The 66,426-nt window shown below is 42.2% G+C and overlaps 1 protein-coding gene, 1 non-coding gene and 1 pseudogene across 3 annotated transcripts; 1 reads left to right on the top strand and 2 right to left on the bottom strand.

Moving 5' to 3' along the window:
- Nucleotides 1–14,667: 14,667 nt before the first annotated feature.
- ENTPD3 (ectonucleoside triphosphate diphosphohydrolase 3) lies at nt 14,668–46,220 on the bottom strand. Of its 2 annotated transcripts, none has more exons than XM_057706768.1 (11): nt 46,147–46,220; nt 45,297–45,348; nt 41,185–41,312; nt 34,342–34,459; nt 27,841–27,991; nt 25,553–25,712; nt 24,401–24,634; nt 19,978–20,250; nt 19,695–19,805; nt 18,903–19,040; nt 14,668–16,033 (listed from the first exon to the last, which is right to left on the bottom strand). In XM_057706768.1, exons 2-11 carry the CDS (start codon nt 45,334–45,336, stop codon nt 15,797–15,799), a joined length of 1,590 nt encoding a protein of 529 aa, XP_057562751.1. In that variant the 5' UTR covers nt 45,337–45,348; nt 46,147–46,220; the 3' UTR covers nt 14,668–15,796. The 2 variants fall into 2 exon arrangements, with proteins under 2 accessions (XP_057562751.1, XP_057562752.1); XM_057706769.1 differs by lacking the exon at nt 46,147–46,220 and adding an exon at nt 45,653–45,676.
- A 2,655-nt stretch (nt 46,221–48,875) lies between these two features.
- On the top strand, nt 48,876–50,403 carry LOC130835156 (heterogeneous nuclear ribonucleoprotein K-like; annotated as a pseudogene).
- A 2,742-nt stretch (nt 50,404–53,145) lies between these two features.
- Nucleotides 53,146–53,270, bottom strand: LOC130835398 (small nucleolar RNA SNORA19). The gene has a single exon (XR_009048887.1). It is a non-coding gene; the product is annotated as a small nucleolar RNA SNORA19 (small nucleolar RNA).
- Nucleotides 53,271–66,426: the final 13,156 nt, after the last annotated feature.

Below are 66,426 nucleotides of genomic sequence, written 5' to 3'. Positions count from 1 at the left end.
CAAATTAATTGGACCTGAGGAGGATGTCCTGGGAACCTCTGATTTGTAGCTGGTTGGTCAGATGCACAGGTAACAACCTGGACTTGCAACTGGCATCTGAAGTGGGGGTTTGGTCTTATAAGACTGAGCCCTTTACCTGGGTAGCTAGTGTCAGAATTGAGTTGATTTCTCAGACACCCTGCTGGTGTCCAAGAATTGCTTGTTGGCGTGGTGAAGCCTCCACAAGCAGACACTGGAATTGATTCTGGGGAATCCCCCCCCACTTTTTTTTCCCTTTTAAAAAGAATATTATTGAGATGTAGGGAACCCTTTTCAAGGAGGAACAGAGTAGCATCAGAGAAAATACAGGTGGATAGCCTCTCAGTGTCTTCAAGGCCACGTGTACAATCATCCTCTAAGTTTTTCAGAAAATAGGCATGCACAGGGGTGCTGAAACGCCTTTTTTATTCTATCACCAAGTTTGACTTCCTAGTGATAATGGTGTGTGTTGAGTAAACCCTTTCACATACCTAGTCCTTGCCTCAGGACATGTAGCAGGTTGATACTGACCTCATTCACTTGTTTGATGAAGCTCACCTTGTAATCCAGAGGTTCCTGAAAATGACGGACAGTGAGACCTAGACTTGGTGTCCTTGTATGATGAAGTAAAGCATGGGAATAGAAGAATCTCCTCCCATTCTGCACATGTTGTGTGGCCAAAAAGTTCCCCACAATGTCTTCACAGCCACTGGCCTCCAGGAGAGCCCCAGAAAGGCCTTGTTCGTTCACCTTCTGAACCATGTCATTTTTGAAGTGAGGGAACAGCAGTTAAAGTTCTTGCTGTGATTAATTGCTCAGTCCTTCATTCCTGGCAATCTGTGTTTGCTGCAAAATGGTGAGGCCGAGGTGTCACTGTGTGAGACATTCAAGGGAGATATACTTCCTACCTGGCCAGGTGTAGAGCACAGCTGCAGAGGTAGATGGCTGGGTGGATGGATGTTCCCAGGCAAGAATAGCCAAATAATATCCTTGCTGCCCTGGAACACTTGAACCTCATCTCCTACTCCAGCATTAATACAGCCCTCTCCGTTCTGGCCACTATTTTGGCCACTATACCTGTCCATGTCCCTCCTGCAGGGTGGAGAGGGTCAGAAGCTGACAGAGGCACTCTGGAGGGAAGCAAGAGCTTGCCTGGGCTGCCCCTCACGTGTATGCCTCAGGACAGCTGATATTCATGAGGTCTTAGATGACTTTGACCCATATTCACACTGACAGTGGCTGGAATGTTTTCTGAGTTGCTAAATATACAGGTACTTGGAACTTGCTCCAGGGCAAATGTGTCTGCTGAACATGTTTTGGGGATTTGCTCTCTGTTTTATAAGATTGTTTTAGGGAATTTAGGCGATCCAGTGGTTAGGATTCGGCGATTTCACTGTGGCCGGGGTTCAATCCCTGGTCTGGGGAACTAAGATCCCACAAGCTGCACAGCACAGCCCTCCCCCCCGCCCCCCCCAAAAAAAATTGTTTTAAAAAGGCTTCCAATGTAAATGGAGTTTGTACTTGTACTAAGGGAAGTAGTGTTACCAGTGAAATGGCAGTTCCTCAGTTCTTGTCCTCCCGAAGGAAAGAATGCAATTGAGCAGTTTTTAAGCAGCAAGAGTTTTATTAAGCAAAATGAAAGTATGCACCTGGGAAAGGAGAGCAGGCTGTCTGGAAACCAGAAGCAGCCTCGCAGTGGGGATGGTGTTGGGTTTTTTAGAGTGGTGGTCCCTCCCTGTGTCCTGTGTTATTTGACAAGTTGATTGACAGCTTTAAGTTGTATAACTTTTATCGTAGTGCACACTTACCCATAAGCACCCAAGTGAAACCCACAGGGTTGGGGGGTGGGGGGGGGGTGGGGAGTGCAAAACTGCAGTGTTAATTTGTTACAAATAAGGCATAATGAACCCTAGATTATTTTGTGCTACTTTTTAGTTTTTGGTGCACCTGTGCCAACCTGTGCTGGTGGTTTTATCTTGCTTGATCCTGATAAGGCTGGAAACTTAGCAGTCTTTGACCACAAAAGGGAGGATCTCTGGGCGGGTTCTGATCACCAGTGTCCAGGGCAGGGGAGGGAAAGATGACCCCATCCAGGACTCCAGGACGGGGTGGGGACCTGCTCATGTCTGACTAACTACTTAACATTAGATCCTGCAAACCTTTAGTGCGTTAGGTTGAGAAACAATAGCAAAAGAGGCAGTCGAGGGTGTTCAGTACATTTGAAATCCAATCACTATGGTTCAGTAAAGAAAACAGAGTTGTGTGGAACTCTTAAATGCAAGTGACCTTTTAAATTTTCTTTACTTTCTGTTATTAGAACATGAAACTTTGCAGAGAAACCTTGGGTAGAAACTCAGGCACACTTGTTAAAAAGGCAACAGTATCTAGCATAGAATCATTAATACAGCCAAGGAATCCCTTTTATGGAACCTGAAGCAGAGGAGAAGGAGGAAAAAGGAGACCTTTAGGAAGAAGGGAAGAGACAGAGAAAGAAGAAAGGCATGCCTGTGGCATGGCAAGGAGTGGGCAAACCTGTTCCGTCATTGCTTCTGGTTCTCTGGCAGAAACACAGGCTGTTGAGTCCTCTCTGGGTTCACCCCCGCCCCCTGGCAGTGTGATGTTGGTCTGAGTTACTTAATCTCTTAATCTCCTTTCGTCTGTGAAATGGGGTTTAAAAACTCTCTCTATTTCCCTAAGCATTGTTGGTAGGATGAATTAAGATAGGGGATGTGAAAAATAGTTTGCAAATTATAAGATTGTATACGTGTTTACCCCGGTGCTGAAAGGTTTGTAACAAGACCATTGTTTGTTGATTAATTTAGTTAGCAAACTCTTATGAACACACAATGATCATAGTTCTCATTTGTTGGACATATTTTTTTGTGCCAACACCTGTACTAAGTAGGCCCTGTGGGCAGTAAGACACGTCCTGCCCTCAAAGAACTCTAGCCTGGAACAGCTCTTTGCCCCAGCCTCTGGTGGCTAAGTGCTACGGCCTGGGGTGAATTCACCTGACTGGGCCCAATAGCCCAACCTGGGGTTGCTTTTCCCTCTGGAGAGTTGGATCTGGTTTACTCTCACCTCTGTGCTTATTTGAGCCTGGGAATGAGGGCTTTTCCTCAGTGTGGGCTGGCAGAACTCTGGCAGAGAGGGACAAGAGTGTCCTTTATGATGGCTGTGTTGAACCAACTGTAGAATGAATTTACCTCAGAAGGCCGGGCTTTCTGCTGGAGGAAGGGGTGGTAGAGATCTAGGGGGAATTTGTGGGAAGGAGTAGAGGGTTGGTTGGGATCCTAGAACAAGGTTGGTGCTCCTATACCAGTGGACAGGGTCACTTCTGAGAAAATAAAGGGACAGAGATACATGGGATGGCCTTTAGCTCCAGTGAGGGTACATATAATGTCTTGGCTGGCTGATACTCCAATACCTTGGAATTCTATGACCTACTGTGTCCTCTCATTGATTCCTTATAAGACAAAGTTCCCATGAGGTGGGGAAATGACTCCAAAAAGAGACCATATGTTATTGTCAAAAGACAATTATGTCATGTTCCCAATACTTACTGTCTGTGAATCTGGGCAAGTCATTTGCCTTCTCAGCTTCCTTTGTGGTAAAATAAGGGTGAAAAATGTCAACTTCCAAGGGCTGTTAGGACTAAAAGAGATAATCTATATCAGGAATCAGCAAACTTTCCTTGTAAGGGGCGTCATAGTTTTAGACTTTGTGGCCATAGAATCTCAGCCACAACTATTCATCTCATTTGTTTCAGTGTAAAAGCAGCCATAGATAACACAAAAATGAATGGGTATGGCTCTGCTCCAATAAACTTTATTTACAAAAACAGGCAGTGGCTGGAATTGACCCATGGGCAATGGTTTGCCAATTCCTGGTCTAGATGAAGTCCTTAACCTATGATAGAATCCATCTTCAATTAAGTCTCTGTAATAACGTATTGAATATTTAAGTGTGTGTCAGGTGGATGTTCTAAGAGCTTTGGGCTTCCTTGTCTTCAGGTAAAAAAGAGGCCAGAGTTTTTTTTTTTTTAACTTTATTTTTTTTTAAAGCTCTTTATTGGAGTATAACTGCTTTACATTGTTGTGCCAGTTTCTGCTGTACAACAAAGTGAATCAGCTATATTTATACATATATCCCCATATCCCCTCCCTCCCGCGACTCCTTCTCACCCTCCCTATCTCACCCCTCTAAGTCATCACCAGTCATCGAGTTGATCTCTCTGTGTTATGCAGCAGCTTCCCACTAGCTATCTATTTTACATTTGGCAGTGTATATATGTCAATGCTACTCTCTCACTTCATCCCAGCTTCCCCTCCCCCCACTCCACCCCGTGTCCTCAGGTCCATTCTCTGAATCTGCCTCTTTATTCTTGCCCTGCCACTGGGTTCATCAGTACCATTTTTTTAAATTCCATATATATGAGTTAGCATACGGCATTTGTTTTTCTTTCTGGCTTACTTCACTCTGTATGACAGACTCTAGGTCCATCCACCTCACTACAGATAACAATTTCATTCCTTTTTATGGCTGAGTAATATTCCATTGTATGTATGTGCCACATCTTCTTTATCCATTCTTCTGTTGATGGGCATTTAGGTTGCTTCCGTGTCCTAAGACCAGATTCTTGCTGAGAGCTAGCTGGAAGGATTAGCAGACTGGTAGGAAGTCTTTCTTGATTTTGTGTTATCCAAATGGGGAACTTTGAAGACTGGTTTTAGAATTCTTTTGTCTTTTCACTCCTTTTCTCCATTCCTTTCTCTCCCCCCACCCCTTTTTAATTGAAGTGTAATTAATTTACAATATTGTGCTAATTTCTGCTATACAGCAAAGTGATTCAGTTATACATACATATACATTCTTTTTTTTTAATATTCTTTTCCATTATGATTTATCATAGGATACTGAATATAATTCTCTGTGCTATACAGTAGGACCTTATTGTTTATCCGTTCTATATATAAAAGCTTACATCTGCTAACCCCAACCTCCCACTGCATTCCACCCCCCAACCCCTTCCCCCTTAGCAACCACAAATCTGTTCTTTATGTCCGTGAGTCTGTTTCTGTTTTGTAGATAGGTTCCTTTGTGTCATATTTTAGATTCCACATATAAATGATATCATATGGTATTTGTCTTTCTCTCTGACTTACTTTGCTTAGTATGGTAATTTCTAGTTGCATCTGTGTTGCTGCAAATGGTATTATTTCATTCTTTTTTATGGCTGAGTAATATTCCATTGTATATATGTACTACATCTTCTTTATCCATTCATCTGGCGATAGATAGACATTCAGGTTGTTTCCATGTCTTGGCTGGGATTGCTGGATTCTACAGTAATTCTATTTTTGGTTTTCTGAGAAACCTCCATACTGTTTTCCACAGGTGCTGCACCAACTTCCATTTCCACCAACAGTGTAGGAGGGTTCCCTTTTCTCCACATCCTCTCCAGCATTTGTTATTTGTAGAGTTTTTAATGATGGCCATTCTGACTGGTGTGAGCCCATTCCTTTGTTTTTTCTCTACTTTCTAAGGGTTTGCCTCTAGTTACTTTTTAATGTCTGCTATCAGGTTTTTAATTTTCAAGAGTTATTTCTTCTGAATCCCCCTACCTTTTAAAAAAATTTATCACTATTTTATAGAAGCAATATCTTCTTTTATATCTCTGAGGATATTAATCAAGATTTCCTTTTTTGTTTAAAATTTTCTTTTCCATGCATAGTTTCTGTTTCTTCCAATTCACTTTTTCCTGTTAATTTGTTAATTTGTTTTGTTCTTTATCCTTATGTTCCGGCTAATAGATGATGTCAGTTGGCAGGCTATTGGAGTTAAGGGGGGAGGTCAGAGAACACAAATTTTATCTACCTCATATAGCTGTTGTGAATATTAAATGATATAATGCATATAATTTGCTTAGCACAGAGCCAGGAATGTAATTAGAATTCAAATGTTAGATGTTACTTTTATTTTACTATTTAGTGACTACATACAGCACATAGGTGAACATAATTAACTTAACCATTCCTCTATCATTATGAGCACTGAGCATCTTTTTCTCAGTTGTTACTGTTGTATAAACGGGAATGAACACCTTTTTGAAAACAGCTTTATTCATATACTTTAAAGCTTTTATTATGGAAAATTTCAATCATATACAAAAGTAGAGAAAATGATATAATGAACTCCTGTGTACCCATCACCTAGTTTCAGTAATTACCCATTTATGGTCAGTCATCCAAACATGTTCATCTTTAATGTAAAGTTTTATTTTATTGATAGTATACAGTCATCCCTAGGTATCCATGGGGGATTAGTTCCAGGACCTCCACAGATACCAAAGTCCTCAAAGTCTCAAATACCTTATATACAATGATGTAGTATTTGCATATAACCAGACACATCTTCCTGTATATATACTTTAAATTACCCCTAGATTACTTATAATTCTGAATACAATGTAAATGCTATGTAAATAGTGAGAGTACACTTATATTTGAATTTTTTTCAATAGTTAAATACTACAGTACTACAAGATTCACAGTTGGTTGAAACCATAGCTGGGGACCTCGAATATGGAATAACTGTGGATATAGATGGCCAACTCTAAGTTATACAGTGCTCAGATTTTCTACTACTCAAAGGGTTGGCACCCTAGTTGACCCTAGTGCTGTTGAAGGGTCAGCTATTCTATGTAAATAATTAATATCACATGGCGAATTCAAGTTTGCTTTTTGGAACTTTCTGGAATTTTGTTTTTCATGAATTTTTTTTTTTTTTTTTACAAAAGTTTATTCTTAATTGTACAAGATGTTTCAACACTACACTTCATTCTAGCTATAGGTGGCAACAGATGTTATGGCAGGGAATCCAGATGTTTAAACAAGAATGGAATTAGGGATCATCATTGCCTCAGGCATAGGGAACAGTTTACTTCTTGCCAGATTTCTTAATTCCACCTGTGGCCAGGGGGCCTTTCCCCGAGGCCTTCACTTTTAGCTCCTTGAGTTTCTTTCCTTACTCCTTCTGTTTCTGCTTGAATGCCTTATCTTCCTCATCCATCTCCTGGGCTTGCTTCTTGGGCTGCTTCAGGGGCTTCTTCTTCCACCTTCTCGGCCCTATGTGATACCTGCCGCGCCTTCCCCAGACCCGGCCACTAGAACTTCATGAATATTTTTGATCTGAGATTGGTTGAATTCCAAAGGATGTTGGAACCCACAGATATGGAGGGCTGACTGTGTATAGATTCTATACCAGTACTGTCCAATAGAAACATAATGTAAACCACAAATGTGAGCCACATTTATAATTAAAAAATGTTACTTAAATGTGATCTAAAATTTTCTAGTAGCTACATTTGAAAAAGAGAAAAGAAATAGGTGAAATTAATTTTAATGATATATTTTATTTTTTCCAATATATCCAAAATATTATTTCAATATATAAACAGTATGCAAGTTATTAATGACATATTTTACTTTTTCTTTTTGGTATCAGTTCTTCAAAATCCAGTGTGTAGGAACTTTCCTAGTGGTCCAGTGGTTAAGACTCTGCGCTCCCAATGCAGGGAACCTGGGTTTGATCCTGGGTCAGGGAACTAGATTCCCACATACCACAACTAAGAGTCCACATGCCTCAGCTAAGGAGCCCACATGCCGCAACTAAGATCCCTCATGTGGCAACAAAGGTCCTGCATGCTACAACTAAGACCCAGCACAGCCAAATAAATAAATAAATATTTTTAAAAAATCCAATGTGTATTATACATTTACAGCACATTTCAATGGGACTATGTACCTAGTGGCTTCCATATGAGAAAATGTAAATATATCCACCAAATATGATTATTTTGAAGCCAAGTTTTAGACGTATCAATACATCCATAAACACTTCAGTATTTACCACTAATAATAATGTTCACATTAAAAGATTTCCTTAGTGTAAATTTCTAGAAATTCGATTGTTGGACTGCTCATTTAAAATCTTGCAGCATATTACCAGTAATTCTCCAGAAAGTTGATCCCAATTTACACCCAATCAGGAGTGCTTGATGGAGCCATCACCCCATAGAGTGTACTTTTATCCCTGACCATGGTTCTGAAATCCAGAGAAAGGCAGTGAGACCTTCCCCTGAAGAAAGGTCAGGTTCTAAGATAATTAAGAGGTGAGTTTTAGGCAGACAAGGACAAAGGAACAAAATCAGGGGCTTCTTGGAATATTACTTTTTTTTTTTTTTAAGGAAAGAACAGGGTAAAGAACAAAAGGTAGTGGGGAGGTAAGAATAACAACAGATAGACTCTGGTAAAGATATCTGATAGAACACAAATATCTAATTGCATTCCTTCCTGACACTCCAGTAAAAGTTTAATAAGGCTCTGCTTAGACACTTGACAGCCCCTGTTTATCATCTCATTTTTAAGCGTGGGTGGTGGTGGGTAGGATAAAAAGCTAATATAAGTTCTGAGTTGTTGACTCAAGCTTCACTATAGGATGATCTGACTGGGGAACTCCAAATGTCAGCACGTCTTGTCCTTTCTCCTGGGCGGTTTGGCTTCCCCATAATAGAAAACTCTTCAAAGTCCTGTCTGGAGGGAGACTTAGGCAGAACCTGAGGGTTTATGGGGTTAGCAGCCTTGAGGTCTAAATACGGAATATGCTCTGGTTCTCTAGATCCTGTTTTGGGTATGATACCTCCAACCGCAATTGTGACTTGTGCTTTCCAGTCCTCTGCCAGAGTTGGGGAGGGGTAGTCATTCATTAGCAAAGCATAGGAAAAGGAATTGGGGAGCTACTAATTCTTAAACAACTTTAAACTGTTTAATGTTTTAATCGTTAATCTTTTAATCATCTTTATTTTATACCCATCCACCCAGCTTCCAGCTGTACATGATACCATGAACTCCTGAGCTTTTTGAAGATGCTGCTGTTTAAACTGGTTGATTTCAATTTCCACATTGATTTAGAAATAGGCTTTCTTGGTTTGCTAAACCAGTAACTCTGGTCCATCAGCTTTTTATGTGTCAAAGATGTTGTTGCCATTTTCTTTTCTCCTGTTCTCCCATGCATGTGGATTTGTGCTGGTACAGGCAGACTTTTTTTTGAAAGCTGTCTGGATCCTAACCTCCTCATAAAACTCTCCCTCTGCTGCATTCACCACTCAGTTAATGGCAACCCCATGTTTCCAGTTGCTCAGGAAAAATTTTAGAATAATCCTAGTCTCCTCCCCTCTCTCACCCCACATACACACATCAGCAAATCTTGTGGGCTTTATTTTCAAATACAAGCAGGATCTAACCATTGCTCAGAGCCTCTAGCACTACTACCCTGATCTATACCACCAGCATCTTTTGTCTGGATGATTCTAATAGACAACCAATTGGTTTTCCTGTTTCTGCCCTTGCCCCTTTCACTTTATTTTTGTCACTGCAACTAGAGAGTAAAACCTCTAAACCAGAAGCCAGATGTCCCTCCTTTGTTCAGTCCCCCTAATGACTCTATCTTTTCACAGTCTGCTTCCTGCTAACTCTCTGACCTCATTTCCCACATCTTCTAGTTGTTCATTCTGCTCCAGTCACTCTGGCCTCCTCTCTGTACCTTGTGCTCCTACCTCAGGGCCTTTGCATATGCTGTTTCCTTTGCTTAGAATGCTCTTCTACCAAATATTCAAATGGCTGACTCCTTCACTTTCTTCAAGTCTTTGTTCAAATGTCACCTTATCAGAAGAGACTTTCCTGAATTATTTGTATGAAGTAGCAATCCCCTGCACTCCCTGTCTCTTTTACTATGCTTCATTTTTCTCTGGATTAGTTGCAACCCTCTGTATAATATGTATTTAGTTTCTTAGTGTCAGTTTCCTCCACTGATGTCAGTTCCATGAAGGCAAGGACTTTTGTCTGTTTTGTTTATTGGTATAGTCATAGCACCAAGAACAGGATCTGGCTCAGAGGACACTCACAATATTAGTTGAATGAATGAATGAATGAATGAATGGCTATATTAAAAGAAACTGAGGGGACTTCCCTGGTGGCACAGTGGTTAAGAATCTGCCTGCCTATGCAGGGGACACGGGTTCGAGCCCTGGTCCAGGAAGATCCCACGTGCCACAGAGCAACTAAGCACGTGCGCCACAACTACTGAGCCTGTGCTCTAGAGCCCGCAAGCCACAACTACTGAAGCCCGTCCACCTAGAGCCTGTGCCCCACGACAAGAGAAGCTACCACAATGAGAAGCCCACACACCGCAACGAAGAGTAGCCCCTGCTCGCCACAACTAGAGAAAGCCTGCCCACAGCAACAATAAATAAAGACACAACACAGCCAATAAATAAATAGGTAAATAAATAAATAAATGTATAGGAAAAAAAAGAGAGAAAAGAAACTGAGGCATAGAGAGCCTAAGAAGTTTAGGCGAAGGTCATTCAGCAATGGATAGCAGAACTGGGATTCAATCCAGGTTTGTGTGATGTCAGAGCCTGAGTTATTAATCATTTTGCTTCATATTTGGGAAGAATTTTTTATGAGATTGGAAAGTGCTAATGGTATAATGCTGTGAAAGAAATAGATATAAAGATGTAACTCCAGCATGATCTTAACTATGTAAAAATGTATAGAGAAAAAGATCCAGAAAGATATAAAATATTGAGTGAGTTTCTGAGTGCTTTTAAAGTATATTTTAAAACTCTCTTATTGTAGAAAATTGTGAAATACACAAAACAGACAGAAACTATAGTGAACCTCCGTGTACCCATCACCCCCAGCCTCAAGGACCATCAAACCATGGGCCAGTCCTGTCCCATCTGCATTCTCCCTCCCAAGAAGTTTACAGATGTGATGACCATTTTATGTGTCACCTTGGCTAGGCTACATACAATCCTCTGTTATTCATTAATGTGACCAAAACCATAATCAGTTGTTTTTCAGTAAGGGAGATTATCCTAGGTAATCTAGGTGAGGCCACCCTGTGGGTTCCAGACTTGCCTCACTAGCCCCAACAATCACATAAGCCAATGTCTTGCAAAAACAGTTTCTTATGAAATTCAAATGATATGTATCAATGTATCTCCTACTGGTTCTGTTTCTCGGGTTAAATTCTGAATGCTATGCTAGACATATCATTTCATCTGAAAGAGGTTTAGCAAGTTTCTAAACGGTAAGGATTCTTGAAATATAATCCACAATACCATTATCTCACCTAAACAAAAATTAATAGCAATTCCTTGCTATTATCAAATGTTTAAATTTTGGATTGTCTCATTATTTTATAAAATTTAAAAAAAATTTTTTTTGGCTGTGCCATGCGGCACACAGGATCTTAGTTCCCTGATCAGGAATCGAACCTGTGCCCCCTGCAGAGGAAGCACAAAGTCTTAACCACTGGACTTCCAGGGAAGTTCCTGAAAATATTTTTGAACTATGATTTTTTTTCAACATCTTTAGTTAGGGATTGAAAAAAAAAAAGTGCACAACCAGGAAGGATTTTCTCCATGGATCCAGCAGGGGGTGTAGTGTCTCATATGTTTCAAGAGGAAAGTAACTTGTATAATTTCTCTTCCAACCACAGTCTCCCAGTCCAGTGCTTACTTAGAACATGATAGAGTTTTGGTAAATGTATGATGAGTGAATAAATAAATGGGTGAAGGAAATACTTTTTTATACTTTTATTTATTGGCTATACTCTGTGCCAAGTACTAGTTGAGTGCTAAATTTTCTCTTTTTAAAAAGTTTACCATGAGGTACATATTATCCCCATTATACATGAGGAAATCTAGGGTCAAAGAGATTGAAAGACTTTATGACAATCATAGAGGTAGCAAGTAGCAAATCCTTGAGTTACCCCAGATCGCTAACATTATTTGTAAATGTCATATGGAACATACAGAAAGTGTATGAATGGTTGGAAAAAAGGAACACCTGTAACTACTATCCAGTTTTAGAACATCACTGTCACCCCAAAAGTCCTGTTATGGGCTAAATGCTTGTGTGCCCCTAGTATTCATATGTTGAAGGCATAACCCCCAATATGGTAGTGTTTGGGTATGGGACCTTTGGGAGGTAATTAGGGTTGGATGAGGTTATGAGGGGGCGTCCACTAATCATGATGGGGTTAGTGCCTTTATAAAAAGAGAGAGCTCACTCTCCCTTTCTGCGTAAGCACAGAGGAAAGGTCAGTGAGAAGGTAGCTGTCTACAAACCAGAGAGCTCTCACCGGGACCTGAATTGGCCATCACCTTGATCCTGGACTTCCCAGATTCCAAAACAGTGAGAAAATAAATTTCTGTTGTTTAAGCAATCCAATCTATGGTATTTTATTATGGCAGCCCTAGCAGACTAAGACATCTGTTTATCTCTTTCCAAACACAACCCCTATCTACCCCCAAATTTTAGAGTCATAATTTCCTTGCTTTTCCTTAGAGTTTACCTTCTCTGTTTAGTTTTACCTGTTTTTGAACTTTATATAAATGGAATTATTCTGTCTACCTACTACCTTCCTATTTTATGACTTTCTTTTTAACCATTATGTTGGTAAGCTCCATCCACATTGAGCATATACTTGTAGTTCTTCTGTTTTTATGCTGTATGGTATTTTCTAGTACAAATATGTTACTGTCTACTCTTCCATTTTATGGGATAAGCATCTTGGCTGCTGGTAAGAACATTCTTAGGTGTGTATCCTGATGTACATTAAAACACACATCTCAGAGGTATATACATGGGCCAGAAAACTCAAAATACTTCATCAGTTCATTCCAAATTCCCAAGGGCTAGAAATGTTGACTACAACTTGCCTTCATGGAGCCTTGGCCCTCTTTCCTGCACAGACTTTTTTTTTTTTTTAATTTTGTTTATTTATTATTTTTTTGGGGGTACACCAAGTTCAATCATCTGTTTTTATACACATATCCCCGTATTCCCTCCCTTCCTTGACTCTCCCCCCCTCGAGTCCCCCCCACCCTCCCCGCCCCAGTCCTCTAAGGCATCTTCCATCCTCGAGTTGGACTCCCTTTGTTATACAACAACTTCCCACTGACTATCTATTCTACCGTTGGTAGTATATATGTCTGTGCTACTCTCTCGCTTCGTCTCAGCTTCCCCTTCACCCCCTGCCCCCTCCCAAATCTCGAGTTCTCCAGTCCATTCTCTGTATCTGCATCCTTGTTCTTGTCACTGAATTCATCAGTACCATTTTTAGATTCCATATATGTGAGTTAGCATACAATATTTGTCTTTCTCTTTCTGACTTACTTCACTCTGTATGACAGACTGTAGTTCTATCCACCTCATGACATATAGCTCCATCTCATCCCTTTTCATAGCTGAGTAATATTCCATTGTATATATATGCCACATCTTCTTTATCCATTCATTTGTTGATGGGCATTTCACAGACTTATTTTTTTAACCTTCAAACTGTTGGTGACTTGGATGCCATTTTTATCTGAAACCTCTAGAGCTTATTGCTCAGCCCTCAGTCATTTATGGAAATATCTATCAACAAATGTGTTGAGTGTATAATACAGTCATAGCACTTATCCGGATCTAAGATCACACCTGGCAAGGCGTTAGGCACATAGTAGGTATTTCTTAGATGTCTGTTGAATGAATGTATGAGTGATGAATTGCCCTTATGTTGCCTACTGTGTATTTCAGAATAAGCATACTCACACACACACAAAGATAAGCAACAACATAAGAATTATGTAGTTAGTTTTTATTTATTTATGTATTTATTTATGTATTTATTATTTTTTGGGGGGGTACACCAAGTTCAATCATCTGTTTTTTTTTTTTTCTTCTTCCTCAATTCTTTTTTTTTTTTTTAATTTTATTTATTTATTTATTATTTTTTGGGGGGTACACCAAGTTCAATCATCTGTTTTTATACACATAATCCCCGTATTCCCTCCCTTCCTTGACTCCCCCCGCTCGAGTCCCCCCCACCCTCTCCGCCCCAGTCCCCCCCACCCTCTCCGCCCCAGTCCTCTAAGGCATCTTCCATCCTCGAGTTGGACTCCCTTTGTTATACAACAACTTCCCACTGGCTATCTATTTTACAGTTGGTAGTATATATATGTCTGTGCTACTCTCTCACTTCATCTCAGCTTCCCCTTCACCCCCCCGCCCCCCCAAACCTCGATATGTAGTTAGTTTTTTAAAAGTAGTCCAAGAGCTAGATCATTGTGTGTGCGTGCACATGTGTGTGCAGGGAATGCTTGGCGAAGAAGTAGAGCTAGGATTGACCCGTGAGAAATATGGTTATTTTGATGGGTGGGAGGGTGACCCAAAATCTAGGTAGGGACAACTGTGTGAGCAAAAGTGCACTTTGGGATGGGAGCAGCCATTCTGGGTGGGAATCAAGATCTGAGTGGCAAGTTGTAGGCTTACAGAAGCTTTGCAATGTCAAATAAAGAAATGTTTAACTCAGTTATCTCAAGGAACCAAAGATTTATTAAAATGAAGCACTTTGAACTCTCTGGAATAAAGGTGATATTAATGCATAACTTTCTTAATAATACACTAGGAAAATTTCCTTAAGAAAATTTTTTTTTTTAGTTTTTAAAGCTGCTTTTCATAAATGCCACCTTGGGTCTTTCGGAGAAAGAGTACCGTATGCAAAGTAACAAACACACACTGCAAGTCACAATAAAATAAGAGTCCTTTATTCTGTATTCAGCAAACAAACTACAATCTGAAAGAATGTTGATTTTTAATTTGTAGCCATTGGACTTGCAAGAGTTCTTTCCCATCCCACTTTGGAGTTAAATGTCCCTGCATTTAACTTCCTTTTCTTTTCGCAAAGTCAAGAACTATGGCTACTATGCAGAGGCCTACCATCTAGGAAAGTATTGATAATTGGTAAGCAAATCATAGAAGAGGATGTCTTGTGACAGTATCAGGTGTACCCGTGGAAATGGTGGGTAAACTATGCACATTGTGCTAACGATGGAAAGACAACCCTAAGCAAAAGCCTAGCAAAGGGAAACTGTTCAGGAACATGATAGACTTGCTAGGAGGAAACGTTTTACAGGGGGACACAGCAATGGGAATGGGAGGCAAGGAGGATGATACACACAGGTGGCGATCTAACAACCAGAGCCCTGAAAGGGAATCCCACTTCAGGAACGGCCTGTAGTTTCCCACTTCAGGAACGGCCGTGGTAGACATTCTGTCCTTCAGGTTCTGCCTTCATGACAGAAGCTTGGCTGCGGCCACTGTCCTTGGGGTAAAGGAGGCTTCTCCCCCAGATACAATATTCTACCAGTCTGAGGGAGCTCAACGTTTATGGGGTTGTTAAGGAAAGTCTTAGTTGAAGACCAGTGAGAGAAAGCCATTAAATGAGATATCTGACTGGGCCAGATGCTTACAAGACACCTGCCAGCTTCCAAACCCGCTGGGAAGATTATGGCATTTTTGAAGCTGGGAAAATGCAGACTGAGCCCTGAGGTCAATTCTTCAACATTAAACGGTCATATTCTCAACTTACTCTTCCTCTGGGGCACTTGGAATAAAGAGCCTGACCTTGATGGCCTGTCTCTCCTCTCTTCTGCTATAGGTCAGCTAGTGGGTGGTGGGGTCTCCGGCGGAGCAATGTGCACAGAACGGTTGAGGGACTCCCCAAGAGGTACTTTGGCATAAATCAGTATCTGAGAGGCACACAAGGCATTGGACTTAAGCTGTGTTTCCTGAAGATGGACATTTTGCTTGAATTGTCTGGTGCCCCCCCCAGGCTGGTTGTGGGCAGCCCTCGGGCTCCAGCAGCCACTCTGTGAGGCTCACTCAGAATCCACTGTGTTGTCCAAGGCATGCTGGGAGCGCCTCTGATTCCTGGACAACACACACAGGTACATAAGATATGTCAGACACAGCAAGGCCACTGCTGCCAAGAAGGCGAGCGTGCCCATAAAGGCAGATGGCTTGATGGGCAGGCGGATCAGGGAGCTTTCGGCTGGGATCTGGTTGGTCAGGCTGAGCATGTAACCGAGAGACCAGGCTATGCTGCTGTTCCCCACCTGTGGAATAGAGGAGACGGCTCAGTTCTCAGGGCTGGGCTTGAGGCATGGATTACATCCTCAGGGCACACCATGGTCACCCTCCTGAGACACCCCTAGGAAACTGTGGCCTAAGGAGGTCAAAGGACTTGCCTAAGTTCAGACACTGCAGAGATTGGGCTAGAACCCAGGGCAGTGTGACCACAAGGGCTCAAGGGACCAACCTCCCACACTGCAGTGAAACAGCCAGAAGAACTAATCTCCACAGGCTTGTCACAGCCAAGCGTGAAGAGGGCACTGCTAATAACAGTGAAAGTTTTCCTATCATTGGGTACAGAAGCGTTTATAGCTAAAGAAAGAGGATGATGCATATTTTACTGGACCCAGGACCAGTTTCTGAGAAAAGAGGGTCAGGGGGACTTCCCTGGTGGTCCAGTGGTTAAGACTCTACACTCGGAATACAGGGGGCTGGGGTTCGATTCCTGGTCAGGGGACTAGATCCCACATGCTGCAACTAAAAAAAATATCCCACATGCCGCAACTAAAGATCCCACGTGCTGCAATGAAGATCCAGCATGTGGCAACGAAGATCCCACATGCTGCGGATAAGACCTGGCGCAGCGAAATAAATGAACAAATACAAAAAAAAAAAAAAAAAAAAGAAAGAAAGAAAGAAAAAAGAAAAGAAAAGAGGGTCAGTTTAAGTGGGAAGCAGACTTTTTCAGTTTTATCTGGTAGTTTCATCAATTTTTGTTTACATGTTTTTAGGCTATTTCATTAGGTGTATAAATGTTTCAAGTTTGCAGTCTTTTATCCTCTTTATCTCAAATGATGCTCTTATAGACTATTTTGTCAGATATTAAAAAGCTATACCAATTTTCTTTCAGGTAGTATTTGCCTGATAATTAAAAAAATTTTTTTAACTTTCAGCCGTTCCATGTCCTTATGCATAAAGCCTAGGTGTTTCTCTTATAAACAACATATGTTTGATTAACAAAAATCCAATCTGACAGTGTCTTTTAACTGGTAGGTTTAGTCCATTTATGATTATTGTGATTATTGATATATTTGGACTTCTTTCTAATATCTTAGTTTCGAATTTTCAATAAGTGCTATTTTCTTATATTTATTTTTTCCTTTATTGCCTTAAAAATGATATAAGTATGTTCCACTCTACAAGATGAGCATTTTAGGCCATTCTTATGTCCCTGTATCTTATGACCCCCAACTGCACCCCATCACATTGGATATTAGCTATACTAGAATCCTGGGTGGCTATGAATGGATTCTCTTTTACTTTTCTTTGGTATTAAGTTTTCTTTCTTTTTTTAATATTTATTTATTTATTTGGCTACATTGGTTGTGGAAAGCGGGATCCTCGTTTTGGCGTGTGGGCCCTCTAGTGGTCGTGCCCGGGCTCCAGAGCACATAGGCTCTGTAGTTTGCGGCACAAGGGCTCTCTAGTTGAGGTGCAAGGGCTTAGTTGCCCCCAGCGTGTGGGATCTTAGTTCTCCGACCAGGGAGGGAACCAGCGTCCCCTGCAATGGCAGGACGATTCTTAACCACTGAACCACCAGGGAAGTCCCCTTTTTTCTTTTTTAATATAAATTTTAAGCCACAACATCATTTATTCTTACTTGATCATTTCCTCCAAAAATATTTTGGATATAAATCTTTGCATGGCAAATCTTGTGAAGTCTTTTTATACCCTCATATTTGAATACTAATTTGACTGAGTATTAAATTCTTTACAAATAAAGGAAAGGAACTTGAAACCTAGAATTCTGTATTCCCCCCCCCCCAAATTGGTGTTTAAAGGAAAGTCATTCCCCATTCTCATAATGTACTTTCCTGGTAATTATATTAATTAGAAACAAAGCTTGGAGAATACATGCCACTGACAGTCCTTATACATCTCCAGACCGCCTTAATTTTTATAGATGACTCAGTTTTATCTATGTGAAAGTAAATGGTCACAGGCCTAATGCTAGATATTGCTTGCTTTAATCTAATTATTACCAAAGCTAACATTGAACAGACTGACTCCAGACATGCTTCAGGCTTTACATCTGCTATTCCTGAAATGAGAAAACCCTCCCAGAACCTGGGGAACAGAGTGCTGGATGAAAATATCAGCAAGGGTGTGTCCTGAAAACAAGGTACAGAGGCCCCTCACCAAATAGTCACCTGGTGAGAGCTGTCATTCCAGCATCGAACCATTCTGGACACTTGAGAGTGAATACAGTGACCTCAGACTCATTCTAAGATCAAATTCTTATTTAATGCTGCTTATTTAATCCCTATGCTCTAAAGTATGGCTCTCACTCTGAAATCTGTGTAAAATGGAGAGCAATTAGTTACAGCTTTCTTAACAATATTGTTACATTTGAGCTTCTTGTCAGGATGAAAAGTCTCAGTTCCTTGACATATTTATGTATTCACTCAACAACATTTACTAAGCACCTTCCATGTTCTTAGCCCTGTGCTGAATGCTAGGAATATGAGGATGATAAAGCAAGTCCTGCCCCCACAGAGCTCAGAGTCCACGGTTCTTGGCTTCCAATCCTTAACTCATATGGAAGGTTCTGACGACCGCTGCCTCTGAATTCTGCATCATCTCTTCTCATAAACTCACCAGGAAGCAAGTCTCATTGGCTCCCATTTAGCAAGTTTAAATCCCCAAGTCCCACTTATCTTCTATACTCCTTTCACACACATACACACAAACATCTGCTTTGAGAGGAAGAGGAGGAAACAGTTTGTGCTTCAACTTACCTCTTTTTTTTTTTTTCTTTCTGAACTCTTTATTGGAATAGGGATATGTGTGTAGATGCAGCTGATTCACTTTGGTGTCCCTCAGAGATGGGTACAAGAGTGTAAAGAGACTTACCTCTTTTTTAAAATGTATTTGGGGCCAGTTCTCCTCCGTGAATTTGTATCCGTTTACAAACAAGTGGTAGATATAGTGGGCTGAGAAGCAGTAGGAGCGAGCGTACTCCTCATCAAACCGGGGGAGCAGCAGTGGGAGCTGAAGGCAGGTTCAAAACAGGGAGGAGGCAGGTTTTAAAATGCACACTTTAGACCAGCTTAGGTCAGCAGTCATATTTTAAAGAATCTTATCACCCAGAATTCAATAATTAAAATTACTGTAAAATAATAGTGATAAAAAAATCCCTATCTTATGTTCATTTGTTTGTTTTATTTCTTAGATTCCAAATTTACGTGATGACGTACAGCATTTGTCTTCCTCTGTCTGACTTATTTCACTAAGCATAATACCCTCCAGGTCCACTTATGTTGTTGCAAATGGCAAAATTTCATTCTTTATGGCTGAGTGATATTCCATTGTATATATACACCACATCTCCTATATTTAAAAAAAAAATCCCTATACAACATCATGGAAGAACAATCTAAGTCTATAGAGTGCTTATTATGTGCCAAACACTGTTATAACCATTGTGCCCATGGTTAGAACATTAATCCACAATGTGGCTATGAGTTGGGGTCCCTTATTACCTCCATTTTATGGATGTGGTGAAAGGAGAACAGCATAAAGTCAAATTCAGAACACACATGCACACACGCACACACACACACACACACACACACACACACAAATGGAATCTACTCTGCTCTACTGTTTTGTACTGATACGGATCCTTTCTCTTTAAATACTGACCTTTCTCCAATTCTGTGAGCAGAAATTCCAGGTGCTTGAGTTGAAGGTGTGCAGGGAAAAGCTACCTGAAAGGTTGAAAGCACTGGCTGTGTAGTAGAATCCTGCAAAAGCCTGTAAGGAAGTTGTACAGAAGGAAATCAGTTCTCAGAATGGGAGATAATATGGAGGTTTCTGGGTAGGGAATAAGAAAGTGGGAAACAGCTCAGCAGAGGAAAAACAGAAAGGTGAGAAAGAGATATTCAGTGGGGGAAAAGAAGGAATCTTTCCGTGGTTTTGCTCTTACCACAAATGACCCTTTAACTTTTGGTTGATACACCCCATTGAAGGAACAGGCTTCTTGGTCATGGCAAGCACTGAAGTTAAATAGGGAAGCCACCTTTTCCCTACACAGTGATGGGTCCCCGGTCCCTTCAAAAGTGATGATGTTGTTGGAATCATAACTTTCAGGTCTCAGGTCCTCTGTACACAGGCTGCCAAACACATGTGCCTCAGTGAAGGTAGTGTTGTAATTCCGAGGGTAACAGGGGTTGGTGAACGTGGTTTTGGTGGTATAATTCTGTAGATACAAGAGTGAGGTTTTAGAAATCACTCTTTTGTGGAGGCCCAAGTACTTGCCTTTTGCAAATCCTCACTGTTGTTCCCTCCAGTGCCAAGAGAGAAATGGAAAAAAGGCCATTCTGCATCAATGTAGAAAGGAGCTCCCAGGTTGTCTAGATAACTCAAGTCGGGGTGGGGGGATGGTCACCCTGCACCAGGCACAACACTAGGCTCTCGCTTATGTTGTCTGCTCCAGCCCTTACCACAGCCCTGTGAAGCACGTTTTATGAACTCCATTTTGATGAGAAAGCAAGATCTGTTTAGATTAATTGAGCATTTTGAAGAGAATGTTATCTATCCACCTAAAAAAATAATTCGAAAGGTACAAATAAATATATTATGAAAATTAAGGCTCCCTCCCACCCACCTTCCTCACCCAGATTCCCTCCTGGAAGTAACCACTATTGCCAGTTTTTGTGTATTCTACCAGAGATTCTGTGTATACTTCTTGTATGAATGTGCAAATATATTTTCTTTTCCACTCTCTTTCTTTTAAAAAATTTTTAAATCATGAATGGTAGTACTCTATCCACACTGTTCTGCCCCTTGCTCTTCTTACTTAAAAATATACCTTTGAGATTTTCTTTTCATTGTATGTGTAAGAATGGCCTCTTCTTTTAGTAGCTGCATAGCACTCCACTGTACAATAAACTATAATTTATTTCGGGAATCCCTTCTAGAGGAAAATTTAGGTAGTTTCCAATCATTTGCCGTTACAAAATGGTGCTGTAATAAATATCCTGTTACACAGAAATCTTCGATCCGTTTGTAATTTATTTGGTATTAAGATTGTGGTAGAGATTTGATTTTACTTTTTCCAGATGGCTACCCAATTTTTATCTATGGTGAAAAATGTTCCCTTTATCTAATGCTAAGTTCCAAAATGTTTTTGGTTCTACTTATGGAGTCTCTTTTCAAGGAATTGGATTTGAACTCTAATTTCAAAACTACTAAGGCATATTTTATCCCCTACGGTAAAATCTTAACCCAGAAAACACTTAGCCCAGTTCTTTCATTTTACTGCTGAGGAAACTGAGGAACATATCAAAATAATGTAATCATTTAACAAAAGGCAGTGGTTGGATTCTACACAGAATCCTATAGATGTCCAACACTCATCCAATATAACTTACATGAGTGTCCTACAGAAAGATCTTAAAATGACTCTATGGAGGCAGCAAATAGGCCCCGTTCTGCCTCAGTGGTGTGGAAAAAAATCTATGGTGTTCAAAAGTTCTTATGTCTAATTTGTAACATATCATGCCATGGTCACCCTATGGCTGAAATATTCATTGAAAGAAGAAAATCAGATCAACCGACTGATTATTTAGTTTCCCCCTCCAAATCTGACTTATACTTTTATAATAATTAAAATAAATCATTTCTGGCTTGGCTTGGATAGGAAGTAAGATAAAATCAATTATTTCTGGCTAGAAGAAGCTCAGTAAAGATTATTTCAGTTCTCTTTTTGGAGTGTGAATTATTTGTTATGGCATTCCTTAAGTATAATCTGCCAATGTGCCAAGTTGCTTAGGTCCTCAACATTCAATAAATCTTCCCTGAATTTAGTGTTTGCAGGGCACTGGCATGAAAGGGTCATATACTTTCTTTTATAATAAAATGACCAATATAGTTTTTCTTTTTAAATAATGGTATTTGGAATATTATGCACCTATAAAAATAATGATTTCAAAAGATGTTTAACAACACAGGAAACTGCTCATAGTGTATTGTCAGGTTAAAAAAAAAGCTGGATATAAAATTATGTATATACCATATGAAGCCAAATTTGTAAATACTACACATATTCCTGCATGGGAAGAAAAAAACTGGAAGAAAATGCAACAATATGTTGATGGTGCCTAATTCCAGGTTTTGTTTGTTTATTTTATTATTTATATTTTTTATGTCTGTATTTTCCGAATTTTTTTCCCGCTGGAGATGTGTTACTTTAAAAACAGAAGGAAAAAATAAATCTTACTTAAAGAGGGAGAGAAAATGAATGAGTGTCCCTAACATCTAACATGCTATCAGAGTGAGACTTGAGCCCTGGGGTGACTGGAGATGCCTTATTAAGAAAAGCATTTACAAAGTATATATTTAGGTGTCACTCTCACCACACTCTGTAGACCAGGAAATGAGGTTCGGACTGGTAGCATTTACTCAGCCAGTGTTCATGATGCAATAATCTTTGGGAACCTTCTAAGTCGGGGCTTGGCAACACATCTTTGGAACATGGAAGTACTGGTCAGGCAGGTTGGGACATGCATTTGTGGGTGACCCTCATCACACCTGGATCCTTCCCCTTGCCTGAGTCAGAAGGCTTAGAAGGCAGAGCCACCCTCTCAGGCATCCAGATGTTATCAGGCAAGTTGGAGACACTCTCTGTCCCTGTGAGCTGACTATCTACAGTGAAAGGCTGCGGTCTCTTACCTCTGCCCCCAGTCCTGGGCTCACACCTTGAGACCTGCATTCTCAAACCCAAATGAGACCTCACCCAGGTGGAGTATTTACTTCTCTACTATAGACTGTTCGGTACACAGGCAGTCATTCTTTAAAAAACATTGTAGGAGTGTTTGCATACACACACACACACACACACACACACACACACACACACACTTCCTCAGGGCCAAATTTAAGAGGTTAGCTTCTGAAACCTCTACTCACCCTGAAAGAAGGGTGATTTTACCCACCTCCCTTCTCCTGTCTGAAGTTCAGAGGAACCCCCCGCCCCAATCCTCCACCTCCGCCAGGGCCAGAGCTAGGGCTGCAGGAAGGGGCATTAAGTATTGCTAAAATAAAAGGCGAGAGAGCAAAGAGGAACCCCAGTTAATGAGGGTTGATTAAGTTCCGTGTGGGGTTTGCTTTGGCTGAGTGGGGGGTGGATATGAGGATCTGGGGTGGGCGCTGAGTCTCCTGATCCCTGGAAGAGTAGCTCAGGGCTGCCTGCAGGGTCCCCGCTCTGTCCTTCCCAGGAGTGCTCAGCCTCTCCTAATAATACATGTGGCATGCACGTGTACTGGGGCTCTAGCCTCTCCTGTGAGGCTGAAAGAGAAGTTTTGGCAAGAGGGCCAGACCTGGAGGGTGAATTCTCACAACATACCCTGCATGACTATGCAGTAAATGCGGGGATCTGAAGATGTGAATTCTGGTGATGACACTTTTGTAAACCAACCCAATTTTCTATAGGCTAGTGGCTGGGGAATACTGCTTCCTTCTTCAATGACCAAAGTAGGTTGCAGTGGTGGGGGTTAACCTACTGATGCTGTGTCCACTATGTTCATAGGCTGACCCTGCTCTTGTCCCCTGCCCCTGGGTCCCATCAGAAGCCAGGATCTGTGGCCTCTGCTTGGCCCCATGCCACTCTAGTTGATCAAGGCTCCTTCCCTTCATCTTCCCTTCATCTTCCCTTCATCTTCATCTTCCCTTCTCAGCCATGGCTGAGATTGATGTCCCCTGAGCACTGGAGTTTGGGATCTTGGGTCACATCCATGGTGCTAGTGCCCTTGCTGACACATACAGTACTACTGTCAAGTTCATATTAGTGACAGCCTTCTAGCTGATGTGTAAAGTAGCCATCTGTGCCATGGAACAGTTACCATATGAATTACTGACTGATGTGATGGAATTTGGTTGCTCTAAGATCCCACCATATAAAGGGCATCAAATCTGCCTAATATAGGCTCATCTAAAAGAAGCCTGAGCCTGGGGAGGGCTCTGCCCTCTCCTCTGTCAGCAAGCATTTCTCCTGTGACCACTTTTATTATTTTGTCTGCACTCAGGGGAGCCTCAACACTCTTGGGCTTATTTAGCTACTGGTTTAATACAGTTTGTGTCCATAAAGGGATCCCAAGTCCTGACTCATTTATAATACATCTGGAGCTCTGGAATTTCCCTGGACTTCTGACTCAAATACGCTGGAAATGGTCAACACATTAGAGAGAGAAAGAGAGCTTAGACCCCCCCCCCCACAAGTAATCAGGAAAATACAGCTGTTTCTATCCACCTTCTAACTGGAGTGGAAAGGACAGACCCCCAGAAGTCAAGGCTTCTTCCCCTCAGCTAAGACCCCCGAGATAACACCTGTTGCCCCCTGGCTCAGGTACCTGAACGAGGATCGCCAGAAACCTCTTCTCAGCCTCATTCCGGCCGTAGCACTGGAAGCTATGTGTGTAGAGCGTGTACTCATAGCCATATAGGTACACCTTCATCATGTCGCTGGTATTCAGCCCCACCTTCTCTTCCACCGCGAAGGATATTTGGGTGGAGGCACCGCCTAAATCCAAGGCACCTGTGGTCTCCTTTCCGTTCGGATGCACCCACATATGCCACAGGCTCTTCTACACAGTGGGAAAATAAGCAAGAAAAAAAACCAAAGGTACCATCTCTGACTGGCCAGGATTCTTCACCTAAGACCCATCTCTTATTGCTAAGAAATATAACTTGGGGAGCATTCAGGGCAAATCTCTCCTTTATTTTAGGGGTAGTGAACTCAAATGCTTACAGAGACTGGACGGGCAACGTAAATGAGTGAGAAGATTAGGTGTAGACAATAGGGAATGGTGGGGCCTGTTGCAAACTGGGAAATGCGTGAGCTACACTCCATTCCAGTTGGTTGTTGCCATGCAGGAATGTGGGTCTGCTGTGACCAGCTCTTCTAACTTTTGGGGAATTAGGAGGTCAGGAGAAGCTAGAAATGTGGATTTTTACATGAATTTTCCAAAATATTAACGAATTTAATTTAATTTAATTTAAAATATATTCAAGGGGGAAGGAAATAGGTCTCAGGCTGAACATAGTATGGATGTCCCCTGCACCAAAGGAGCAGGAAGTGTGGAGACTGGAATATGAGGAAACCTGAGGACACAGAATTAGTTAGGAAGAAGGCTGCCTGAAGGCTCTGTAAATTCCAGATGGCTTTTGGACTTCCTGGAAAGGTCATTCTCCAGCTGTCCTTCAAAAGGCTCATAGCCCACTGATAGATTTAGATCCGCCCCCACCTCTAATTTCTTATTAGCTAATAGAATGATGACATTCCCCTGCCCCCATGTATTTGGTCCTATTTAAGATCCAAGTCTTTGTCCCAGCTATACACGTTTTTTCTTAACTGTTGTATCATAGGTATTTCTCTAATGCATTACGTGATAGAAATGATGCAGGACAGATGGCCCTGTCAGCATGCACTTCCGCTTAAGTTACCAACCACAGGGGACAGCATAAACAGCAAGATGAAAAACCATGCATTTGTTTTCACACACCTCCAGGAAATTTCCCATTAAATAGTTGGCTGTAATCCATCCATATATCCCTTCCTCTTGCCCAGAAATGATTTGAGCATCCCTAAAATCAAAGGGCTGAGACTCGAAGTAGTTTTGGATGCTTGCAAGGACTTCATTAGCTGCTGTTTCATTTTGCAACCTATGCAAGGCACAGAACACAAAAGGCTGAGTGCCCAGACAACAGTCTTAAAATACCTCCCCACCCCCTGCAGGCAGGGACAGTTTTCCAGATGTATATAAGACACCACGGCAACCACCTTTGCAAGTTGAAGCCTCCCAGGCAACCATGAAGGCAGGATGCGCTTGTTACCTGTCAAACTGCCAAGCAGGAAAATAGCTACCAGTAAAAATACCACTTGTTCTTTCCTCCCCTACCTGTTCCTATCCCGCTCTCTAGCAACCAGCTAATCCAAAGAGCCTCCTACTCAATCACCGTTGCTCTGTCTCAGATCAGCAGAGGAAAGGAGATTGGTGAAGGCATAGGAGTGGCATAAATCATCTCTTGGGGCACCATATAAAGAAGCCCCTAACAGGCCAGAAGGAAGAGGAGATCAGGAGGGAGGGGGAAAGTAAGAGGGTTGAGTCTTCAGCTGTCCCAGCTTTGCTCTTTGGGAGGGCTTCATCATGAAGGGATATGATGGCCATCATGACTGTCATTGAATTAAAATCCATTAGTGTGCTGACGCCTGGAGGAGTAGTGACATAGCATTCATATCACCTGTGACATAGAGTAATTATATTGTTCATCTGCTGCCAGTTTCTGGAAGAAAGCTCACGTGGGAGACTCTTTTCCCTTTCATCAGTGGGTTAGGAAAGCCAGGGGCACTGGCTCACTCTTGGCTGAAGAAGAAGAAAGAGAAATGCTACAAGCAGAAGTCCAAATTTAGATCCATCACCACTTGGAAAATAATTAAGAATTTTCCTAGTTTTATTAGTTCCCATCCCAGAGATTCAAATTATTGTGTTTGTTTAAACATATTTGACTTTTCTAGCAATTAAAATATCAACTAGTTCCTCGGAAGAAATGGATTACTATCAGAAAGTTTCGCATGGCGGCATTAATATTTAATTTATTCAAATGTGAAATTCACTTTTTCCTAAGTGGCAAACTTTATATTCCATGATTTTTGTCATGAGCTATAAATTACAGAGCCTTTGAATGATTTCTTATCGAGAGGATTGGGAGAAAAAAGCAACCAAGAAAAGGTTGGGTTCTTTGTTTCCATAAGAAAGAAAAGGCAGAAGGAAGGAATTTCTGTATAATTTCTATCTAAGGTAATGCAATAATTTTGAAAACACACCACAGATTCCAAGAGTAAGCAAAGAAATCTGACTTCTTTCCACATTCTACTTGGTCAACCAGGACACAGGAATAAATAAAAAAGGAGAGGAAAACTACAAGGAAAGAGCCCTATCCAACTGAGAGTGCTTCATGATTTTTTTTTTTTTGATGGTCATCTTAAAGTGACTCTGTTTGTTCCTTTGTATTTTCTTCATGCCCACATGAAGAAAATACATGTAATTTTACATTCCCAGGATCAGAGACAAAGTGGCTTTGAAGCAGAGTGAGTGTCATCTTTTGGGGAGAAAGCCTTATTTTCAAAGTTTAGGGCAGAGTCTACCCTTTAATTTAGGTAGATTTAAGTTTGATTTTTTTAAAACTATTTTTCTTTTATTTCAAGACGAAGGAAAGATTATCATGGAGGAAAAAAATGAAGAGAAAGGACATTCAAAAATACTGGGCTAAAAGTCATGGCTGCATATTTAGAAGGAACTGCTTAATTGAATGAAATGAGATGTTTCAGGAGCTCCAAAGGCTTTGGGGTAAGGAGCAGAAATCGCATTATTTGAAAGCAGATCTCAGACATTTTGTACGTGGGTAGAAGCTACACAGCTTAGTAGTATAGTGGGTTGCATTTAATGGAGCTGGTTGTGCACCGGTGTTAAAATATCAGGAGTCAAAAATAGTTTCTACTTTTCTAGAAAACTAGAGGTACACCCCATGACTAGATTTCATGTTACTTTCCTTTTTTTTCAGAGTTCTCAGTAAAATCACCATGGGGAAGGGAATTAAATATAGACTGTTTCTTTCTGAGCATTAAGATAAAGACTAAAAGTTTCCCAACTTTTAAAGCCTAAATTTATGGCAGAATATGGGCTTCTTTCTTTTGGATTTATTCCCAGAAGTAGTTACATTCTTGGAAAGGTTCACCACATTCCTGGCTTTTTTGGTCCAACAGGCTCCTCTGTGCCATTCCAGCCCTTACCTCAGCAAGCGCATCCCAGCTGTGGCCCCCAGGTAAATGCAGGTGGATCCGTGGAGGTGGGCTGGAATGTGCCCCTTGACTTTTTGCATGCAATCCTCAAAGGCTTTGGGGGCATCTTGGGGGTTTTCCCCATAACTGGAGATCCCAGAGCCTGAAGAGCAAGCAGTTGGCACTTATTAGCATTCCCAGGAACCAACAAAAGCAGTACAACTTTGAAATAAAAAACAAATCAGCTCTGGAAATTAGTGGGGTTTTGTAGGGGGTTGAAAATGGTGTATGTACTAAGTCCCACGTGGTCATACAGATGAATCAGTTCCCAAAATATGGAAGGAAAGAATTACAAAGGTGAAAAAAAATGAACCAAGACCTGCCTTAAAAAAAGGTCTCATCATGGAAATTTCAAATATAAATAAAAGCAGGGAGAAGAGTATAATAAACCCATGCATCCACCTTCCAGTTTCAACAATGATCAATCCTGCTCCATCTGCATCCTCCCAGTCTCTCCTCATGAAGCAAACTGCAGACATGGTATCATTTCTTTCTATAAATATTTCAGTATGTATCATTAAAAGATAAGAATTCTTTTAAAGAAACATAACCATAGTCTCATTATTCTACCTAAAAATCTTAAAAATAATCCCTTACTATAATTAAATATCTAATTAAGGTTCACTTTTCCTCCATATTCATATTTTTCTCTCCCTCTCTCTCCTTCCAGCTCTCTATCTAGTTTGTTTGAACTAGGGCCCAAGTAAATTCCATCCATTATAATTGGTTGGTATGTCTCTTAAGTTTCTTTTAATATATAGATTCTGCCTTCTCTTTCTAATTTTTCTTTGTAATTAAATATTTTTTTCCTTGCAATTTCATTTGTCTTATAGTTTCCACAGTCTAGAATCTGCTGATTGCATCCCCATGATTCATTTAACATATTATTTGGTCCCAGTTTTTTTCTATAAATTGGTAACTGAATGCAGAGGCTTAACCAATAAGGGATTTTGCTTGTTTGTTCATTTGTTTAGTATCTTTAAGGGCATATAAATCTAAAGATATGTTTGATACATTTCAGTTAATTGCAGTTATTCTTATTGATGGTCTGTCTTTGTCCAGTGGCACTCTCTTCAGTTTGGCAGCTGAGTCCTTTCAACATGATCCCAGACAGGCTTTTTAAAAAAATTTTTATTTATTTACTTTATTTTATTTATTGGCTGTGTTGGGTCTTTGTTGCTGTGTGTGGGCTTTCCCTAGGTGCAGACAGTGGGGGCTACTCTTCGTTGCGGTGTGCAGGCTTTTCATTGTTGTGGCTTCTTTTGTTGCGGAGCATGGGATCTAGGTGTGGGGGCTTCAGTAGTTGTGGCACGTGGGCTCAGTAGTTGTGTCTCGCAGGCTCTAGAGTGCAGGCTCAGTAGTTGTGGTGAACGGGCTTAGTTGCTCGTGCATGTGGGATCTTCCCTGCCCAGGGATCAAACCCTTGTCCCCTGCATTGGCAGGTGGATTCTTAATCACTGCACCACCAGGGAAATCCCCCCAGAAACCTTTAAGAATTTCTCTGCTTTCTGAGATGAGGAGATGTATCAATGACCAAATACTTCCTGCCCCAGATCTGGAAGCTGCCATTTCTCCAAGGAATCCTGGCTTCTTTTATTTAGTAATGGTATTTAGCATTCAAAATTTGGAAGTTAGGGTGCTCATTACAAGACTTTGCAGAAGACAGACCTAGAGAAAACTTTATTTCAAGAGAAAACACATTATGAATTCTTAGTGGTATTTCAAATTAAAAACTTCAAGTTTTTCCTTGAATTCATTGATCTTTTATCTTTATCTTCCTTTTCCTATACTAAAAATCGTTTCCCAGCCCCTCCAACTTAATAACTCATTTGCTTTATTTCACAGTGCACACACAACAGTCTCAGTATGACAGTGACAATACCAGCACTACCACCAATTGTAGGATTATTGAAAACAATTTAAGATTTTTTGAAGTTCTTTTTTGTCCTTAGGGTATATCGTATTAGGCATGTACAAGTGTCCATTGATAAAATTTTCTTGAAATACATACATGCTAATTTGTCTGCCTATTGTCCATGGCTGCTTTCATGCTAAAGTGGGAGAGTTAAATGGTTACAACAGAGATCATATGGCCAACAAATGAAAAATATTTATCTTACAGCTCTTTACAGAAAAAGTTTGCTGTCCCTTGACTTAGATGATTCATAGACATCTCCAACTTAATATATTTGAAACCAAATTCTTTAATCCCTGCCATGGCTCCAACCTACTCCACCCTCAGTGCTGCCCACTCTCAGGAGATGGTACCTTCATGCACACAGTTACTCAGGTCAGAACTGATGCACAGGCGCCGTCAACCAGGATGCTACACACTGAATCTATCATATAATCTTGTTGGCTCTGCTTTCAAAATACCTCTCACACCCCAGCACGTCTCACTCCCTTCCCCAGAACCATTCTTGATCAGTGCTTCTCAGCCTCAGCACCACTGAAGTTTGGGGCTGGACTGTTCTTTGTTGTAGGGCTGCTCTGAAGTTGTGCGATGGTTAGCAGCGTCCTTGTTCTCTACTACTAGGTGCCAGCAGCACTGCCAACCCCAGTTGTGAAAATCAAAAATGTCTCCAAACATTGACAGATTTTCCCTGGGGGGCAAAACCACCTCATGTTAAAGAGCACCAGTCTAAGCCAGACCACCAAAACATCATCTCCCACGTGTACTGTTCTAATAGCCCTAGTTTCCCTGCTTCTAATCTTGGACTCTTGACTATGTGTTCTACATCGACAGAGTGACCCATTAAAATTATGTCATATTGTGTTAGTTCCCGGATCAGAATCTCCTAATGGCTTCCCAATATACTTTGAAGAAAATTCATTTGAGTAAAAGTCAAACCCCTTACTGCATCTCAAGGTCCTCTATGAGCTGGCCTTGGTGACAGCTCTGGCCTCATTTCTCTCTTTTGTTTCTCTTACTCGTTCTATTCCAGCCATATCAGCCCCTTTGCTTTTCCTAGAAAATGCTGAGTAGCTGCCACCCTTGGCCTTTTCTCTGGCCACACCCTCTGCTCAGTACATTCTTCCTTCAAACACCTGCATGGCTCACCCTCTCATCTCAGTTTGGTCCCTGCTCAGCTATCACCTTTGCTCTCCTATGAGATAGAATGGTCACGCTCTATCCACCTAGCTGGCTTAGTTTCTCTTCACAGCACTTCTCCCTGACAGCATATACCCATTTATTTATTAGCTCTCTTCATTAGACTGTAAGTTCTGTAACAACAGAGACTTCATATTTGGTTATTGGTTATTTTAGAAATCTCAGTGTCAAGAACAGTTACTGGCAAATAGCAAGTACCCAATAAATATTTATAAAATACATGAATGAATGAATCGATCAATCAATCAATGGGATTTTCAAATCAGCTCGCAATACTATAGTAAGGGGATTGTGTAGTCCAACCTAGAGCAAACAAACAAAATATATTCTGCCAGAGCTGGTCTCTGGATAGGGACTGGTTAGGAGCCTTGCTAGAATGTTGAAATGTGGGATATTTGAGCGTGTCCCTCCGGGGCCTATTTGCATAAGGTTCCTTAAGCCTCCCAGAGGGAAACGGAGATTGGGTTCATAGGTTCATGGATACTTGGATTCACAACCCCAAGAGAAAAGCTAAAACTGCTATTTCATTCTGGGAAGAGAGGTTTGGACAGCTGGCACAAGACTAACTGGAGATGGGACAGAAGCAAAAGACATGTTCTGAGTAAAGGATGCTTTTCAACACTGTAGTGGCTTGGTCGCTAGAGCAACTCTTTAAGATATTTCAGTGGAGGAGATGGTTAAGTTTAGGTTCTAGTGGAATTGAAAGAATATTTAACTGCTGGTTTAAAGGGAAAATGTGAATGTGGCCTGTGAAAGAAGGCAGCAGGTGGCATGAGCAGTGAATCCTGCAAAAGAGATGAGGGGCAGGCAAGGAACCAGTGATGCCCAGGGAATGGCTTTAAAACACACAGCCAGAGCAACAGACACCAGCATGGGGACCAGCAGCTAAGGCAGCACCCAGTGAACTCATGGAAAACAGCAATACCTGAGGACTGATACTCACCAGGGACCCCCTGAGAAAGAAATTTCTGAGGCCCTGGGCATTTGGGAAACACTGCTGAGCAAGGAAGCATTCGCCACGCCTCTCAAATTGGCCAAGGCAGGGGAGCCCTGGGGAAATTTGCAACTGAGAAATTAGAAACCCAAATTATGCTTGGCGAAGCTGCCTGTCTTCCAGGGGATGACACTTGCCAAACTTTAACTCTGTAATTTGAGCTGTAGTTTGTGGTCTCCTGGTCATTCCGCGTATATATGGATCCCTGAGGTTACTGTGTTCAAAGGGAAGATCCATTTATGGATGTGGTGTGGGTTCCATGACCCTGCCCCTCCGCTAAATCATATCCAGGGTGGGCCACGGGCCCCTTCCCCAGAGAGACTGCCTGGGTGCCTCCCCATGAAAGTGCCACCTCTTCCTACAGTCTGAGGCCATCAGGACTGACTTGCCTGAATTGCCCTCCCTGGTCTAGAAGCAGATCTTACAACTATGTTAGAATAACCTTTTAGCAGGAATATCCACTGGGAGCTCTACAGTGTGGTGCCCCATAATTAATAACAGCTAACACTTATTGAGTGCCTACTGTATGCCAGGCATTTGCTACCTGCTTTATATATATTATGTCATTTCATCTTTAAATCATTCCTATGGGGTGGGTATTACTATTATTATGCTTTTTCTTTTAGGGACGAGTGAGTCAAGACTCAGAGAGTTTAGATAACTCTCCAGAGCTCCTGCAGTAGGGATAAGGTGATGTCTTAATCACTCTTCTACACTATCCTGTCTGCTTGGAGTGGCTGGTCTCTCTTTCCTAAAGAAAGCATCCTCTTTCATGCTTGGGGATGAAGAAATGGCTCAGAAGTTAGGAGAACAGAGATGGGATCTCTGGCTGAAGTTCGAGTGACGGTGCCGCTGCTTGTGAATTGTGGGTAACAATGCAAGCAGTACTTGGAAAACATGGGAGTTCCATGTTGTGAGGAGCCCAGAGAGGTGCCACGCAGATAAAAGCTTAGTGTCCCAGCTGTCAGCTCCTTCGGGGTTTGCCTCAGCTGCAGAGAGCTGCCTTGCTCAACATCTTCTTCCCAGGATGGCAACATGAACAGGCATTTCACAGAAACAGAAAGAATCATAAATATATAAAAATATACCTAACCTTATTAGTTACCAGGAAAATACAAATATCCATCAACAAGGAAAAATGAACAAGATACTGCTACTCGTAGCAACATAGATGAATCTCAAAAACCCAGTGGTAGTGAACAGAGCAAATTACAGAATAAATGTTTGCTTCTAATTATGTAAATATGTGCTTGATTCCATTTTCAAACCAGGAGAAAACTAAATGCATAAAGACAAAACTATAAAGAAGAACAAGTAAATAGTCACCATAACATTCAGGATATGTTGTGGAGGAGGCAGGAGTGTGTGGAGAGTCATTAAAGATGTTGACAATGTTCTGTTTCAGGGACTGGCAGCTCACTGGCCATATACAGTTCACCACCTTCTTTTATACACCCTGTGAGCTAAGATATTCTTACGTTATTTTTAAATGGTGGGGAAAATTTTTTAAAATATATTTTGTGACATTTGAGAATTATATGAAATTCAAAATTTCAGGTCCATAAAGAAAGCTTTACTGGAACAGAGCCACACACACCTGTGTATTTACAGATTGTCCATCTCTGTCTGTTTCTCTCTACCCCACCCACCCATCCACAATAAACAGCCAATTGGAATATAAATTTTCCTATTGGAGTACAATTTTCCTTGGGTTTCTCATGTCTTTCTCATGTCCTCTGCTCATAAGACATGTTTATGCATGTCTTATGAGCAGAGGCACTGACTGCCTTTGTTCTGGACTCTTTTCAGTGATATTTGCTTAATGATCAGTCTCAGAAGATACAGATAGTGTTTCCCTCCAGAGCAAAAGGCAGGTGTCCATTATAAATGTTTCAGAGTCCCTAATCTCAGTGCTCCTTTTCTGTAACACAACCCGGTGTGTGAGCAGGTACCATCTGGCCCTCTTTACATCATCCGGTGCAAACTGGGGCTCAGAACCAGCACAAGAAAATGCTGATACTCAGGCTACTGCTATTTCCGTGAGTAATAAACTCCCCTTTGTTTCTGAGCCAGGAGTCTTGGGTCTTCCACCAGCAACCATGAAAGGGCGGCAGGGTAGAATCTCACATGGTTCACAGCTCTTGACTGCCCGCCCCCTCCACATTTTACAGATGAGAAATCTGAAACCCAGGGAAGGGAAGGGACAGGCCTGATGAGTAGCAGCGCTAACACGAGGTCTCATGTTTCCCTGACACCCAGCCCAGTGCTCACTCCTTGCCTCCATCTCAGGACCCCTGCAGGCCTCCGAAGGACATTAAGACATTCCCTTGCTTTCCTTGGGCCTTACCTTTCACGCTACATCTGAAGGTTTGACTGACCACTCCAGTATTATTCTCCTTCTCTGCTGGCCATTGATAGACGTAGACTGTGGTTCTGGAAGACCCGGCATCGAGCACGATTCCATACTGAATAAAAGGGGGGAGGGACAGTCAGAGATAGGCTCTCTGAGGACCCCTTTTCCCAGGGGGCCACTGAGAACCCTGAGTCCTCCCAAGAGCTTAGCCTACACTGCTTCATTATGTAGGAGCTAACCAAGAAGAAAAAACTGTATTCTCCAAACCAACTTTGTCTCCATGGACTCTGGATGGAGGGGTGGTTGGGGAGGTGGGTCAGGTGTTCTAGCCATGGTTCTCAGCCTTGGCTTCACATTAGAATTACTTGGGGAGCTTTTGAAACTCCCAAAGCCAAGGCTGCACCCGAGACCCATTAAATCAGAATCTCTGTCAGGAGACCCAGGCACCAACAGTTTTTAAAGCTCCCTTGGTGATTCCAGTATGCAGCCAAGGCTGAAGATGAGTACCCCAAGGATCTTGCATGCAAAGACAGCCTCCTGATTCCTCCTCATCCTGACTCTGCCGGAGGGGGTCTGGTGGGGGGAGGGAGAAGGAAGGGTCAGAAGCCACCTGGGTCTCAGAAGAAAATGAATAGTCACTCACCTGCCACCCTCTATTCTCTAAACTTCCAGGCCTATCAGCCTGGGAATAAACAACCAAAAGGAAACCATAGGTAGGAAGTGCTCACAGGGGAGAGACACACTGATATCTGCATCGGCCTTCAGAATGAAAGAATTCATACTTATGGAGGAAATAACCAAAATACAAACGAATGTTGACATATTATCCCACTTTGATGACACATATGTGAACAAATGGACAGGAGGGTACTGCCAGCCACCTTGCCCAGCTTGAGGCAGGTACTGAGGAGCTTCGCTCGAAGGGGTGGCCCAGCCCAGGCCCTGGACCAGGCCTGCCAAGGAAGGAACATGCATTAGCAGCCCAAGGGCACTAGAATGAGTTATGGCTGACCTAGGTGGTCCAGTGGTTAAGACTATGCTTCCACTGCAGAGGGCACAGGTTTGATCCCTGGTGGGGGAACTAAGATCCTGAATGCCTGCAGTGTGGCCAGTAAATAAACAAATAAATAAATAAATATCATAAACATCTCTTCCTACCAGTAAAAATACTGACATCATGATTTTGAGACATTCATCACATTCACTGTAAGATGTACAGTAATTGATTTAACTAATCCCCTGTTTCTAAACTTTCTATCATAAACGCTTGCTTCATTTGAAATAGCAAATTAAAAAAATGTTACTCCAGCTTCTCCATTCTATTAAGACTGAACATCCTGTGTACATTGGTATTTGAACTTTAACAGCCTCTTTACCTCTCAGTTCTTCAGTCTGATGCGTGTTGCCTGGGATCCTGACATGACACCCCCCCCATAGAGAACAAAGGAGGCATTGTTCACAATCTGTTCCAGGCAGAGGCTTCTTGTGAGATTAAAGCACAGGTTGAAACTGAAGGAAACCAGGCACCCCAGAGGTCTGAGCCTCTGTATCAGGCTGCTCTCTTCCCTTCCCTCTGCTGCCGACCTGCTCACTACCCCTCCGCCAGCCCCTCCATGCCTGGTGCTGATAAAAGGAGAGAGAGAGCATAAGAGTGCAACTACTCCAGAGGGTGCCTGTCTGTCCCCACATCTTCTTTATTCCAACCCTTCATGAAGAATGCTGGAGACTGCTGGGCCAAGATCAGAAAGAAGGAAGAATGTCCATTCTCATTTGTAACTCCAGAAAAATGGCATACAGTTTTCACCAGAAAGGGCGGTAGCCAGAGACTTCACTCTGAGATTTGCAGGAGAAATTACGGCCCCTTGAGCACCTGCTGATGTGCTGACAGGGGCAGCCTTGAGGCCCAGTGTTACTTTGCACTGACACAGTCCACGCCCCCTCCCCCGCCCCCAACATCGTCGTTCACTGGCATTTTCAGAAATGAAATAATTGGTCTTTAATCAATTTTCAGAGCTCATTTGCCTAGATCAGTGCAGCTCAATGTGGTTCCATGGAGGGAGGGGGAAGGGAGGAATGAATTTCCTTCAGTTCAGCTAAGTGGGTAATGTTTGGATGAAAAGCAGTAAGTCACCTTCTGTTTAATGTAGTGTCAGAGAAAAAAAAAAAAAAAACACGGCCTGAGTGTGGAACTGAAGACACACTCAGTGGGTCGACCAAAAGGAAACAGTCTTCCATATGAACACCATGGTCCAAAACTCAAGGACTGTGTGAACTTCTTTTTTTTTTTTAATGAATTAATTTATTTTATTGACTGTGTTGGGTCTTTTTTTGCTGTGCGCAGGCTTTCTTTAGTTGCGGTGAGTGGGGGCTACTCTTCGTTGTGGTGCGTAGGCTCCTCATTGCCATAGCTTCTCTTGTTGCAGAGCACAGGCTCTAGGCGCGTGGGCTTCAGTAGTTGCAGCACATGGGCTCAATAGTTGTGGCTCACGGGCTCTAAAGTGCAGGCTCAATAGTTGTGGCGCACGGGCTTAGTTGCTCCGTGGCATGTGGGATCTTCCTGGAGCAGGGATCGAACCCGTGTCCCTTGCATTGGCAGGCGGATTCTCAATCACTGCACCACCTAGGAAGCCCCTGTGTGAACTTCTAACAAAAGCAAAAGGAAAGATCATAAGATCAGCTTTCTTAGGTGTGTGTTTTTTTTTTTTTTGGCACACGGGCTTAGTTGCTCCGTGGCATGTGGGATCTTCCTGGAGCAGGGATCGAACCCATGTCCTCTGCAGTGGCAGGCAGATTCTTAACCATTGCACCACCTAGGAAGCCAGGTGTGTTTTTTTTAATTAATTAAAGTAATTATTTTTTAATTTATTGTCTGCATTGGGTCTTGGTTGCTGTGCATGGGCTTTCTGTACTTGGGGGAGCGGGGGCTACTCTTCATTGTGGTGCACGGGCTTCTTATTGTGGTGGCTTCTCTTACTGTGGAGCACGGGCTCTAGGCACACGGGCTTCAGTAGTTGTGGCGCACGGGCTTAGCTGCTCTGTGGCATGTGGGATCTTCCCAGCCCTAGGCTCAAACCCATGTCCCCTGCATTGGCAGGTGGATTCTTAACCACTGTGCCACGAGGGAAGCGCCTAGATGTGAGGGACTGGGGATATTTCCACCATTGGCTAAGTTTTAATAGTTCCACTTTTACACTCAGATAAACCAAGGTCAGGTAAGACAAGAACTCAGATAAACCAAGGTTAGGTAAGCCAACGTTGGATTTAATAGTCAGATATCATGACCTTTCATGTGGATCTTGAGCAACATTCCAGGGCCCCTCAGATAGGCCACTGTGTAGCTGGCCCCTCAAAACCAACTGTCAGCTGCACACAAAGGCAAAACAAAGCTCAAGGTATGAAAACATAAACAATGAAAAAGCCTTTATATTCACTGGCCTCCACCTCCACACTACCCTACCCGCCCCTGGCACACATTGCAAAACAAAAGGAAAGGTCTCTGGACAGCCTGAGAAAAGCTGCATGTGGAATACCCCCTTCCAAGCTGTTATTCTGCTTCTGCTTCAACTGGCCCAGAACATCTGTCTTTTCTCACAGCTAACCCACTCAGTGAAGCAGAATGGGCCTTCTGAGCCAATATTCCAGTGTTATACAACTTTCTGTCCCCTATAACGGGGGCCTTACAGCAAGATTATGAGGAGATTGAAAATCCCCTCTCTGAGCTGTCTGCTAATTGCTGAGGGTATGTCTACTGGTCCTTCCAAACCTTGCCTAAGGCCAATGTTCTCTCCTCTCTTTTCTTTCTTCTTTGCCACATCTGTTGTTTCCAACCTGTGTAACCACGGGAAGCTATTTCCCTTCTGTTCCTCTGTTTTCTCATCTTCGAAGTGGGAATAATAATGTATCTACGGGAAACAGTCATTGAGGGTTCCCTGCCCACAAGCCCTCAGACCTTACCTCTGTGATGTCCACCCATGCACTTTCAACCTGCCTGAGGGCTGTCTCCATTGGCCAAGCCTACCCGAGCCCACAATATGCCAGAAATATTAGAGAGCTGATGTCCCCCAGGGAGCAGCCCTCAACCAATGACTAGTGGAAGCTGGCGTGTAAGTATGCCCTTGAGTGGGATGACTGTGAGGCAGGTGTTCTATACGCCCATGACAGAGGGTATCCCTGAGGTGAGATCTGCACTGGCTCCCAGAAATCCCTGGCAAGACAGCCCCAGCTGCCCACAGTGGTAACCTACTGGATAGCAGCCCCTCCACTGGCTGCCTTCCCTTCTGTCTCACTTCCCATCCCCCAGAGTGCTTCCTGGGATCACCCCCAGATGACCATCTTGCATGGGTGTCTTTGACCAGGGGAACCCCTCTGACATGATAGAACTAAACATGTGTGGTCTCCTCCTTCAACAGTGCCCTCCATACTGCTCTGGGACCCACTTTTCTCTACTCAGTTTACTCTTCAAGTCTTCTAATTCCTCCATATCCCTCCAGTTTGAATCTACCTCTCATCTCCCAAAACAACTGCCTTAACCAGCCCATCCCCCACTTTTAAAGGGCCTGAGGAAGAATCTTATAAATGAAGACTTCTGCCCTGCCCCATCCCCCCACCTGTGCTCTTCCCATCCCCAGGCAAATCCACAGAGTAAACAGCCTCATGCACCTATATGTTGACTGTACAAGGTGGACTAGCTCAGACCCCACACCCATGATCTGTATACTCTCCCTGCAAGCAGCTGCCCCTTTGTCACCCCTAAGACTAGTGGTGAGGTCTGCCTTCAGGGGGAGGCCCACACAGATCCTGGATTCTGGGGTCCCAGGCATCACAGCAGGTTTTAGAAAGGGAAGCATGACTCTTGGTGGGCACATTCCCTTGTCCCATGGAGAGATATACCTAGAGTGCAGCTAGAGCTGGTTCCTTTGATTTATTCGGTCTAAGGGTGGTACTGGAGTCTAAGAATAGTTACTGGGGTCTAAAAGTGATACCAGCCTTCCCCCCCAATTGGGGGGCACATCCCTCCTCCAATTCAGCACCTTCCTGCCTCTGTACCCATCCTCCCCTCCTTCTTTCCTGTGCAAAGGAGGACATGTTTTCCCATCAGAGGCCAATATCTCCTCCTGGGTTCCCTGTTCAGAGCTTAGGATCAAGGAACTGTGAGAATTAAGTGAAGAGAGCCCTGGCTGCGGGAAACAGGAGGGTCAGGGTTTCAGTTCCGGTCCTGCCATCCACCGGTCAAACCTATGTTTCCTCACTTGCAAAATGGTGGTGACAGTGCTTGTCCACCTTCCATAGTTGGCACAAGAATTCAGTGAGATAATTCAGGGAAAAATACTCAACTGAATAGCAATTTACAAAGTGTAAGGAGATGGTATTTCCCCTGGTTATAATCCTGATTTTATATAGTTTATAGAAGAAGACAGTGCCCGGAGCTTGGGAAAACAGCTTCTCTAGGCCTTAGCTAATGTCTTTGGACAACCAGATAATTTGTTTTCCTTTCACCATTGGACAGTCACATAAGGCTTTTTTTTTTTTTTTTAATTTATTCATGCTATTTATGGGGAGCTGAGATTCTTAAGTAAAATATCTTATAAAAAACTCAAATTCCATTATCTAAAGAAGATTTTAGGAAATTCCCTGGCAGTCTAGTGGTTAGGACTCAGTGTGCTCACTGCCAGGGCCAGGTTGGATCCCTGGTCAGGGAATTAAGATCCTACAAGCTGCACAGTGCGGCCAAAAAAAAAAAAAAAAAAAAAGGACAAATTAATTAATTAATTAATTAAAATAAGTAAATAAATAAAATAGAAAAGATTTTACTTTAATCCTTTAGAAAAGTGGACTCAGGATGGTAGATCAAACTCACCCATGGAACCAAGGCAATATCAGTTTCTTTTTTATCTTTTAAAAACTCCATTTCAAATATAGCCTTTAAACAGTCCCTAACAGCAGGAAGATGTAGAAAAGACTCTAAGGTCAAGGATCAATACTAAATGAGATTCAAATAACGTGACTCCTATGGCCCATGTCCAACTAAGAGAGGTTTTCATATTTTTAAAGACTCATAAGAAGACAGAAACAAAAGATTTGTAACAGAGACTATTAGTGACTCTCAAAGCCTAAAGTATGTCCTCTTTGGCCCTTTACAGAGGAAGCTTGCTGACTTCTACCCAAAACGGTTGAGGGACTCACTGACTCTCTTCGCCTTTCATCTGACAGTCCCTCATGGGATCACCTCTTATCACCCTTCTAGCCAAGACAGAAGGGAGACATACAATTCTCAGCCTACCAGAGACCATCCATTTGGGGATGGGTTTATCAAGGGCTGAGAGAGGCCTCTGGAACTTGGCATAGGTCCTGAGAAATTGTTCGGGGGGAAGAGTCAGAGGGATCATGGCATACTTCTAGACTAAAGAGAGGGAGCACAACACAGCTCAAGAAGACCTTGCAGGTCCTTGATTTTCTTTACACAGGCTAGGCCAGAAGAAGAGCCTGGGTGTCCTGGTCTCCACTCATGAGCAGGTGTGTGTCATCTGGGGGAACTGACAAGCTGGTAAATCTTTGGTAGCCATCTATAATTCTTGGCTACAGGGTCTAGCTTTGTTTCCAACAGTCAGGAGTCAAAGCAAGACCACACAGTCCTAGGAGAAGGTGTCACTACTATCAATCTATCACCTCATATATCACAAACCCAGCATGTCCAGTCTTTCTCCCTGGGGTCTTACCCCACCTTTCCCTGGCTCCAGCTGGAGGTAAGGGGCAAGAATTCCCTTCATACTCATGGCTTTAGAATCACTGATGTCAGAACCCATTTCTCCCCTTCGATGCCAACTTCTTCACACCTACCTTCAGTCCTGGATAGAGAATCTCTTTCTGGTGGATCTGGATGAGTGTGACAGCCACAAGCACCACAACGCTCAAAAGCAAGACCACCAGCGTGATGATGGCTGGCGTTCGGGAGAGGGCCTTGAGGCCTAAAATGGGGAGACCCAGAAGACACATGAGGGGGGATAGAGAACAGGGCTCTGGCCTTCTTTGTAGAATCTGTGGGCTGGGTGTGTAACTGCACGCACAAGTCACTTCCTCTGGCTTTAGTGAGACCTACACTTTTAGAGCAGCAACTGGGCTCAACACCCATTTATCTTTCCTCCAAAGAGTGGAATAAACCAGTGTTTGTGGGCAGGGTATGTGTGGTTTAGTTCTCTGGTATTTCCCAAAGTGTGTTAGGTATATTACTGGTCGTCCCGGAGATGATTTACAATAACATTTGTTTCGATGTAGATTTGAAAACGATGGGTTTTCTATTAAAGCGCATAATATAATATTTCATTTAAAAATAATCTTAGATCGCTTCCATGTCCTGGCTATTGTAAATAGTGCTGCAATAACTAAATGCCCATCAACAAATGAATGGATACAGAAGATGTGGCATATATATACAATGGAATATTACTCAGCTATAAAAAGGGATGAGATGGAGCTATATGTAATGAGGTGGATAGAACTACAATCTGTCATACAGAGTGAAGTAAGTCAGAAAGAGAAGGACAAATATTGTATGCTAACTCACATATACGGAATCTAAAAATGGCACTGATGAACTCAGTGACAAGAACAAGGATGTAGATACAGAGAATGGACTGGAGAACTCGAGGTATGGGAGGGGGTGGGGGGTGAAGGGGAAACTGAGACGAAGCGAGAGAGTAGCACAGACATATATATACTACCAACTGTAAAATAGTCAGTGGGAAGTTATTGTATAACAAAGGGAGTCCAACTCGAGGATGGAAGATGCCTTAGAGGACTGGGGCGGGGAGGGTGGGGGGGACTCGAGGGGGGGGAGTCAAGGAAGGGAGGGAATACGGGGATATGTGTATAAAAACAGATGATTGAACCTGGTGTACCCCCCAAAAAATAAATAAATAAATTTAAAAAAAAAATCTTAGATCAATAAGAAGAAATTCATATTGTATTTCAGATATAATCAATGATTATAAAGTTCAGCACATGGTGACTTATTGTCAAGCAAATAGTAACACGTTTGAATTTCTAAGATATGTGGGTTCCCAAGAAGAATTCAACCTCAGTCATTTTTCCTGTGTCTATTGTAAAGGCATATAAATTTCCTCCATTTATAAAATTTATAAAAAATTTCCTGTGTCTACACCTTCACAAACGAACAGTAACTAGACCCTAATCCACGTGTTCCCTCCGAAAGGGGTCATATAATCTCTGGCTATTTGTATTTTAATCATAGCATGTAAACTATATCTACCCATTTAAAAGAAAAAGAAAAATAGTAGCATATGAATAGTCTTCAACTAAATATATAGCTTCTGAATAAAGATAATTATATAATTATATGCACTATATAATAATATATAATGTATCATAATGGACTATTTCTACTTATTAACTTTAAACTAATATTTCTTAACTAGATGATTATGAGCAAATATTTACTTGGGTCTTAACAAACCAGTGGGCTAGTGAAAATTTCATAAAGTAGCAAATATATTTATTTTTAAAAGAAAGGAAGAAACTTTCTGAAATGATTCCATTTATGTGAAGTTCTAAAACAGGCAAGTGACAGAAATCAGAATAGTGATTGTATGGGGGTTTGGGGCAAGAGTCCACTGGGAAGGAATATCTGGGCACTTTCTGGGGTAATGGAAATGCTCTTACATCTTAATAGGATTGTGGGGTATATGAGTATGTGTATATTTCAAAATTTTTCCAAGTTTCCAAAGTCCTTTGGATAAAACTGAAAATCAGAGCAAACCAGCTCCTTAGGTACAATTTCCCTCAGAAAAAAAAAAAGAGATTCTTATAAATTGTCCCTATTCTGAAAACATAATCCTTTCAGAAGGCAAGAATACCCAGTTTAGAGACATAACTTAAGATCTATCCATTTCACTGTATATAAACTATACCTAAATTTTAAAAAGATAAAAAGACATTTAATTAAAATATTGACTAAATAAAAGTCTTAGTAGAACTATTATACCATGAACATAAATAGTGACACTCAAATGGCTGAAATATGATAAACACTAGCATAACAGGAAAATCACTGAATTCAGAGAATCCAAATATGTCTCTCACCAATTGGGTATTTAAATGTAAATTAATTAAAATTAAATAAAAATTTAAAACTCAGTTCCTCAGTTTCACTAGCCACATTCCAAGTGTTCAGTAACCAAAAGTGGTTACCATATTGGATGGTGTAGCTACAGAACATTTCTACCATCACAGAAAGTTCTATTGAACAGCAATGGGGTAGATCCTGTCCTATTCCAGAACATCTGCTTTTAGATTATCATAACCTATGCTTTACTACTCTGCCATTATTTCTAGGAGACATTTTCTTGGAAGAAAAAAAAAAGCATGTGTATACTATCAGATGGAGTTAGATTCAGCCTCAATATCCAATCATATCACAATACTCACTACTTGGGGAGGCCAGTCATGCAGTGGGTCTCAATAGCTCAGAACAGCTAACTCTTACCATCTCATCTGATTCCCCTGCAGTAGAGATGTGCTGCCACAGACACTTTCTGATGTCATAGGTGGTCATGTTAACACCTTAATTCTCCTACCTTGTTACTGGGAGTGAACTGGAGGGGAACTTGTCAGTATTTATCAAAATTGCAAACGCATATACCATCTGCCTCACAATCCCACGTTTAGGAATTAATTCCACAGAACTAGCCCTAAATGTGTTGAATGACTTGTACACCAAGTTACTCACTGTAGAATTGTTTGTCATAGCACCTGGAGGGAGGCCAGCCACTGTGGAGTTAACCTTCAGAGCCTCTAAAGGGGTCCTGGATCACCTTTCTGTGATTCCAGATCAAAGGATATGACCCAGACAGAAACCGGTTTATCCACAGAGGCAAATTTTTGCATCAACTGTTAAACAATGCATATGCCAGTGTCCGTTACAGTTTAAGGGATCCCCCCCCCGCCCCGCAACAAGACAAGGTAAAGGTTTAACCTGCCAAGTTAAATCTGTCCTTTGAAAGGAATGTAGCAAGTTAGTCTTCACATATATGGGTTAAAATTTCAAAGTGTTTTGAATACCCAATTTAGGGGCACTGTTAAAGAACATCTGTCCACGAGGCGGGAGTGGGGGTGATATGTAAGCAGTCTCCTGACCACAGCCACGAGGCTGGCCTCCTAAGTCCTCTGTGCTTCAGCAGTTTTCAGGTAAAAAGCTATGATTACCTTAAGCAAACCCTTTCCCCAGCAGAAAAGCCTATCACAAAGCAAAATGGACTAGACCAGGTCTCATTCATTTAGGGAACGTAGCCTAGAGCTGTGCTGTCATTAGTGGACAAACACTGTAATTACCAGGTGCCTCCGCAGAGTGGAGAGGCCAGACCCTTCTGGGCTTCCACATGAGCAACTGCAGAATGTGCTCCAGAGGCAGGCAGGCAGGGAAAGCTTGGGAGTGTGTGTGTGTGTGTGTGTTTGTGTGTGTGTGTGTGTGAGTGTGTGTGTGTGAGCATCAGCGGTAACAACGCTGACCCATGGTGGGGGTGGGGGTGGGGGTGGGGGGGATGAGGTAGGCGGCGTGCCAGCAACAACACTTGGATGGAAAGAGCGGCGAGCTCCAAGTACTTTACAATTCATTGCAAAATCAACAATATTCTAAAGCGGACCTTATGCACAGTTGGGTAAGGGAAACCACAAGGGCCAAATTAATGGATTATGCAAACCGGAAAAACCGTTTAAGCGCAACAAGCATGTTAGTCCTTGTTTTGTGTCGCTTTGACGGAAAGAATTACTTTTGTCTGTGGAATGCCGGTGGTGAAAGCCCGGTGAGCGACTGAGTCTCACACCAAAGAGGTTAAACCGTCATTTGCTGGGGACATAGATGAAGAGCTGTGGGCTGAAGCTCGGATTTTCCGGTGATGTGACAAAATCACACTTGCTGCCTGCTGAGCGATACTAACCTGCTTGCTCACAAGGTTGGCGGGTCAGCACCGTGAACATCTCTCTTTCCAGCTGCAGGTGAAAGAACACAGAATGACAGCGCTTCCGTGGCCCCTGACTTAGGAAGTTCCAAACACTTGCACCGTGTTAAAACACAAACCCATCTCACTTCTTCCAAAGGAAAACCTCCTGGGGGACAGATGAACCTAGAACTTTCGAGACAGACCCAAAACTGGGCTTACATTCTAGGGTCAATCTTCCCCGCCCCCGCCCTCCATGCAAGGAAAGGAAGAAGAACGGGTTTGCTGAAATTTTAAACTCAAAAAAATTTCGAAGAAGTCAAGCTTCTCTTGCAGATTTTCCCACCTGTACATACCTCTGGGTGTACGAATTTTCCACCTATTATTAACTTTCACAGGCTGAGGAAGGGCTGGCTGTTCAAAGCACACCAGCAAGGGAGGTTTCTGTGTGTGTTCGCGGCCCGCGAGCCCGAGGTCGCCCTTTCAAGACCCAGGACGGGTATCTGTGGTTCCTGGCTGGCGACCATTGCAAGAGGATGTCGGGCTCTCGGCATCCAGCGCCCCAGAACCTGGGAGGCCCCAGGCTGGGCTGCGTCTCCACACAGCCAAGGCATCCAAGCGCCCAGGGCATCTCCGGACCCGAAGAAGCGCTCGGTGAAGACGCGTCCACCTCTCTGGGCACAGCAGGGACCACCTCCCTACCGCCCGAGGATGTGGGGCTCGCGTCCTTCGGTCCCTCCCTCCGGCCCCCTGCGGAATCCGATTCCGTTTCCTTCCCTCCCAGATCTCAGCCTCACGAAGCTTCCAGCTCCTTCCGCGGTGGCTCGGACACGGGGTCCTCTGTCCTCACCTGTGCGCAGACGACCCGGGGAAGGCGACTGGTGCTGCCGCAGTGCCAGCGGGCGGCCAGAGAGCAGGAGGCTCCTGCGGAGGCGGGACGGGGCGGGACGGGGGCGGGGCTGCCGCGTCCGGGGCCCGCCCCCCCCCCGTCCAGGCCAAGCACCACTTTACCTTCCCTCTTCTAGTTCACCATCGCCCAAATTGGGGGCGGGGAGGGGCGGGAGGAGCGGCCAGGCCTTGGCGTTCCACCCGCCATCCCGCCCGGGTCTACCTGGGGAAGGTAGAGTGGGGGTGATGTCTTCTGCCTGCAGCCCTCTTAGATGTCGAGACCAGGAGCCCTTTCACCTTTTAGTCTCCTCTAGTGTTACTCCAAGCCTAACCTCATCTTTCTATGTGGTCGAGGTCAGTAAACACCTGTAATGTTGGGGATGAGGCAGGTAAGCAGACTGGTCCTTGGGTCACTTGGACCAGGAGAGCAAAGTAATACAGAGATGTTCCCTCTCAAATAGTTTAGCAGAACCGCCTTGACTATGCCCAGGGATACTCTCACTGGTTACTGAGCAATGCTGTCCCTCACTGCATTTTATGTGTGTGTCATTAGGCCAAAATTCAGGACAAGCACTGCTTGGAAGAGGCCAAATAGGAAAGATGACCAAAATGCAGCCATTCAGATACCCCAGGAGTCTGTTTTTGTGTTTGTTTGTTTGTTTGTTGTTTTTCAGGAGTCTGTTTTTAATGCAGCAGCAGGTAGCCTTGTGGCCCCTCTGAGTGACCCCCAAGGACTCTTGGAATGATCCCAGAAAGAGATATAAGCAGTTTTCTTCTTTCTTTCTTCCTTTTTCTTTTTCTTTCTTTCTTTCTTTCTTTTTCTTTCTTTCTTTCTTTCTTTCTTTCTTTCTTTCTTTCTTTCTTTCTTTCTTTCTTTCTCTTTCTTTCTTTCTTTCTTTCTTTCTTTCTTTCTTTCTTTCTTTCTCTTTCTTTCTTTCTTTCTTTCTTTTCTTTCTTTCTTAAAATATTTATTAATTTATTTGGCTGTGTCAGGTCTTAGCTGTGGCACACGGGATCGTCTTTGTGGCCTGTGGGATCTTTTTAGTTGTGGCATGCAGGATCTAGTTCCCTGAGCAGGGATTGAACCCTGGACCCCTGCATTGGCAGCACAGAGTCTTAACTACTGGACCACCAGGGAGATCCCATAAGCAGGCTTCTGTTGGATCCTCCCTCTTTGTGGCTCCTGAATGTCTGGAGGGACTGCTAAGGCCCCAACTTTGTCCTTGGGAGCTGGGCCCTGTGCATCACTAGGTTTCTGTCCTGTGCAGGTAGGGCCAAAGCTTTCACGAGGCAAGAGGGCCTTCAGAGAACAATGCCCCTGTTTTGAGACCTCTTGAGTCCAGAGAGGAGAGCCCCAAGCTGAGTGTGCATATATGTGAGCACATACTCACACACACAGGCATGCAAGAGCAGCAGTCACTCATCCCAAGTTTGATGGACATAGACCCACAAACAGCTGCTGATGCTGCACTTAGTCCTGGGGTCAGTAACAGTGGCTCTAAGGGATGAATGGCTGACCTTAACATCCCCAGTGGTTTCCCAGGAGCTGAGAAGAGTTCCCTGGGCTAAGGGGCCTTGAAATTCAGTTGGTGCAGTTCATACTTTGAGTGCTCTCCTCAATCTACAGCCCCTGGAATTGTGAGCACCCACTTCCTTTGAGAGCCCAAATCTACTTTTGTCTTTCCAAACTTCCCTGAAACTCTGTTCCAGGCATTGTCTCACACTTCTTTGCAGCTCCCCAACTAGTCCTAGTCATTCAAAGGCCCTTCTTCATCAACTCTCCATGTGTAAACACACACACATACACACACACACATTTCCCCATCAACCCTCCACATGCAGGAATAAACACATATACGTACATATACAAACGTTTATGGTTTTTCCTAATTTTAAAATAATACAGATTTGCCTTACCAGGCATCAAACCATACTATAAAGCAACAGTAATTAAAACAGCCTGGTTTGGGCACAGGAATATGCCAAGAGATCCAAAAAACATGAGAGAGTTTGATATCAGACTGATTAATAGGTATGGGATATAGGATCTAGTATAACATCAAGAGAAAACTGAAAGAACATATTATCCAATAATTAGTGTTGAAACCTCTACTTTTCACATTTTGAAACAAATCCCAATTACTCATCAGACATGAAAATAGATTTTTTTTGTAGGTTAAAGTTTTGAGTGTAAAAAGGATGTAATATACTAAGAAAATAGAGGAGGACATTTTTATGATCCTTGGGAAGGAACAGCCTCTTCTAGCATGAGAGTAAAGCAGGGAGATAAAGTAAACAAACTTGCATCCATAAAAATGTAAAACAACTGCCTTGAAAAAGACACCCCCTAAAAAAAGGGATCAATTGTGGGGAAATATTTAAGAATGTGACAGCAAACAGTAAAAAATCATGATATATAATGAGGTCATACAAATCTATGGAAATATATGAATATTTAAAGTAAGAAAGTGGGAGAAAGGAGGAGGGCGCTGCAGGCAAAAGCACCGCAGACGCCATTATCCTTTGTTTCTGCGCTTCACCAACCTTGACGTCTTGCCTGCTTCCCACTTCTTTGTGGCCTGTAGGCTACTGCAGCACTAGGGTGTCAGTTGGTCCCACCCAGAACACTTCAGTTCTGCCCTGCAAGGATATATTTAATAACTCATTGATGTGTCCCTTTAATACAAGAAAATGGAAACTTAACAGCCAGAGGAAACCTTTCCCAACACAGAAACCAGTGGCAAATTTGGTAAATGTCCTGCTGAAGATATGAAAGAGGAACAAGCTTTTAAAACATCTAGAAACACTGATGAGATGGTTGAATTACACATTCTGCTTCAGAGCAAGAATGCTCAGGCAGTGATTGGAAAAGGAGGCAAGAATATTAAGGCTCCCCATACAGACTACAGTGCCAGTGTTTCAGTCCCAGGCAGCAGTGGCCCCGAGCGCATATTGAGTATCAGTGCTGATATTGAAACAATTGGAGAAATTCTGAAGAAAATCATCCTTACCTTGCAAGAGGGCCTGCAGTTGCCATCACCCACTGCAGCCAGCCATCTCGCACTCGAATCTGATGCTGTGGAATGCTTAAAACACTATAAAGGAAGTGACTTTGATTGCGAGTTGAGAGTGTTGATACATCAGAGTCTGGCAGGAGGAATTATTGGGGTCAAAGTTGCTAAAAATCAAAGAACTTCGAGAGAACATTCAGACAACAATCAAGCTTTTCCAGGAATGTTGTCCTCAATCCACTGACAGAGTCGTTCTTATTGGAGGAAAACCTGATAGGGTTGTAGAGTGCGTAAAGATCTTGATTTTATATCAGAGTCTCCTATCAAAGGATGTGCTCAGCCTTATGGTCCCAATTTTTATGATGAAACCTATGATTACAGTGGTTTTACAATGATGTTTGACGATCGCCATGGATGTCCCGTGGTATTTCCTATGTGGGGAAAAGGTGGTTTTGATAGAATGCCTCCTAGTCAGGGTGGGCGTCCCATGCCTCCATCCAGAAGAGATTATGATGATATGAGCCCTCGTTGAAGACCTCCTTCACCTCCTCCTGGACGAGGTGGCTGGGGTGGTAGAGCTCGGAATCTTCCTCTTCCACCACACCACCACCTAGAGGAGGAGATCTAATGGCCTATGACAGAAGAGGAAGACCTGGAGACCGTTATGATGGCATGGTTGATTTCAGTGCTAATGAAACCTGGGACTCTGCAATAGATACATGGAGCCCATCAAAGTGGCAGATGGCTTATGAACCACAGTGTGGCTCTGGATATGATTATTCCTATGCAGGGGGCCGTGGCTCATATGGTGATCTTGGTGGACCTATTATTACCACACAAGTAACTATTCCCAAAGATTTGGCTGGATCTATTATTGGCAAAGGTGGTCAGCGGATTAAACAAATCTGTCATGAGTCAGGATCTTCAATCAAAATTGATGAGCCTTTAGAAGGGTCTGAAGATCGGATCATTACCATTATAGGAACACAGAACCAGATACAGAATGCACAGTATTTGCTGCAGAACAGTGTGAAGCAGCATTCTGGAAAGTTTTTCTAAGACTAGTGAAGAACTGAAGGAGTCCTGCATCTTTTTGTTTTTTATATGCTTCTGTTTAAAAAGCCAACATTCCTCTGCTTTCTAGGTGTTCTGCATTTGAGGTGTAGTGAAATCTTTGCTGTTCACCAGATGTAATGTTTTAGTTCCTTACAAACAGGGTTGGGGAGTGGGGGAGGGTGTGCAAAAACTAACACTGAAATTTTGAAACAGCAGCAGTGAGTGAATTTTAATTTTTGTTCACTGTTGGTGGTTTAAAAAAAAAATCCCCCCATGTAATTATTGTGAACACTTTGCTTTGTGGTCACTGTAACATTTGGGGGGGGGGTGGAACAGGGAGGAAAAGTAACAATAGTCCATATGTCCCTGCCATCTATTCAGAGCAGTGTGCAGAATGTAATGCTCTTTTGTAAGAAACGTTTTATGATTTTTAAAATAAATTTAGTGAACCTAAAAAAAAATAAAGTAGGAAAGTGGACAAATGACAAGCACTGGCCAATTTAAAAAGGATAAATAGCCAATAGACATGACGAAGACACTTAATTTCTTTACTGACCCAAAAGTTGCCAGTTAAAACTTTGATATCTTTAAGATTTTGGGGGGACTTCACTTGTGGTCCGGTGGGTAAGACTGTGCTCCCAATGCAGGGAGCCTGGATTTGATCCCTGGTTGGGGAACTAGATCCCACATGCATGCCGCAACTAAGAGTTCTCATGCCATAACTAAGAGTCTGCATGCAGCAACTAAAGAACATATGCCACAACTAAAAGACACTGCATGCCACAACTAAGACCCAGCGCAACCAAAATAAATAAATAAATATATAAATAAATATTTAAAAATAAATTAAATCAGATTGTTTTAACTGATCAGTTTAGCAAAGCTTAAAAATATCTGTGAATGGCTCTCATCAAAAAGAACACAAATAAGAAATGTTGGTGACGCTGTGGAGAAAGGCGAACCCTTATACACTGTTGGTGGGAATGTAAATTGGTGCAGCCACTGTGGAAAACAGTATGGAGTTCCCCCCCAAAAAAACCCTAAAAATAGAACTACCATATGACCCAGCAATTCCATTCCTGGGTATATATCTGAAAAAAATAAAAACAGTAATTGGAAAAGATACATGCACCCCTATGTTCATAGCAGCACTATTTATAATCGCCAAGATGTGGAAGCAACCTAAGTGTCCACCAACAGATGAATGGGTAAACTGCGGGGGGGGTGTGTGTGTATTTTATATACATATAAAATAATTTTGCCATTCGCAACAACATGGATGGACTTGGAGGGCATTATGCTAAGTGAAATGTCAGACAGAAAAAGACGAATACTGTATGATATCACTTATATGTGGAATCTAAAAAATACAACAAACTAGGGACTTCCCTGGTGGCACAACGGTTAAGAATCCACCTGCCAGTGCAGGGGACACGGGTTCAATCCCTGGTCTGGGAAGATCCCACATGCCGTGGAGCAACTAAGCCCGTGTGCCACAACAACTGAACCTGCGTTCTAGAGCCCGTGAGCCACAACAATTGAGCCCACACTCTGCAACTACTGAAGCCCACACACCTAGAGCCTGGGCTCCACAACAAGAGAAACCACCACAATGAGAAGCCCGCGCACCACAACCAAGAGTAGCCGCTGTGCCGAAACTAGAGAAAACCTGTGCGCAGCAATGCAGACCCAATGCAGCCAATAAATAAATAAATAAAATACAGCAAACTAGTGAATAAAACAACAACAACAACAAAAAAGATTTGTGATGCTCCATGTTGGAGAAGGTGTGGGGGAAACGGGTCCTTTCAAAGCTTATGGGATGTGAGATGCCCTGGTTTTCTTCCCACCTCTCTAGGTGCTTTTTCCCAGGAGTTTCTCGAGATGTAGTCTTGGGCCCTCTTTTCTCCTTACTCTGTCCTGTTCACAGAAGCCTTTCCAATGCACTTCTCCTGCTCAGGCTTGCCCCCCAGCTATAGACTTAGAGGATTGCCTGTTTGACTTCTTTGGATATCTTAAAAGCATCTCAGTTTACTAGGCTTCAAGCTGAGCTCCTTATCCTCCCCAACCAGACCATCACCTCCTCCAGCATTTCTCATTTCAGTGGATGGCACTCCCACTTCACCCATGGGGGCAAGCCAGAAACCTGAGGGTTATCTTTGGTAATCTTTCCCTCATTCCTCATAATCAGTCACGAATTACTGCGCATTTTAACCTCTTAATTATCTCTCCAATATGTATTCTATCTCTACCACCACCACAGTCTGAGCAAGGGTTTCTTGTCTAGGCATTATTTGTATTTCAGGCCAGATAATCCTTTGTTGTGGGGACAGTCCTGTGTATTGTGACTTAGTAGCATCCCTGATCTTCACCCACTAAATGCCAGTAGCATCCCCCCACACACAGTGGAAAAACCAAAAATGTCTCCAGACATGCCAAGTGTCCTCTGATGGGTGAAATTTCCCAGTTTGAGAACCACTGGTCTAAGCTACCATTCTCTCTCTCCTGGATGTGGGCAATGGTCTTTCAGATCCATCTTCCCATTGCTACCAGCCTCCTCTTTTCAAAACACAAATCTCACTGTGTCAAACCCATCTTTAACAGACACTTTCGTGCCATACATTTCTCAATGGGTACAAACTCAAATCCTGAATATCACCTAGAAGGCCCTGCACTGTCTGGTCCCTGCCTTCCTTTCCCTGCCTCTTTTAGATTCATCCTTCTTACTTTATGTCCTGAGGGCACACCAGGCTTCTTTCAATTTTTCAAATGTATCACGTTTCCTCCTGCCATAGGCCCTTTGCACATAATTTCCTTTGTCTGTAATGTCTGCCCCTTCTTCTATCTTTCCCTAATTAGCTCTTGTTTATACGTTTTTTCTTTTGTAATTGCTTATTTGTCTAAAGGAGACTGATAACATTACTATTTATACTGATAATTAAGCTTCAATTACTTGTATAGCACATAAAAATAACACTGCTCACATATATGAGAGAAAGCAGATTAATGAAATGTGCACTCTTGTTTATACTTTCATTCTCAGCTCAGTCACTCCAGTGATACACGCTGACATTCCCCAACCTGGGTCACACATCCAGCATGGGTCCGTCCCTCAGTTACACCCTTTCAGGCATTCCTTTCCTTCAGCTAATGTTTCATTATGACAGTTGTTGCGAAAGTGACACCTGTTGCCTACCACCAGGAGCAGCAGTCCCAGGATGTCAACTCACTGTATGGTTTGCAGGTGTCGGGGTCACCAAGAAAAACATGACTCACACAGGATCTGGATAGAACAATGCTTTCCTCCCATAAAAAGACAGAGCAAGAGCAGCTTCAACAGCCAGCATGCATCCCCTATGGTCAGCAGGTCTTACCCCGCAGCCAACACAGGGAGATGGGCTGCACGCACCCCTTTCCTGAGGCAGATGAAGGACCCCTTTGCCTCCCCTGTGGGGGTTTGAAATACAGAAAGCTGGGGACATGCCCGAGGGCCATTGACCCACATACTCAAGCAGAACAAATACAGACAGTGGAAGATGTTCCAAAGCAATTTTCCAGGGCTTTTTATCCCTTTGTAAGGAAGTTTTCAGGCCCAGGCCAACCCTTTTAGGCAGGAGGCAAGGAGCTGCACATGACTGCCTTTCCCAATAGTAATTTCTGATGAGTCTGTCTCTGTCCACTAGATGGTAAACCCCATGCAAGTAGAAACCATGCTATTTTTACTCACCATGGTGCTCTCAGTGTCTACCACAGTCAAGTAGCTAGTGAACTCTCAAAAAATATAAGTTGAATGGACAGGATTCTCTCTCACAGATTAAGAATATTAACCCTTTGACTATCTTATATGACATACTTTCCTCCAGGTTTCCACTTAAGACTCAACATTTTTACAAATGACTACTATCTTTCTGACTGCATGTTGAGGCTTGTAGTGTTTGATTTGAACATAGGATATCTAATTGGAGATAGTTCGTAGCTACTTGGAATATAGACCAGAGGGACACCTGGGTTATCCAGTGGAATGCTAGACTGGTATTTAGGAAGCCTGGCTTCTAGTCTCATTTTTCTTGATGTTCTTTTGTTGATCTAACAAATAAAGCAAAAGGAGCAAACAATTTTTCTCTGAATTTATGGTTATGTAACAATTTTATAGGTGGATGATTTAGATCATATTATATAAATCATATATGTATATGATTTATTGTGAGAAGTTGGCTCATGTGCTTATGGAGGCTGAGAAGTCCCAGGATCTGCAGCTGACAAGCTAGAAACCCAGGAGAACCAATGGTGTATTTCTAGTCCAAGTCTGAAGGCCTGAGAACCAGGAGAGCTGATGGTGTAAGTTTCAGTGTTTCTGTTTGAGTCCATGTCTGAAGACAGGAGAAGACCAATGTCTCAGCTCTAAGACAGTCAGGCAGAGAGTACATTGTCCCTGTTCTGCCAGTATTTGTTTAAGCAGCTTTCTGAGCATTTGATGATCCAGTCAAGTTAACACATAAAATTAACCATTATGAAATCCAGTTGCCTCTTCTTGAATTTTATGATTCTGGCCCCAGATCCAAAACTTGCCTGGGTGGTGTCATATAAGGCAAGCCATACCTTGCAATAGAAGTTCTGGGCTAGAAACCCTCGTTTCAACATGTTTTTGTGGAAGACATTCAGGAAGACTGACAAATGGGCTTTGCAACAATAGCTCAAGAGTCCCATTTATAAAGGAGAAAGGCAAATTTGGAACAAGACCGGTGAAATTAAAACTTAAGACCAGTGTGTGATTCCAGGCTGTGTGGCGGCTCAGAAGATGAATAAATCCTTTCCCTTCGGTAGCTCACTGCAAGTCTCCAACCTCCCACACCTGCTCCAGTGCTGGACCTCGCTGAATGCACCCGGGTTTGATGTAACACCTTCTAACCCCTTTGACCCTTCTTTCTTTCTAAATTCATAAGCCCACTCACTAGACCAACCCAGTATATTCTACCTCACAGTGGCCTCCCACACCAGTTCCGTTTTCCATTCATTTAGAAAATTTGACTTGGTAGCCTCTGTGTTCCAAGCAGTGTTCTAGGTACTGGGTCTGGGCAGGAAATGAGTCTGACCTGGGGGGCTGAGCTTCATTCCCATCCTTCACACCCTCATCCCAACCCTGTTATTACTGGATCAGACTTTTTCACAGCCTCCAAGGATCTGCCCCCACCCTCCCCTCTTAGCCATCTTACATAGTTTTCACTTTTTTTGCACCACAGATCCTTTTGGCAGTCAGGTGAAGCTGATGGACATTCTCAGAATCATTTTTTTAAATGTATAAAATGAAATACATAGAATTGCAAAGGAAATCTTTATATTAAAATGCATTTTCAAAATGTTTTAAAAATCAAATTTGTGATGTATGTACTTCTTTATTAACTCATTAAGTAATGAGGTCCAGCAGCAGATCTAATGCCTAGTCTAATTTCAAAGTGTGATGAGTGTAAAAGGATATTTAAAGGATATCTACCACACCTGTAATGTGACATGAAACTATCTGTGATTTCTATTGGTGACAAAGTCACAGGTCTTGCCAATACCGTTATGCTTTGTTGACTGTACTCATAATTGAAGGAAATGCTCCATTTCCTGAAAATAAAGAAATTCCTCCCCTCATGCAAGGACCCAAGCCCCCTGAGTTCTGTCTGTGGGCCCCAGTTTAAGAACCTGCTAGATGATTCTTAGAGCAGAGCTGCAGGTTTCTGGCTTAAAATCTTTTGATGACTCATTCATTCAGCAATGAACTCTCACTGCCTACTGAAATAAGTCTTAAATTCAGCCTGGCATTCAAAGATGTGCTTCTACCAATTAATTTTTTTTCTGCCTTAAAAAATTTACGCAAATGGTATTGTATATTCTATTCTTTTGCCACTTGCCTTTTTCACTCAAAAGTTTTTTTCCCCTAAGATTTATCCATGTTGTTATCTATAGATTTAGTTAAAAAATAAGCTGTGTAGTATTTGACTGTATAAATAAACTACACTTCACTTATGCTTTTCTGTGTTTGTGCATATTTGGATTGTTTCCATTTAGCATTGTTTGCAAGCAATGTTGGATTTATTATTGTTATTTTTAAATGAATAAAGTATTTTTAATTTCCCAATTTTAAATTCAAATGCATTAAATATTGGTAGCTAAAACCCATAAGAAATAAAACCTCTTTGGGGTCCTGGGAACTTGTGTTCTAGGCCAATTCTACCTGAGTCATAGATTGGCACATACTAAGCCCTTTCTTAGACTTGGGCCCTGTCTATGCCAGGGACTGGGCAGGCATAGGCGGCCCAGCCAAACCTTTCAGGTGGGGTAAGATTTATAAACAAGTGCTTCATTTATCCCTTTGGGCACCAATTTTAATTGCAATTTCTTTCCGTTTTTTATCACCTGATTTGGTGGAATGAAATTCTACACTCCTGGTTGGAATATGCCTAATTTCCTTCTTTACTCAACTGGATTTAATTTATCTTTTTTCTGCCTGATTGGATTCTTCATTCTTCTCATAGTTTTCTTGTCTGGCTATCAGCCACAATTCTATTCTCATTTTATTGAAAGTCCTCTCTACAGTGTGCCTTTGTTTACAATTACAGCTAATTTTTTAAAGATTTCCTTCTTTCTACTTAAAAATTTTTGTTGTCCTTTTTCTAACTTGTTGAGCAAAATGGTTAAATTATTTTTTTAAAATTCCTGTATTCTCTCTCTATATATATCTGAGATTATGCTCTACATGCATCCAAGGCTATGCTCTTTACTTCCAATGCCACTTTAGCTATGTTCCACAAATTTTCATAATGAACACTTCTGTTATTACTCAGCTCTAAATATTTATGATTTCTATTATGATATTCTTTGACCCTTTTTTTTTTTTAAGTCTTAGTTTCCAAAGGTATGAGGTTTGGGCGCAAATTAATTTAGAGTTTTATTGTACTGTAGTTAGAGAATTTAGTGTATGTGATAGTTCCTAAGATTGCCTTTGTGGTCATGTACTTGGTCAAATTTGTAGGTAATTTATTGGGCTTGAATTGACTAATGTTTTTAAATTTTAATTTTAAGATGTGTTTATATGTAGTAACATTCCTGGTTTTGGAGTACAGTTCTCTAAGTTTTAGCAAATGAACAGAGTCCAATGACTACCTACCACAATAGAACCAGAACCATTCCAGCACCTCTACTGTTCTTTTGCAGTCAACACCTCACCCCACTGCCAAAGCCCTTGGCAATCACTAATCTGTTTTCTGTTCCTTTCATTTTGCCTCCTCTAGAATGTCATGTAAATGAAATCATACAATATGTGACCTTCTGAGTCTGACTACTTTTATTCAGAATAATGCATTTGAAGTTCATCCATGTTGTTACATGTATCAATAATTCATTCCTTTTTATTGCTGAATAGTATTTCATTGTACGAATATACCACAGTCTGTTTATCCATTCACCAGCTGAAGGACATTTGTAAGATGTTCAGTAACACTATATGTTTTAAGTTATTGGGAGTAGAATTCTATATATGTCCATTATATGAAGCTTATTGTGTTGTTCAGATTTTCTGTAGACTTAGAAAATTTTTGTCTGTTGGATCCATCACTTTCTTGGAGAGATGTATTAAAACCTCCCACTATAGGAGTATATTTGCTGTAGTTGCCTTATAACCCCTGTGGTGTTTTCCTTATACGTTGAGAAGCCTGTGTTGTTAGATTCATACAGTTACAGCATTACGTCTTCCAGGTGACTTGTTCCTTTTATTATTAAGCACAATTCCTCTTTATTCCTAATGTTTCCCATCTTAAAGTCCTTTCTATCAGGTATGAATATTGCCATGCCCTTTGACCCCAGATATTGATACATTCCCCACCCTTCCCTTCCCTGCTCTGGCCCACAGACTGCATCCCCCAAGCTCTCTTGCCAGCTACCTTGTGGTTAGGTTGCCAGTGGAAGGCAGGAGTTGAAAGAGTGGAGAAGAGAGAGGTCAAGTATTTCTTGCCCCTCCCTCCTCACTCTAAGCTGCATTATCTGGTGGAAGCCATGTTCATCCATGACTGTAGGGCTGGTGGAGATCTCTCCTCCAGGGCTCAAGCATCTTTTGAGGTCTGGCAAAACTGTTCTTCCCCTTGTCACTTCCAGCCTGAGAGTGGCCACAGCTTCTCTCTGTTTTTCATGCCTGTTTTATTTCCTGAATCCCACCTCCCTATGTGCGTTGTCCCTAAACCATCTTATCTGGATTCTGCTGGGATGCAGATTTTGTGTGCCTCTTAAAACCATTCCATGTTTAAGGTAAATTTGTAATTGCTGATATATTTCTATTCATTTCTATCATCTTACATAGTGATCTTTATTTAATGTACTTTATCTATCTGTCTTTGCTTCTTTTCCCCTTCTTTCCTGCCTTTCAATTTCATTCACGTTTTGAATATATACATTCTACTTTCATTCTTTCACTAGTTACTGTGACATAGTAAGAAATATGTATTTGGTCTCTGTCCTTGGCTCCTGACACAGAGCTCCTAAATCCCTTGGAATTTCCTAGGTGATTGGAACGTCTTTTGTTTTAATGAGGCAACTCTTGTTGGACTGCTGAATGGGTCTGGTCACCAGAAACACCAAGCGTGATTAGAAGCTTGGAACTTTGAGCCCCTGCCCCCTGCCGTTCTCCTGGGAGAGGAGAGGGGTTGGAGATTAAGTTAATAATCAATCACATCTATACGATGAAGCTTCAGTATAAAATCCCTGAACTATGGGGTTCAGAGAGTTCATGGGTTGGCGAACATATCCATGTGCCAGGAGGGTGGCTCATCCCAATTCCACTGCACTTGGAACATTTCTGGTCCTCACTTTATGTATGTCTTCATCTGGCTGTTCATCTGTATCCATTATTATATCCTTTATAATAAATTGATAAATAATTATTGAATCCGAGGAGGGGGTCGTGGGAACCCTCGATTAGTAGCCAAGCAGGTCAGAACTGCAGGTGACAACCTGAGATGTGTGATTGGCATATGAAGTGGGGACTGTCTTGTGGGACTGAGCCCTTAACCTGTGCGGTCTGCACTAACTTCAGGTGGTTAGTGTCTAGGATGCCGAGATGGTATCTGGAGAGTTGAAGAATTAGTGTTGCTCACACGTTTGGGGTCAGAAGTGTTGAGATTGGAGGAAAAATGTTTTTTCTTTCCTTTTAGTTACTCTTTTCTCTTTAACATGTATGCTTTGGGCTTTCCTGGTAGCACAGTTGTTAAGGCAAGGCAGGGGACACGGATTTGATCCCTGGTCCGGGAAGATCCCACATGAGGTGGAGCAACTAAGCCCATGTGCCACAACTACTGAGCCTGAACTCTAGAGCCTGCAAGCCACAACTAATGAGCCCACATGCCACAACTCCTGAAGCCCACGCACCTAGAGCTGGTGCTCCACAACAGAAGAAGCCACCTCAGTGAGAAGCCTGTGCACCGTAACAAAGAGTAGCCCCATTCTCTGCAGCTACAGAAAGCCCGCGCACAGCAACAAAGACCCAATGCCACCAATAAATTAAAAAAAAAAAAAAGTATACTTTGCTATATAAAATATATGCTTGATGGAGATAATCTATATCTTTGTTTTACTCCCAAACAGTGCATGATCTATAAAATGCAATCACTCCAATCCCCTCTCCCATCTGCCACTTTTGTTGCCACGTACCTATTGTATTAGTCTACTCAGCCTGCCATAACAAAATACGACATATTGGGTGCTTTAAACAACAGGAATTTATTTTCTCTTGGTTTTGGAGGCCAGAAGTTCAAGATCAAGGTGCTGTCAGGGTTGGTTTCTGGTGAGATCTCTCTTCCTCGCTTACAGATGGTCACCTTCACTCTGTGTCCTCTCATGACCTTCCCTGCATGCATGAGAGAGAGAGAGAGAGAGAGAGAGAGAGATGTCTGGTGTCTCTTCCTCTTCTTATAATAGACATTTGGAAGGTAATTTATCATTTGGTAAATGAGGTTTTCAAGGCAACTGGAGAGGTGTTTTAATGATTGCAGTGAACATTTCCACTGAGAGCTGTGGTCTCACTTGATTTCATGAAATAGTCCCCAAATAATAGTGAGCATGAAATATATACACACATTACTCTAACACATACACTTTAAGAAATACAAAAGCAGAGCTTGTCAAGTAAGAATTTTCACCATTAGCCCTATATCCACATATTCCTGAGAAGCTATAAGTCCAGTTTTCCCAGGGTGAGTCTGGGATCCACATGGAGGTTTATGAAAATTTGAGTAATCTCTGGGCAATTTTTAAAAACTGCCTAAACAATCAACTTTAATAGCAAACTCACTAGGAGTTTTATAAAAGAATAAAAAAGAAAAGGAAAAATAAAAGAATGAGAGAGGGCTTCCCTGGTGGCGCAGTGGTTAAGAATACACCTGCCAAGGCAGGGGACACAGGTTCGAGCCCTGGACTCGGAAGGTCCCACATGCCGTGGAGCAACTAAGCCCACGTGCCACAACTACTGAAGCCTGGGCTCCACAACAAGAGAAGCCACTGCAATGAGAAGCCTGCGCACTGTAACGAAGAGTAGCCCCTACTCTCTGCAACTAGAGAAAGCCCGCATGCAGCAACGAAGATCCAAGACAGCCAATAAATAAATAAAAAATAAATTAATTAATTAAAAAAAAAAAGAATAGGAGAAATTGGGAATTCCCTGGTGGTTCAGTGGTTAGGACGCAGCGCTTTCACAGCTGTGCCCTAGGTTCAGTCCCTGGTCAGGGAACTAAGATCCCACAAGCCGAGAGATGTGGGGGGGAAAAAATGAGAGAATTGCCCCATTGAATTCATTTCTTATGGCAATCATTGTTTTCTCTCTTTCTAAAACGAACATGTTTCTATAAGGAAGACAATAGATTTTAATGGAAGAATAAAACATCCCTCCTCCTTGCCCCTCAAGGCCTGGCTTCCTCCTCTGGCTTCCTCCCCATAGTATCCTCCCCAGGAAAGCCCTTGAATGTACCCCCTTTGCTGTAACATTGGGGGGAGACAGTAAAACTCATTTTTGCCCTTTGGAGAAAATCATTTTGTTTTTAATTTTGGTTCACCATTTTTAAACATCTCTTTCTTACATCCTTGGGTAGTGAGGGGATGGGGAAATTTGCAAAAAGTTTGCGTAAAAGATTTAGTTTTTCTGAGGCTTTACAAATTTGAAGAATGCAGATAAGTGATTCATTCTGGTATGATAAGTCCTTGGGCCTGTGTCCCTGCCCTTTCTGTGAACACTCAAAGTATTTTGCTATATCAGAGCCCCAAATAAGCACCATTAGAGGTTTAATCAGTATTACTACTATTACTACTGCTATCAGCAGATACGATGGGGATGCGTGTCACTAACACGACTCAACTCAGGGTTCCCCACCTCCCCAAATACAATCACAGGGTTTCACACCTCCACCACTTGGGTGTTCAGAGGCTCTACCAGGTTTTGGTTTTCCTGGGATATTACTGGGTAGAGTTGAATGCAACAGGGCACTCAGATAGGGACAGAGCAAAGTCCCATTGCAGTAATGGGTTTTGCTCCTTTGAGAAATCACCAGGTAAAGAGCTGAGGCATCCAAAGTAAGATTCTGACTTGAGAGCAGGAAAACTTCTGGAGAAGGTGTGACACTCAGCTGGTGAGAATTCAGGCTTCTGATGGTGCTTCTCACAGCGGTCCTGCCCAGCACAACTGCAGGGGGCGCCATTCGCATGGACTACAGCCCTAAAGTCATGCAGTGTGCGACCTACACAGCCAAACACAGTAGCCTGGGCCTGGGCCTGGCTAGACATGCAGGCTTCCCCTCATTCCCCACTTCTTGCCCTTTTGCATCCATAACTTCTACAAGGTCAACTTCCAAGCTTGGAATTCCAGGTGTGCACTTCCTTGAGCCCCTCCCCACTAACCTCTGGGACTGTTTGAAGATACAGTTTATTCTGTCTTTAGGAACTGTGAACCAGTTCTTGGATGCTAATGATTCTGTCTCCAGTAATGATAGGCCATCAAGATTATTGCATAAAAATGTGTATTTATACATGTATATAAATATAAAAATATATGCTAATATATAATATGTATATATATATGAGTTCATGAATATAGCATAGAGTTTGTGTCTAGGGCTAAAGGGGGTATAGGTAGGAACACCTGAGGGTAGGCGCTGTGACTAGCCTCTTTTTATAAATGTTGGGGCTTAGAGAGAGCCAGTGATTTGGCCAAGATCCCCCAGCTAATGTGTGATAAAGGTAACTCCTCGTTTGTCTGACCCCATTATGGTGGAACCGTGAATTACCTGATTTCTAGTGAGGGAGGGGAGTAAAGTGAGTTTATTGAGGTACACTTTATATACAGTAAAATGCATAAATCTTAAAAGTTTAGTTCAATGAATTATTAATGCATAAACACCACCTAGTTCAAGATATAGAACATTTCTATCACTCCAGAATGTTCCATCATACCTCCTCCCAGAGATAATCACTATTCTGACACCTGTCACTATGAATTCGTTTTGCCTGTTCTTGAACTTCATATAAAAGGAATGGCACAGTACAGGCTCCTGAGCTTGGCTTCTTACTCTAGGTGAAGGGTGTGTGCGTGCTGGTGCACGCTCGTGTGCTGCCGAATCTTGTTTGCCCTTCTCGGTGACACATTGCATATAAAACCAGAAACAAACAACACATACTGTGAATGGGTGAGCTGAGTCAGGAATGTTCTGTAGATCTCTAATAGCTGGGTTTGGGGTGAGGCAACATCTCCAGTGAATTGGCTACATTTATATTTGTTTCAGGCACAGTAATGAAAATCATTTCCTGGGTGAGCTTTGTCTGTGTTTAATAACTTCCGTTCTTTAATCACATTAGATGTTCATTTGGAAACAAAATGAACTCCATTGGGACAGCACTGCTTGAGAAAATGCTTTATCCCATTTGATCAGAATGCAGACTAATCAGTATTGAAATCTCAAGTGTTTAAAGGATGGGGGCCATCTCCTGTTTCTCCTATCTCTTTATAGCACTGTGCTGGGTAGAAATATACCCAAAGGAAAATGAGAATTGCTCACTACTGGCCTTGAACAGGGCAGGAGGAGTCTTGCTTTTCCCCTTTCTTTTCTCTCCTCTTTCGTTAGCGTTACCATAAGTGTTGGTGCAGACAGAAAAGATGAATGCTGCATGTCTCACAAGCCATCTCCTCCTTCCTGTCTTAACGGCAGTGTAACTAGGCAGTACTGATTCAGGTGTTGCCATTTACTAGTTGTGTGACTTTGGGCAGGTGACACCCTTTCTGTGTCTCCAGTTCCTCAGCTGTGAACTGCTGTGTACATTGGGGTGCATATATCTTTTCAAATTAGAGTTTTAATCTTTTCTGGATATATGCCCAGGAGTGGGATTGCTGGATCATATGGTAGCTCTATTTTCAGTTTTTTTAAGGAAACTCCATACTGTTTTCCACAGTTACCAATTTACATTCCCACCAACAGCGTATGAGGGTTTCCTTTTCTCCACACCCTCTCCAGCATTTGTTAATAACATTTTCTTTTCCCTAGCTCACTTTATTATAAGAATACAGTGTATAATACATATACAAAATATGTGTTGATTGACTGTTTATGTTATCAGTAAGGCTTCTGGTCAAGAGTAGGCTATTAGAAGTTAAGTTCTGGGGAAGTCAAAAGTTATATGCAGACTTTTGACTGTGTAAGGGTTGATATCCCTAACCCCCATGTTATTTAAGAGTTGGCTGTATATAAATGATATAGGATATAGGCTCCACAAAGTTAGGAATTTTAGTTTTGTTCAGTAACGTATACCAAGTTCCTAGAACAATGCCTAGGACAGTGTATATATTCAATAAACATTTATGATATGGATGCAGCTTAGAGGGTTTGTTAAGAATATAGATGGGGCTTTCAAAAAGTAAGAATGTTCAGGACCTAAAAAGGTCTTAAAATAGCTCAGGTGAGTTTTTTTGGATATGATCAGGAATGCTGGTTATGTTACTTGTTGAAGAGATAGATGTCCGATAGATTCTTTGGGGTCCCACCCTAAAGTCCAGCTGATGACATGAAGGAGACAAAAATCAGAGGTGGATGGACCACATTTCATCCTCAAGGCCTTTCTTCTGTTCTTCCATTTTAAACTTCCTCTGCCTTCTATAGTTATTTTTAGAAAAGAGAGCTAAATGCATTCCTTTGAATAATGTAATTTAAAAATGATCCCAGAGCAAAGTCAGAAGATGTGATGTGTAGTCTGCTAGCCTATACTTTTTTATTTTTAAGATTTTTTTTTGATGTGGACCATGTTTAAAGTCTTTATTGAATTTGTTACAATACTGCTTCTATTTTATGTTTTGTTTTGTTTTGGCTGTGAGGCATGTGGGATCTTAGTAGCCTATAATTTTAACTTTTAAAATTTTAGTTTTAATTGTGAAGTATTATGTTGTTTTTGTTATTTTTATGTTGTTTTTAAATATAGAAATGTCAGCTCTAAAGCCATCACAGTTTAGATGACATCAGTAATCATACTGACAGCCACAGATATTAGCATAAACTCGATTCCAAAATAAATCAGACCATGGATAATGGGAATCAAGGAAGACAAGCGGTAGGACTAAAGAAGTGAATATATTTTGGCTTTTGTTTTTTTTTTTTTTTTTTTTTTTTTTTTTTAATCTCTGATTTTATTAAAATAGCAATGATTGTGAAGTAAAGCAGGAGCACAGAATTCATCTCCTCCAACATCTAATGTAACAAACAATAACTGTTAGCACAGCAAAAATTTCAAGAGCAAGAACCAAATAAGGGGCTTCCCTGGTGGCACAGTGGTTAAGAATCTGCCTGCCAATGCAGGGGACATGGGTTCGAACCCTGCTCCAGGAGGATCCCATATGCCGCAGAGCAACTAAGCCTGTGCACCACAACTACTGAGCCTGCGAGCCACAACTACTGAAGCCCACGCGCCTAGAGCCCGGGGTCTGCAACAAGAGCCACTACTGCACTGAGAAACCCACACACCACAGCAAAGACTCATCCCCGCTCGCCACAACTAGAGAAAGCCCATGCACAGCAACAAAGACCCAACGCAGCCAATTAATTAATTAAAAAAAAGAACCAAATAGGGGAAAGCATACAACTTCATGCCATAAACTTCAATAAGTAGTGAAAAAAGAAAAAAAAAAATTCTAGCATGGCTTGGCATAGCCTTAACCCTAAGCTCCAGAAAGGGAGGGAATGAAATATTGAGAGTTCCCACAAACATTTCTTACTTTGGAGAAAAGCAGTCTGAGGGTTGAACAGGAAGCTCACGTAAATTCAGAAAGAAACTGTAATAGGAAAGAACAAATCAGACTCCATATTGGGTGTGTTTCTTTTACTTTAACCTTAGTGTTCTATTGCTTTTGAGACAAGTTAATCTCTAAAGAGATACTGTCTATAATTCAAAGCATACATAATGGCCCATCTCCAGGAACCCCACTTCCTATGCATGAACATTAAGCTAAAATCCCTCTGTTCAGCTGATAGGGAGCATGTTCACAGGCCCAGCTATGAATGACTGCAGGAAAGAAGAAATTAGCACACCCCCTCAGAGTCTGGCAGAAACCAGGAAATATTTGCAACAACTTATCACTCTTATTTTACCTCCTCACCTACCCTCTCTTTGTTCTGTAAAAGAAACTAGCATCCAAGCCTGGGCAAGATGGGTCTTTCAGACACTAGTCCACCATCTTCTCAGTCGGCTGCCCTTCGGAATAAGGTCATTATTTCTTATCCCAACAGCTCATCTCTCAATTTATTGGTCTGTCATGTGGTAAGCAGTATATGCTTGGGCTCGGTAACAAAATCTTCAGGAGTAAAAGCACCTACAGCAAGATACTGAGCAGGGGCAGGAGAGCTACCAGACCTGTGTAGATTGGAAGAACAGTCTGAGAGCAAGGGATTTCACCCCACAATACCTGTGTGCGCTTTGCGCCCAGTGACTATTGCGATAGGGCACTGAGTCAGAGGAGAAAACAGAATCCACATCCTTAAGCATAGCTGGAAGGAAGGAAACATAGCTGGGACCATTTCCGCCTCTGCCATTTCCCTGCATCCTCAGGCTACAGAGAAGAGAGCGGAAGTGATGCTCATCTTCAAGCTGCAGCTCTAAGGAGATGATCAGGACTCTGA

This window comes from Hippopotamus amphibius, chromosome 13 (assembly GCF_030028045.1).
Source record: "Hippopotamus amphibius kiboko isolate mHipAmp2 chromosome 13, mHipAmp2.hap2, whole genome shotgun sequence".
NCBI lineage: Eukaryota > Metazoa > Chordata > Mammalia > Artiodactyla > Hippopotamidae > Hippopotamus > Hippopotamus amphibius.
Note: the sequence above shows the minus strand (reverse complement) of the source record. Positions and strands in the feature narration are given on the sequence as shown.

Excerpts from the sequence above, each read along its gene's own strand:
- ENTPD3 (XM_057706768.1), bottom strand. The coding sequence starts at position 45,336 with ATGTTCACGGTGCTGACCCGCCAACCTTGTGAGCAAGCAG. Across the intron at positions 27,992-34,341 it reads CTTCAGATGTAGCGTGAAAG|GCTCTGGGATCTCCAGTTAT; the intron begins GTAAGGCCCAAG and ends CTTGCTCTTCAG. Across the intron at positions 19,041-19,694 it reads GCTCACAGAATTGGAGAAAG|CTCCCACTGCTGCTCCCCCG; the intron begins GTCAGTATTTAA and ends ACCTGCCTTCAG.